This window comes from Cuculus canorus, chromosome 1 (assembly GCF_017976375.1).
Source record: "Cuculus canorus isolate bCucCan1 chromosome 1, bCucCan1.pri, whole genome shotgun sequence".
Lineage (NCBI taxonomy): Eukaryota > Metazoa > Chordata > Aves > Cuculiformes > Cuculidae > Cuculus > Cuculus canorus.
The window spans coordinates 77,877,214-77,949,302 of record NC_071401.1 but is presented as its reverse complement, the minus strand read 5'-3'; the positions used below and the strand labels follow the sequence as shown (position 1 = coordinate 77,949,302).

Genomic DNA, 72,089 nt, shown 5'->3' with positions numbered 1-72,089 from the left:
ATTTTGTATAAATGGAGAAGAAGCAGGAGAAGTATGTTTCCAACTTGCATAAAAATTTCTTTAAAATTGCAGGGAAATGCCAAGCTTTTAGTTATTCGTATTACATGTTTCACACATGGGGTATTTTGCAAAGGCCTGTGAACTAAAAATGTCCCAATTACTTCTTTTGGCAGGAGTTCCTCGCTGCCAGATGCGTATGCAAACACTCTGTTTAAAAGCTGACTGTAGAAACAGTGGTTGAATTGAAATTTGGTTCTGAGAGTACCAAACCCAATACCCTAATAGGTCTCCTGCCTGAGGAAGGCATCTCTGTGCCAGATTTTCACGAGTGCTTGTCATCACTTTCTGAACTTTCAGCAACTTTTCTTCCCTCTTGCTTATATGAATAAAAATAATAATTTTGAAAGTGTGTAAGTGACATCAGCATAATTAATCACAAAAGCATAATGAATCATTTCTCCTAGTGCAACTCAGCAGCCCCTTGATCCTCCAACGTTAGGCTTCTCCTAAGCAAAACAGCTAATTATATGGCATGTGCATGGGTGTCAACAGAGATTACAAACAGAAATCTCAGGAAAATGGAGAGGCAGGATTTTTATGTTACCATTTAAAATGAGTTTCTTTCAATGCAAAGATAAAGCTAGATATATGTTCAAAATACTGTGGTTTCTATTCAAAGTACGAACAAGTTCTTATGTACAAAAGACAAGGCAGCTTCCTTTATCAGAATTCCATTGAAAAGGGATGACCAAAGTAAACACACAGAATGAAACAATGGCTAATAGCATCAAACCGCCTAGGCCATTGTGTGGGCTTTGGCATTCCTTTTGGGGATTGCCAATCCACTTACTCATAAAAAAGAGCGCAGAGATAGGGAAATACCCGTCAGTGAATGTCCCCACGATGGCCATAGTGCATACTGCGCTCCTGTACTCAGGGACCAGTTGACGAGCAGTAAAATGTACCTGATGTTGTTATTTAGGTGAATTTTATCATGCCAGCATTGGGTACCCTTCCTCCAAAGCTGACATTCTCATGATATAACTTGATTTGAATCAGAACACTAGCATAAGTCACTATGCATGAGCATAGAACAGAATTAATTTATTTAGCTTGGAAAACAACACTTCCCTCGAGACCACACCTGTGCTATGTGCTCTGTATACAGTTATCTCTGATCTGGCTTTAAACTTGGGACTCACCTCAGGTTTATTGCTTTGTGTTGATTTTCTTGGGTGGATTTTACTGCTTGCTCCGAATGCTGCTAGCTGTATCTGAGGCATCTGCTTTAAAACCATCTTAAGCATATTCAGCTATCAAGCTCCTTTGTGTTTTTGGCTTTCCAAACATACGAGTGAAAGAATCTTTCGTCTCCTGTAAAATTGTAGGCAGGCAATATCTTTCAAAGTTGATGCGTGTTTTATCTATCTAATCTATCTATTTGTTTATCTCTAGTACTCCCTTCCTAATTTAATTTATTTTTAGGAAAAAAGCCAAACAAACAAAACCCTAAGCTTGCAATCCAACCAGATGCAGCAACGGCTAAGAGGTCTGCTCAAAACCTGACTCATCCCCTTGCCATTGGAGCTTTCACCAGGGCAAAGGGTGGAGGATGAGGCTGTTGGGGTAACACACATCCAGTCATTTAGACTTTATTGATGCTTTCTTCACTTTACCAGTTTGTAAAATCAAAGAAGTGCTTCTTGTGACTGCCACAGCCATGGATTTTAGTTGCCTCTGGTGAACTACACAAGTGTATCTCACAGCATGGAGGCTTCGTCACCCCACCATAGTATGTGACAGACAAGCTTGTCCTGGCACCCGCCCACATGGCTCCTGAAACTTTAAAGTATTTTGCCCTCCTGTTTCTCTTTCAAGGCGGAAGGGAGTTACCATGTCTGAGTGCAAACAGAGGTGGGGACTGGGAGGGAGGGACATCTGTTGAAGCAAAGTCACATGTGTAGGATATGCGGGTTGTAAAGGACCCTGCTCTTGGTAAGCATTCAGGATTTTCCCAGGCTTGTCCATGTCTCACGTTTTCAAACAATCTTGCCTTGACTATTATTACTGTTGGGGCAATTAAGGCAGGTAGGCAGGGGGCTCGGGAAAGCACCACTTTGCCCATAAGAGTGTTCAGGTTATTTCACACAGAAGGGTATGTACTGTTGCTAGAGGTAAAATATTGCTAAAGCTTGTAAGTTTTGGTTTTGATGTATCAGGCTTAGAGAACTGCACCCAAGGACATCATTGCTGACAGGAAAAAGGCAATGGTGGGGACATGGAGCAGAGTCCATTTTGCCTTGCAGGAAGAGAAGTCCTCGGATCTACTCACAGGTTTTGGTGGTAGCAGGACCGGTGGCATCTACTTGCTCGTTATCACTAGGTAGTGTGTTTATGTCTAGCAGAAACAAAAGCACTGGCATGTTTTAAGGTTGGCAGGAAATTACTGAACACATGCACGTGAACAACAACAACAACAATAACACTAGTACTACTGACGTAGTGGGATTATGACCAAAACATGTAACTGCTGGTGGGTAGGCAGAATTTATTTCTGCAGAGACGTGTACAGCTACTTTGCACCTGAATGCAGATAGATTGTCATACAGGAGCAAAAAGCAAAACCACGTAGGTTCTAATTTTTTTTATTCAGGAATGTTTTACTACTGATATTAATAACATAGGATTGAGTCCAGCTTCCATATATTGCAGTTATTCGATGTGCTGTAAACAGAAAAGATTTGAAACCGGGAATGGTATCAAACTGCCCAAAGGGAACACATCTCCACTTACACATGTAGCCTCTTTATCTTCTGCTGATCAGTCTCCTGTGCTTGTAATAAAAGTTTTATTTCACAGCTGCAGTCTTGATAAAATGAGAATTATGGGATGAGAAAGAGGAGCAGCTTTGTAGGTTGAACTAGATGTGAAAGCTGGTTGTCTCTCCACAAATCACGTATGTGTGCAGTCCCCGTGCTGTTCAGGCAGTTTTGTCCACAAGTAACGAACTGCTGCCACCAGTGGGCTGCGATTTGTATTGACACACGCTCCTAATGCTACAGCTGCCAAACATTCCAAGACTTCACCTTTAAAAGGCCAGTTGGAGCAAGCCGTGTATTCCATGTCTGTCTCTGCAATACACACCGAGCATAGACATTACTCTGTTGGTTTAGATGCATTTGCAAATTCCATGCGAGGTAATTTTCTCCCGATAAACTTCACACCACATCTGTTGGTGTTAGTCCTCCCACGCTGGCTTACTCTGCAGAAATATGATCATATATGTATAAATTGTGAGGATCCATTTTTTTACTGGTGATTGCCAGGGTTTTGCACGGATAGTACTTCAGTCTTTGAGGAAACACAAGACTTAGATATTGAAGGGCAGCTTCAGCAGAAAAGACATGTACATGTCCTGAAACAGATATATGACACATGAGCCACGGCACCTTCAAGTACCCAATGTCTCGTTCTTCACTAAATTTATCAAAGATCTGGAAATGAAGTCACTTCAGAATCCCTTAGTGCTTGCTCAGATCATGCCTAGCACACACTAGGAAGTCTGACTCCTCAAAAATGTGATTGTTTCCATGATTTCTCTTAAAAATGTAGCCACAGATTGTGATGATGAGAATCCTTATGTAGATGCAGATGCAGATGTAGATGTAGGTGTAGGTGTAGATGTAGATATAGGTGTAGATGTATCTACACCACACACACATATGTGTATAATATGTAACATGTAATATGATATATGGACGGTGGTATATGATGTGCAACATACAACCTGTAGTCTAATATGATACATAATATGATACTATTATATAATGTAATATAATATTGTAATATCATAGTATATTTATAATATTCTATAACATTATGTTATATTGGCTCCATGGTTTTAGTTATATTTCTTAGCTTGAAGGCAGTTCAGATTAACATCTTTTACCTTGCTGAAAAATATCCTACCTAGGCAGTGATAGTTAATGTAGCACGTCCATTTTACATTTCACTAAAATGAAAACAATGCAGCAGGGCAATGAAGAATAATTCTGATTTGGACAGATTACTGACACAGGCAAAATTATTGAAGAGGACAAATTCATGCTTCGCAGCCAGAATGGATTTCTTGAAGAGATCCATCATCCCCTAGTGTCCCGTTGCTCCTGAGCTCTGAGGACTGTGGTATGCGCTACTGTTTGCACGACAGAGGCACAGCCCACTGTCTGTTTGACTCTTCCATCTTCATCCCAGAAGCACGTAACTGCCCACGAGTTATCACTTATTAAGAGACGCTACTGAATTGAAACATAGAAGGCACAACGGCACAAGTACACAGGAAGGCATAGTGCGCAAACAACATTCAAATGCAGTTTGCTACTATAACTATCTTTGCTATAAATTTAAAAAATCTCAAATATGCTTTGAATTCTTCAAGTCAATAAGGGACTAGAACTCTGTAAGTGTGGGATTGTTTTCTTGTTGAGTGAGTAACGCTTTATATTGGTCTAAAGAGACTCTCCTACTGATGCTTGGGCAAAGTCCTAGCAAGATCTTCATTAATCACTTGCTGGTGAGCAAAACAACTGCTCCAATTCCTACAGTGAGTCTAAATCCATCATTTTGGCTTGTGTTTGCAGCTCCAATGCACTGCCATGAGGAAGGCACTGAGCATTAAGGGAATAGTGCTGATAGCTATGTCGTATGTTCTTTTTCTAAAATTCCCTGTTATGAGAAAATTAAAGTTATATACCCTCGCCCAGAATAATATAAGGCTATCAGAAAAATAAGAATGCGGCTTCATTAAGTTGCAGGAGGGTATTGTGTTGGCTATCTGAATGAATCCATAGCATACTTCAACAAGAGATAAAAGATCTTGTTGGTGTTTGGCCAGACATCTTTCTTCAACCCACACTGCTGAGCATAATTGCTTCAGCAACCTCTGTTCATCTACGTTATATGGGCTTCCAGCTCCGTGGTTATGTGCTCCATAAATAACTTTATTTGGATTTGCTGACTTTCAGACATCTGCTGTTTATACAGTACTTGGAAAAGAAGATAATTTATTTAGGAGGTGAAATGCAGACTTTGAATCAGTCTATTTTTTTAAAAATCAAAAACAACAAAACCAAAGATGCAACTCTACCATTTCTGTTTTGTTTTTTCCTTTCTAACAGGAGAAAGAAGAGCAAGGAGTGTTACAGGCATCAGTTAAGAGGAAGTGATGAGGCTTTTCAGTTTCCTGTTCTTGATGAGAAACAGGGACCAAATGATATGGAACCTGCAGTTGCAGAGAGGGACACTCACTCATTATCTATTTTATTTGTGACATTGTAAGTCAGTAAGTCACTCCAAAAGCTTCGAAGAAGCAGATCTGCTAGGAATCCACATAATCTCATTACAGTCAACTGCTGGGCAAGTACTTTGGTGGGTAGACAGCACTGCATATATATTTTATTTAATTGAAGGCTTATATGAGTACATTAGCTGAATTGTAATTGGAGTTTTAGCATATGCACATAAAATATTCTATGATGTGTAAGTATTGCTTCTGGAAAATATTAAGATGTTGCTTCCTAACGCATTAGAATAAGAGAACTAGTAAAGCAGAAGATGAAAGAGAATCAGTAACTACCTTTTTAAAAAAAACTGATGAGAGAGAACTCTTACAGGGACTCTGAACTCAGACAGTGAGGCAAAAATAGTGCCATAGATTAGAAACAGCAGGAAAAACAGATTCAGGTCTGAGTACAGTAGGCGATCAATATGGAAAAATTGCAAGGATCTATACAAAGACTGTTATATGAATGCTTCCACATCCATTATTGATGCGGGAACCCCACTGTCCTTTGGAGTGAAGCATGAGGTTTTATATTCCTTCAGGAGAACAGAACGTAACCACACATTTGCTTCATAACCTTTTTTTGTGAGTCTTGCCAAACTCTTCTCCTCAATATCTTGTGATAAGATCTCCCAAAGTTAATTTTTAGTTATGTAAGAAATCTTTTTACTGAAGGCAGATGTACTGCATTCACTCTCACTGGAGATCAGCTTTTTTTGCATGAGGGCAAGTGACAAACAGATATCCTTGGTTATTTTTTTTCCTCTAAGTGCCATTCATTTCCTTTAGCGATCTTCACCAGGCTGGTTTTTGTTATCCTCTTTTGCAAGTAAGCACGTGCAGCCCATTTAGGTTCCCTTCTGAGAGATGCTTTGAGACTGCCTGTTTTTCTGTGCGGTGCCTTTATTTTCTAGGCAGAGAGGGAAGCACAGTGACCACCTTTCAGTCACAGCTCCGGCGTGTCATATAGTTTAATGACATATAGTCATTAAACTCTGTCTAGTCATATACGTTTAATCTCATCCTAAGTTTTTCAGTTTTATTGGTTTCTATTGTATTGCTTATACACTCCCTTGCATTGTTTCCCATTTCTGAGTGTAACAGAGCAGAACTCCTGAATGAAATGGGAAAAAGCAGCAAGTTGCCATTCTTGCCACACGTCTCCTCTGTCCTCTCCTCTAAAAGTGGGGGAGCGGTTCAAACCAGTGCTTTCTCCTTGCATGCATCTGCATTTGCTTTTTACAAGCTTTAAAATCAGGCTTTTAATGGGAATGACTAACAAAAAGACCACAGGGAGAATAGAAAGAACACCATCAAAAATAGACTGGACAAGTGAGTGTTTGCAAGGGATACTATTTTACTGAGGTAAGTCCAAATGGAATTCTGTATGAGTTTTCTTTATGCACTTATGAATGGGATGCTCAAAATGAGTGATCTTATGCCATTATGAAATGCTTTGGGCAATCTTTTTTTTGAGCTGAGCAGTTTGATTAGGCTTTGCCTTTTATATCTGGAACTAGACACAGACAAGGAAGTCACATATGGGACTGCTGTTTTCACTTGAACCGTTGAATCTATGAGCCTTCTTTCTGATGTCCAAAGCCCCTTTTGATATCAGGGAAAGATAACAGGAAAAGTCAGCCAGCATAAGAAGTAATTTATGCTTGTTAATTTGGATGGTTGCCCATCTGCACCCAGCATCCATAATAACACACCTTGAATTTAAAACCTTAAAAGCATCCATTATTTCTTTTGCACAAGCAAAGATATGCTATGGATAGCATGTAAATTAGTATTTCATTAGCATTCACCTTTGTCCTGTAGTTTGGTCATAAAATGGGTCATTTTTTTGGCCATCCTCCTATTACTACTAGGCTATAAGGAACACCGAGAGGGTTTGCTGTCAGGGGATGTGAGGATCAGAGACTACTTTTGATACTTCTGTCTTGGGAAGAGAAAGCTACTGTATGCTTTAAGTGAATAGACAAAGGAAAGAAATGAAATATAAAGGACGTGCTGGTTATGGAGAAAGAATGAAGTATAAAATGAAGCTGAGCAGCCTTCCTCAAAGAATGGATTAATTATTTTCTGACACAATTTTTTGGCCCAAAAATTTTTAGGCAAGAATTCAAGAGACACTGTAAAATGACTTGGTATAAATGGGAATTTGGGATAATTTTTCTCTCAGCATCTTAAATAGTTTATATAAATCTGTCACTTTTCAAATGATATATTAAAGTACTCTTGTGGTTGCTTAATATCAATATCCCTCTGCAACTTTTCAAATACATCAGCAGCATTAGATGGATGAAATCCAGTCTGCTGCACTGGACATTTGAGTATACAGCCTGAAGATCAGGGGGGAAAAAAAAAAAAACAAGCCTGCCTTAGTGTCGCTGCCACACTTGTCTTTAAGCCTGCGATGGGCATCTCAGGAAGCCTGCAGGAGAAGATCAGTCTGCTTGTAATCCTGTTTCCTGGTTTTGACTATGGAGAGATCAGAGGCATTTCCCATGGGTGATCCATTCTGCCACCCTTTCCACTGGTGCTCAGGGGGATGTTGAGCACCCCTGTCCCCCAAAGGCACTGGCCCGTGAGCCTTTGCAGAGCAGAGGTAAACCATGTGCTGGTGCCTGCACTTTGAAACGTGGTTTCCAAAGGTGTGCCAACCTCTGGGTAGATGGAGCTATTCAGCTCCTGTGGGGTTAAAACAATTCTCTAACATCCCAGGAGAGCATCTTAAACTTCATATACGTCCCTCATCCAGACCATGGTGGGATGGAAGCATTGCCCAAACATGAGTACAAGGCTTAGGATAAAGGACAAGAAGGGGCCTGGTTTGAAATAGGATCCTTCGTTTTCCAGATAATTGTTGTACCTCTTAGGTTTTTTCTCACAAGGTTGCTGGTTTCATTCCCTACCTCCCCCTCAGTTAATTGGTGAAGCCCACCTGCCTTAATATGGGATGTGACAGAGCAATAAGTACCCACCTTCATAAAACAAAATCAAATATGAGTAAATATGAGTGGCTAAATCTTAAGCTCCTCCTAAGAAATTTTAAGGTAAATGAGAAAACACCTCATGCCTTTGGGTGCCAAAGTTAAACTGTGCCAAGGACTTAATCACATTAATTTAGGCAGAAGAAGACAGGAGTGGAGTTTTAGCCCAGGGAAGACTGGGTTAGACAGGGTGGCTGAGATAAATGTATTCTTGCTGTATCATTCTGATGAAATTTGAATTAAAAAATTTATGGAGCAAATCAAAGTCATAACTTAGGCATACGGGGTTCTTCAAAGAATGTGGAAAAGAAAAGAGAGGTCTCTGAAAAGCAGTAAAGGTCAAAGATTATACTAATTTTTAAATTTGAAATACAGAAAAATGCTGGATTGTAGACTTGACAGCCTAACTTGAAACTTCAGAGAAAAATTTAAATACCATGAAGAGAATGCCATGATAAAGAACTACCAATGGGGCTTCGAGGCAATCTGATTTCTTTCTTTGGATAAGGGGAAAGTAATAAGTGTAAAATATCCTGACTCCATCAAGGCCCCTGAGGCCACTCCTGTGTCATATTCTCATAATATAAATATGTCAAGTTCTCATATATGAAAAATCAGCAACAGTTTCTCTATCAAGGCAAGAGGTATTTTGAGAGAAGGTTTTTTATTAGCAGCTTGGAAGACAGTCTTTTTTGAAAAACAGAAATGTCATGGAAACCTTACTCTTGCTTACAGAAATAATGGATTCTCCCTGGTTGCCCTAACTGCTGTAGAAAGCATCACTGAGGGACAGTCATCCTACCTAAAGTCAATTTGCAGCTGTAGCTTAGGATATTCCCACAATCAGTGCATGACATCTCTTGGGTGATTCATTCCATCCAAGGATACAGGTTGAGGACAAGGGAAATTAATCACTCCCCAGAATTTCCTCTCCCTGATATCCATTTTACTATAGGAGAGTATAAAAGGACTACCTTACAGTAGCTGCTTAACTTTTAAATAGCTGACATTAGGGGAGATGTATTCCATCTTTAGTAGCCACTTAATTATCCAGATTCTCAGAGATATTTGAGTACTTAGTTCCCTTTAAAGCAGACACTAAGAAGATCTGGTAACTTTACCTGGGATCTATTGACAGTGACAAGGCTCCCACATGCAATAGGTTTTATGGGGATCTAAGAATCTTGTCTCTTCCTGCATTTTCCAGGTAAATCATTGGTCTCACTAAGGGCTCTGTGTCTCTTGGTACAGTAGGGAGGCAATATTGTGTTATCATTTTATAGTTTTAATTATCAGCCACTCAGAAGGAAGTGTGAAACTTAGGGTTTAAGTCTGGGTCACAGTCTGTGGAATATTACTGAGGGGAAGTCAGTACAATTTGTACAAATAAGTGAATGGAACTAATGCTGATCCCGTGCCCTGAACATCTTCCCACATACACCAGAATGATGTTAATGGAAGCCTTTCTTGTGAAATGAAAAGCCACAAATTTTATCATAACAAAAGCAAACCTTGAAGGGAAATACTTTATACCTGATCCTTTGTAGACATTCAGGAGGGGTAGCAACTTCACAAATATTGATAATTCTGTTACTGAATTCTAAAAATAACTCTCCTTTTAGCTTGAAAAAAACAGTGAGGAACAACAGATATTTCTGCACGAAAGGCCAGGAGAGACCTCTGCTATCCCATGGGATTTTCTATGCAGCAGCCTTTCAATGCAAGTTCTAGTCAATTTTATAAGTTTTTTTAAAGAAAGTTTTTTTGTCATATCTAATCTCTGAGCCCAATCTAGCCTAGACCCACAGCACTCACAGCAGGGGAGTAGGATCTGTGTTCATTTTCTATGGCTCTGTTGCTAAGGTCTGGAATAAATAAAACTTGCTGGTTTGCAGCACAGCTGAGCCTGGTGCACAGCCGTACTCCACACTCTCGATCTGTGACCACAGGCGTCAGTCACTCCTCACTCCACTCACAACAACTGGCCATGGTGAGGGGCTTGTGTCCCACTGCACCGCCACCCTGACAGCAACAGGTCTTTCAGCAAAGACAAAGGATGAGTTTTAGGGTTGATGCAGTGATCATGATTTTTAGGCAGAAAAAGTTGAGTGGAAGGATTTGAGTTGGGTCAAAGGATTGGCTTCTCCTCTCTGTTTGGATGGAGATTGAAATTGCAGCATCTGGCAAGGATCACCAAGACTGGGAGGGAGACTGAATTGCTGAGATCCAAAGGTGGGACTAAATTTCAGCACTCTTTTTGCAAGGGAAGACTCTCTGTAGTGTCTGTCGTGATGCTGATCTCTAGCCAAGGCGCTGCTTCCCCCCCAGCTGAGGTAGTGCAGAGGCTGCTCTCAACGTGCAGCAGCCACAGGGCACTGAATAACCAAAAAGCAGCTGATACTGAGAAAGACTGGTCCGAAATGGTCCAGCACGTAAACTTGTGTACTTTGTATCATCATGATTATATGGAGAAGGGAATGATCAGAAATGTACACAGACTGAATAAGGATCTTATTAGCAGATGCCAATAATTAAGGCAGAGGAAGCAATAGATATTTATTTATATGTTTACTCACAGCTGCTTACAGGAAAATATACTTCTGTGTATTTGGTAGCACAGGGAATGAGGTGTGTGACAGACAGGGAAAAACAATTGTTCCTTGCAAAATACTTAAACTCTCTGTGCTGGTAGATTATGAAGGCAAATGCCTAAAGATATCCCTGTATTTTCTGTTTTCAGCTGTAGGGAGAAAGTGCTTTCTCAGGCAGAAACTCTGCTGCTGGTGAGATTCTTGAAAGACCCCACATCCTGATGGATATTGCGGTTAAAACTGGCACACCTGCCACATGGTGTCATCCAGGCAGTTCCTGCTGCATGAAAAAAAACCAGATTAATATATTAGGAAATGGTGTTCAATTCTTACTGGGAAAATTTAATCTTGTGAGGGCAAGATACAGAGCTCATCATCTTACCGTAGTCCACTCACACCTGTTTGACTATTTGGTGATGCTTTGTAAGGCACTGGGCACTTTAGTACTTATTTTTTTAAAAAAATGATATTGTTATATTCATTCTTGGTTTGTACAATTATTGCAGGATCAATGGATATCTGCTTCTCTTGAAAGGACCTTTTTTTACATCTTGTACTTCCATTAAAAAAAAAAAAAAGTGAATCCTAAGTTTTCTTTAGAGGTGACAATGTACCTTCTTCAGGCCATCAAAAGCCAAAAGTTTCAATTCAATGTAACAACCTATCACCATGCCATGTGTAAGTGTATGTGTGCATGGTCATGTACATATTTGCTAGTGGTTTAGTGCAAAATAAAATAAAACACTATCTTTTCTTGTGGATGTCACTCTTTGCCTGATCCCTCTTCTCCAAGCCTTCTTACACATTCCAAACTGTCCGATTTTCTTTTTCTTTGCATACCTGCCAGATTCTTCTTCTGCCCACAGAAAAATTTCTGGCATGTCTGCCACTCTGTTTGTATAGCTGCCAGCACAACTTTTCTCACTTGCTTCTTAGTTTTCTAACAATAATAACAGACTGGATTGGAAAGTGATGTTTAAAATGGTGAAATATTTAAAAATATTAAGGTATGAAATAGAAACACTTTCTATTTCTAAGCAAAAAGTCTTGCTTAGAAAGACTGTTTGTGTTACCCCTTCAGAATCACAGCAGTCAGAAGGGCTCTGCTGAATTCACTGTACATTCATTTACCACCTCTGCATGTCCTTGTCACGCTGAGGCTCTGAGTGAGACTGGCTGAGCTGCCATTTCAGGAAAGAAACTGAAAGGGAAATAGAGAGTGCAGAAGAGCTTTTTTTCCTTTTTTTTTTTTTTCTTTTTTTTTTCTTTCCAATTAGGGTTGTCATGCCTACTAAGCCAAATAGTTCCTGAAATAAAAACTCTTAAAGATAAGGTTGGGATTTATTTTCTTTACGACAGTTGTTTAAATAGACATCTAAAGTTAGTCATTCCAGGCTCCCTCTATGCAGCCTTAAAGAGAAATACCCACCTCCAAAGGCCTAAGACTAAGGGAAGTGTCTGCAGCATGGTCAGATAAATCCTCTATAGAAGTGTCATTTGCACACTGTCTATTTGCAGAGCCAAATCTACTCATTAGAATTAAGGGATGTGCATCCCCACTTTATACATCAGTGAGAAATGTAATCTCACTCTGCTGTGGATGGAGGATTACCAAAAATAAAATGGTTCATCTTTTCTTGATATTCTTTGTATCTTAATTTCTTAACTAGGGCAGTTATACATGCATTTGCAAGGTACAAAAGTACAGACGTGATCCAAGAAGAGTTTTCACCCAATTACATCATGAGAGGTTAAATGGATGTTGAATTCATTGCTGTAGTGCAGGCCAGTTGTGTTTCCTTCCTTTTGCTTGACTGTATTTACTCATTCCATTTGGCCTGAGGATTGCTCCTAAGGTTTTGAAGCTGTGTGTTTGAACTATATGCTATATTTGTTGAACAGATGCCACAATTTGTGGGCAATATTTATTTCCGAAACAAAATTTTTATTGTTTCCCCCTCCAGTTTAAAAAAAAAAAAAAATTCATCTCAAAGTAACACAACTGAGAAATCTACAGCAGCAAACTGCTAGGTAAATAAAAGAAAATAAACTGCTCCAGGGAAGTATATACATGTTTTGAAATCATTAGGTTGGGTTTGTTTTCTTTTAAGCAAAGAATAGATTTTTGGGGGAAAAGAGGAAACAGCAGTAGTTTTAATATTAATTATGATAGTGATCTAAAAAAGGAACTTAATAATTTGCTTGACTTTAAGCACAGAATTAGTTTCACTATCTAGTCACAAGCTAAGTGTAATACATATACACTTTTTAAACACAGATATGCTGCCAGAAGATGTCACTGTAATGAATATACAAAATTTACAGAATAATTTCCCTGATTAGCATGGTCATTATTAAGGGCACATCCTTTCAGAGGATATAATTCTTTTTTTTTACAGGCTGTCTTTGGTAAACCCCAGCTTTTGAACAGAATAGGAGTGCCTTTCTTGGAGTTGTTGATGAGAATGTCCACTACTACATTTTTAGCGCAACACTGCACTCTGCAGGTGAAACCTCTTCCCAAGCTCATAACACACTAGAAACGTGGGAAAGCAACGCAGATTCTCTATGGTGAGCAGTTTATACTTGTCAACCAAGAAAGCGTATTGTCTGCAGCGCCCTTATAAAGGGGAATAAGTCGTTTTTCTTCCCTTCTCCACTTCTTACTTTCTAAGGAATACTCAAAAGCATATGGATAGTCTGTACATTTACTGCGGTAAAGGATATGTAACTATACAGAAGGGCAGGTTGCCTGTTCATATGATTTGCAAGGCTCAAAGTTCCATGTGAAATCCAACCCCCCTTTGCCATTTCCTGATGACACAAACTGAATTTCCAGCTAGAAATAGGAGTCCGTAAGGCTCAATCCCAAGCTTTCACTCCTAAAGTGAGTCCCTTGCCTGTTTACTCTCCCCCATCACTGCCTTGCAGCCATATCATCTCTCTCTAGTCTCTGTTTCTCATTTCTGGCCATTAGATGGCAATCGTGACCATCGTCTGCTTCACACGTTCATACCCTTTGATGGCCAACGTGCTGGTATATCCACATTACTACAAAAAGCTTTTCACATTCCTCTCTGCCTTTCTCATTTCTAGCAGCAGTAGTTCTTAGAATCACAGAATTACAGAATTAATTACGTTGGAAAGTACCTCTAAGATCATCAAGTCAAATCGTAAGCTTAACACTGCCAAATTCACCACTAAATCATCTCAAGTGCCACATCTACACGTTTTTTAAACACCACCAGGGATTGTGACTCAGCCGCTTCCCTCAGCAGCCCGTGCCAGTGCTTGGCAACCCATTCAGTGAAGTAACATTTCCTAATATCCAATCTAAACCTTCCCTGGCACACCCTGAGGCCATTTCCTCTCATCCTATCACTCGTTACTTGAGAGATGAGAGCAGCACCTACCTCACTACAACCTCCTTTCGCACAATTGTAAAGAGCAAAAAAGGTTGTTACACCTGGTGGTGACTAACCTGAGAGAAAGAAATTCTTGTGCTCAGCAGGACAGTGTTTTCCTGGCAGAAGAAATGTCCAATCCAACTGGAAACAGCAGTTCTGCATTTGAGGCTGCATGGAACTCTCTACTGTATGTTTTTCTTTCCAGCTACCATGAACTGCTCTAAGTGGCTGGTCTCTGGCTGGCATTTTCTAGGTGTACAGTAGCTTTGTGACTGTGACCTTTTGAATTTTCAGGTAAGTCTATTAATTTCCAATAGCAGGGTTAAAGCAGAAATAGTATAAAAAGTCTTTTAGTTGAGAATCTTTGTTGCCACTCTCTTTTTTGGCAAGGATTTGAAACTTGCCAGATGAATTACCCTGAGGCCTATTGCTGACATTGTCCATATTGTAGCCCCTTAAGAAATCTCTGGTGCCAGTAGATACTGGTTCATGTTTCGCTGCAGCACTTTCTGCCCCTTTCCTGACTGCAGACCTGTCATGAGGCCACAGACATTCCCTCTGTGAGAGATGCCCACCAGCATCTCCACATGTAGTGTACTCACACGCCTGCTTGACGGTGCAAGCCCATGCTGACATGCATCCTGCTCAGGATAAGTAGCTGTGGTGCAGACCTGTATGCTTGGGGCAGCTTTTGGTTCCATGCTGGAGGCAGCTGTTGTTACCAGCCTCTGGCCATGAGCAGATTTTCAGCTTCTCATCATCAGGGAGACAAGCACACTTGCGCTTTTAAGGCATCATCCAACTCCAGAGAGTTAAGTCTGGATGCGGATTCTCCTTAAGAAGCCCCAAAGCAAGTTGGATACCCTGTGCTCTCCAGAACACCTCTTGTTCATGTACGTGTGTTCCTTATGGCAAGAAGTTGAAAGCACTTTTATAACCCCATCATAAATATCTATTACTTCTGCTCTCAAGCTTCTTGTTGACAACTGCTGATGGTTAGCTCAGGTTTTGTAACATATCAAATAGGAAATTTCCAACTGGCATTAGTAACCCACAGCTACATAGACAGGAGCTCCATAATTTTTACATATTGCAGTAAGGGGTGCTGGGCTGAGACACTTACATAAACATCTCTTCCTTCTGGCAGTTCTACAATCCCTGCTAGCCAGCTGCTGTCAAAATGTGGGATGCTGCCAGGCTGAACCACTTCCCCAGTGTCATAGTCCAGGTACAGACTATTTATGCTATCACTTCGTCTTCCCAGCTTTGTCTAATAACCCTCCAAATCAAAAATTCAGGCACATTTCCCTGAAAATCCTCCCTTTTCTTTCTTTTTTTTTCCTGTCTGAATGACCACCTTACCTTAAACTCTTCCATGATCTAGAAGAGGTCTTCCAACAGGTGGTCTGGTCATGGCGCCTCCATGGTCTGGCAAAGCTCATGAGTGTGCTTAGCCGAAATAGCTGCATGTCCTGCACAGAATGTCTTCCTCTTGTAGTCCTAACACAGTCTGACAAGTTGCCCATAATGCAGGGTGAGTCATCTCCAGGAAATCAGCACAGGAAGGACATGGATCTGTTAGAGAAAGTCCAGAGGATGGCCACAAAAATGATCAGAAGGATGAAGCACCCTCCCTGTGAGGACAGGCTATGCGAGTTGGGGTTGCTTGGACTGAAGAAGAGAAGCCTGCCGAGACACCTTATAGTAGCCTTCCAGTACTTAAAGGGGGCCTATAGGAAAGCTGGGGAGACTCTTTTTGTCAGAGAATGCAGTGATAGGAAAAGGGGTAATGGTTTTAAGCTGAAAAAAGGGAAGGTTTAGGTTAGGTATTAGGAAGAAATTTTTCAATTTGAGGGTGGTGACTGGCACAGCAACAGGTTGCCCAGAGAAGTTGTGGATGCCCCTTACCTGATAGTGTTCAAGACCAGGCTGGGTGAGGCTATGACCAACCTGATCTAGTGGAAAGCATCCCTGCCCATGGCAGGGAAGTTGGAACTGGATGATCTTTAAGAACCCTTCCAGTGCAAAACATTCTACGATTTGATGATCTCCCAAAAGCATTTCACTCTGTAATCTGTCTGAGCTGAGAAATACTGATAGTTTTCCATTGTCTCCTATCTTTATTGCCTGAATTGCAATACTGATATAGCTCCATTATGTGCCTTTTCTCTTTCTCATGAAAGAAGGCCAGAGCCACAGGGTGTAACCTGTGCCCCAGAAGGGTTAGCTACATGATTCGAGTGAGGCTGGAAGTGAGGTGGGAAAGGAATGTGTTAGGTGAAACACGACAGTTGAACCCGGGAGATGCGAAAAAGAAATGGCACCTTGTGGCTTAGAAGCGATGTTGCCTAGTGCAACGAGCAAAGCTGAAAGTGTAAAGCCATTTATGATTTTGACGTTTTCAAAATCTTGAAGGCTACACCATCATCTTCTAATTTTGTTTCTTTGTACTATTTCTAGCTGTATATTTCTGTCTTATGCCTTAGTCAGACTTTATGATATTTCTAGAGGGAATTTCCCCTGACTGACTTTATAATTTGTTTTGATTGGAATTTATCACTTAAAAAAATAAGTGAAAATACCATTAGTTGATCAATCACTGCTAAATTTTAGGGAATCTTTTTTTAACTTATTGATGTATTGTACACCCCTTTGCTTTTGCCACACGTGATAAAGGATCTGTGTTGAAATCCTGACAGTCTATGTTACTGTGGAGTATTTCTGTTTTTTCATGGCCTTTAGTATGAAATCATCTTCTCCTGAGAGTCTGAGTGAGTGATGTGGAATTCACAAAGCAGAGATAGATAATCAAAACTGTCTCTCAAAGAGCATGAATCTCTGCTTCTGGGGCAGGTAAAATATGAGGAAGGTAAGACAGATGTAGTGATATTTCTTAAATGATTGTTCTACTTTCACTGATGTGAAGATGATTTTTTAAGTTGCCCGGACCAAGAATAATCTCTGTAAATCTCACTGTCTTTAAGAGCATGATAAGACAGTAAATACAAAATAGGAAAAGGACAATAGAAGTTTATTATCATTAAGTAGCGGAAATCATGAACACACAGCGTTGTACATGGAAACTTGTTGTGCATGTTTCAAAATTATAACTTCTTCTAAGTTTCTGTTCGTAACAAGGCTGTTAAAAAGCCAAACAAAAGTCTGTTTGGCTTTTTAACAGAAATGTCTATAAGGAAACTGCATTTTGACACTACCAGTAGATGGTACTGAAGATTGTGCAGTAGAGTTCTGGATTTTTCAGGGCTGACATGACCGTACCGGTGTACCCAGAAAATGGCTCTCTCTGCGTAGATCTTTCCATTACCTGATTCATTAGCTGGTTGCTATCAGTGATGCTTATAGAAATAGATTTTACATTTTTTAGTGTCACAGCCCGATATTAAGTAGCATGCATTATTCAGCTGCCCTATAGGCATAATTTTAAAGAAGAAACTGAAAGAATCAGTCACAAAAAGAACTTCCTGCCAGTCACAAGAGCATGGATTTTGTGACAGAATCCTGTGATAATGTCATTCTGGAAAGACTAGCAGAGGAAAGACATCTGCACTGAAAAGGGAACAAACTATTATACTTTGAGTAAAACATATTACTTATGAATAGGCTACTATAACTAATGGATCACGAAGGAAATTCTGTTCAAGGATCCCCTATCCAATTGTCCGTTCTGGCCAACGGTTAAACAAAGATATGCAATCCTGTTAGTTTTAACTCATTTAGCTGTAACCTTCAACAATCTCTTTGCAGACTGCAAGCTGTAAACCAATAACTGCTGGAGAGTTTTGACTTTTTCTCAGCTACCAATGGTGATACTCACAGCAGAAATTGGTCAGAAAGTTTCTGGTTTCTCAGTCTTTCATTAAACATTACCAGAATGAAAAATAGAAAGCGTATGTAAATAGTGATACTTGGTCTATTTTTACCACCTCTTTAATAGCAACGAAAGTAAAATTATATATGAAACTACTTGTAGAGACTGCCTGAATCTGAATGAGTTAATTGCTTCTTTGAAACAAGCTTTTTGTTAATTCAAGGGCTTGGTGAAAACAGATAGTGCAAATGCTGTGGTTTCGACAAATCCTTTTACTGGCAATATTTGGAAAAAACCCCTTGATTTTGTAGGTGTGACACAACTGAAATTTTCAAAATGAAATTATTTCAGATTCTGTCATCATACTTAAATTTTATTTTAAAATAATTCATCAGTTTTGTTGCTAAAACATTTGTAAAGACTGGATTTAGATTTAGGCAGTTTATCAAAAGTTTCAAGGTTTGACAAGTTTTCCATATTTTCTTGAGAATAATTTCTGACTGCTTCAGATTTTTTTGCAATGTAGAGGCCTGTTTCTGCACTGCTCGAAATATAAAAAGCAAAATAGCAGGAAACACAATTCTTACAAATATTAGATGAATTTTAAGTTGCAATTGCATAGCTTTAATTCCATGTAGTTGAAGGAAGTGTAGATTTAGTGTCTTATGTCATCACTCTTAAATCACTTTCAACATTAGTATTGTTTCTTTTCTAATCTTAATTCAATTTTCTTTATGTAGCCTGGTTTAGATTTTCCGGGGAGCCTTTGGGAAATAGGAAACTTTGAAAATCTCTTTCCCCATGAATAGTTTGGCCATGAACCACAGATGATGAAGGTGAGAGGACAACACTTTATATAATGTAAGGACCTGAAGCAGGCAGCAAGGTGGCAGAAGGCATACTTACACTCACTGGTGTTAAGTATAGCTACCCAAATTCTCAGGCTCACTTTTTAGTCAATGGAGATAGTTATGCTTCCAAATGTTAGGGCCTGGCCCTTTTGGAAAAACTTGTCTCTCTCTCTGACTGTGAAGGAACCACTGTAGCAAACATAGCATATAAAATGACACACGAGGACTTATTCTGCTTGTGAAAAAATAGATTAATGGGCTAATTATTCTAACTGTCACAAAACTAACATGGTAGTAGTTTAGCAGCAGCCTATGTTATATGTATTATTTAATTCAAATAGTCTCCAAAAGAACATAACCATAACCATGTATCAGTAATTGACTTGTGCCATTGCAATTGCATGCAGATTTTCCACTAGTTCAAAGAAGAAAAGGACACAGAAGTTGATTTTACATGGAAATTATCTTTTCTTTTCCTAAATTAAGCTTTGAAATCCATAAGGTTGGCATCAAGAAAGGAGAAAAAGAAAGATTATTTTGGGGAATATTAATATCTCGTTTAGGGAAGACAGAAGTGTCTCCTGTATTAGAGAAATGTAGCAGTCCTTTAACACAATTAATATTCAAAGAGCAAACTCATGTCTGTTGATGAAGCGCCTAAGTGCTTCCTTGTCTGCTTCCTCTGTGTTTCTTGCCTGTTATTAAATAGCTCTATTTTAATAGTTTCAAATAAATGATACTTAGCTGGTGATATGAGCCATGAAAAGTCCGGATTTCAACCACTGCTTCTGTGCCTTCAGTGAATTAAATAAGAGCAAGTATAAATCCAGTTTCCACAAGACAGGAAAATGTACTGAAACACAAGCAAGTGGTTGAGTACTTTGGTGGACAAGGAACTATTTGAACTGTGAAAAATTATTTTAAATGTATAATGAAAGTGGAAGAATAAATTAATTGAATTATTGAAAAAGACAAAAACCATTTAGGAATTCCCCTGGAAAGTGAGATCACAGCTATTTAAGCTGGGTAGATCCATAGTATTTACTTTTAGCTAAAGAGTGTGAAGAAAACTTTTTCCCAAATGACCAGTATATTACAACATTTATTTTTATGATCTTCTAGTTATATAACATTATCACACTTCTTATAAAACAAGGCCAAAGCATTATAGCTTCTGACTCTTCCAAACCTCTGCAGTCTTTTCAATACAAATACTACTTTTCCAATGGAATTACAATTACCTTCACAATTCATGAAATTTCTCCATGCTGATAAAGCAGTTTTTAAGATGGAGGTTAATTTCTCTATCTCATCACTCAATGAAGTCTGCATAAAATCTGCTGTACTGGCTGCTATTTTCCGTGAGTACTGCCAGACTGTGCCAGGAAAGTTTCTCAGATTTACCTGTCTCCCTGGCCCTATCCTCCAGGCATAAACTTCTTTCCTCCAAGCTAAATTGAAGCTTGGTGCTTTCCCTGTTGGTCACTACTCCGTCTCGGGTGTCCAGAGCCAGGAGCTTTGTCTGGCAGGGCTATGAGAGCAGCCAAAATAGTAAGAGAAAAATCAACGTATTACTGAAACCTCATCCAAATGTTATGCTAACATTTGCATACAGCCATTTTGAGAAATTGAGAGTTGCACAGGAATATTCAGAAGGATTCCCTTTGAAGCCCAGCGCTGTTGACCTGCCTGTTCTCAGCTGGCTTATCATGATTTCTCACATACAGAATATCTCTGTCACCTTAGCATCCTGGCCTGTTCTCCCCAAAAAGCCTACAGCCAAGATCATAGCATTCTAGTTGCATGAGCTGTCCTCCCTAATCTCTATGATCCTGATGAGGTTGTAGCCCTGCAACTGTACATAGACCTCTTTTTGTTTCCTGCTTTTTTACACCATGCTGTGGACTTTAGTCTATAGTACTTCAGAAAGATATCCACATGTGGTTTCCAAAACAGTGTGAAACCTTCCACCATCGTTCTGTCCTCCTGGCACTTTCTTATTCATGAGCGTACTCTTGAGGTAGACCTTCTTAAATCCTGTTTTGTTGTTTTCAAGGTCTTAGAGATAAAAGATAGCTAAAACTCAATTTATGTATTATCCCTGCCACAGAGAAATACTGCTTATTTTCACCAAGATCCAATGCCTCTAAAGTAGGTGGGTCATGAAAAGCATAGTGTGATATTAAATCCAGTTTATTACTGGAGAAATCTAAATATTTCTAATAATGTTGAGAGATATAACTTGTACCATTCAGAGCTTGGAAAATGCTATTAAAAACAAATTCAAACATAGTATTCTCTAAATACCTTCACATTTCTGTTTGTCAGTGAAGAAAAGTACTGTTTGAAGGATTTATTGAAATGTTGCACAGAGTTTTCTGCAAAGATATATCATTGCTGGGCTTATCTTCTAGCAAAGGCGTATTATCTACTCTATATCTGGGTTTGACTGATTTCCTCCTAATAGTAGTGTTATTGCTACCCCGTGATAAAGGTGATATTCTGCTGCCAGACAAAGAAATTGTACTTAGCTTAGTGAAAGACTGAGACCAACTCGCTTGATAAATTGGACTCCAAAACTGAAGGTGAGAAGATTTTTAAGATTTCTGAAGCTCTTAAGCTATTTGTTATAAAGTCCTTGAACGTCAAACCTTTTAGGTACAGTTACTGAAAAAAAAGTAGGTTACAGGAGTTGTTAGACGTGCTTATATACCTGGGATTGCACTTGTCTTCCATAATGAAAAGGTGAGTCAAGAAGATATAAATGACACAGAGTAAAAGCTCATCATAGGCTGTATCTTTTATTGAATAGTTGAATTCAAGAGGAGCAGATTTTAGCCGTAAAGCCATCTGGAAGGCATTAGTTGGAGGAAGGCTTCAATGCCACCCCTTTCCTGTCTGTCAGTGAACAGAAGATAGGGCTTGGGCAGTGGTACCTGGGTGGCACCTTGGATGGCTCCCATTGCCTTGGGCTCTCCTGCCACTGGACCCTGCACTGCCCAGGGTGGCAGGTCCTGGTCCACAGACACAGGTCCTCTGGGGAGGCAGTGGTTTGCTTCAGCCTCTGAGGAGGCTTTTCCTTTAGAGTTATGGTTGCGAGGCATGGGAGAAGCTACACTCTGTGAGCTAACACTGGGATTTTAGGGCAGTTTTTTTGGTTTAGGGGTACTTTGAGGGTTTGTGGCTTTTTTTTTTCTTCAAGGATTAATGTAAAGCTGATTCTCCTCCAAATAGTTCTGCCACTGTGCAAGTGCTGAAAGAAACGCTGATGGAAAATGTGCAATTATTTCTCAAATTCAGTTAAAGGAAATTGAAACCCAGGCTGTATTTTACATAAATGGTTTCCATCAGCCAGCAATTCCCTAGCATTTGCTAAGTTAGCAAAAGATTCATCTCCACCATTTTCTTGCATAAATCATGAGGCGTTTCAATTGTCTTTGGATAGTCATTCCTGTCTAGATTTGTTTTCATCAGCTTGTTCATGCCCTGAAAAGAATCTTCTAAAACTTTCTTCTTGCGATTGTCTGAGAGTTTCAGTTCAGTTACACCTCCATGCTTGCAGGTGATGCATACTACAGCCAAGAATGACAGAGGAGTTGTTCATTACAAGGTTAAGTCGTGGCAATTACTGGGGCTTAGCCAGAATTTTGGAAATATCAGAGTACAATTCATAATTCAGACTTGTGACTGAAGCATTTTCTTTAAAAAAGCAAATTTTTATTTTGCTGTTAACAGATACCTAGGACTAGCTTTAAAACAGGTGCATCACAAAAACACATATTCATGGACTGAGATTTTTCTGACATTTATATACCTCAGTTTTGCTATTCCATAAAAAGAATTTAGAAAGAGAAGCTAGCAATTGAATTTGAATTCATGAAGGGTCTTGGCTCCCAAGAGGGTCTCCCAAGGACTGTGGAGTTCATCTGGGTTTTCATTGCTGCTGTAGAGAAATTAGATGCCTCTCTAGATAAATGCCAACAGCACAGACAATAGAGACTACTTAGCAGAGATAGGATTTGTTGCAAATGGGAGATGAAAATACCATAAAATATTTCATCTCTCTGAAAGATTGATCCAAAATTTTTTACTTTTATATGTTTGCATATGGGAATGTGTTTGTATTGCTGTTGAAATATCCCACACCCAGATGAAGACAGAAAAAAGGCTCTCGTTGAATGTGCCATATCAGGCTCATAGCACCAGCACTCAGGCATCTTAATTTCACTGGGCAGATTTGCTCCTTTCTCTTTTCTGGATGGAAGATTAAGTGGAAGAGGAGATGCACCAGTCTCAAAACTACAGTGATATTTTGAAGCACAGTAATATCTATGAGGAAAGAGAAACTAAAAGAAATTAAGGGATTCTTAAAATATTATTATACAAAATAATGCATGATTATGGTTAGAAAGAAGCTATTAAAATGTTGCAGACAAGATTCAGATAGAGAGATATACAAAGAAGAAAAAAGGGAAGAATGTAAGGTGAAAGCGATAGTTGTTAAAATTGTGATTAAGCAGTGATATGATAACTATTCAGCTGGTCTGATCACAGAGAAGATTGTGCTCTGCAACTAGAATGCAATAAAATACAAAAGAACTCAATTTAAAAATATCAAGAAAAACAAAACATATAAAATATTTAATAAAATAATTTTAATTTTATAATAGTCTGAAACAAAGATGAAAAATATCCATAAAGCAAGATTACTATACTTCAATGGAAGCACTCAATATTTCATTAAAATATACTATTGTCTAAACAAATATATTTTTAAGAAGTATTGGAAAGTTTTTCACAATGACAGGATTACTTGTGATACTTGTTAAGACAATCCCAGGTTTTAATACTAAAAAGCATACATTTTTATAAATTATTTTTCCAGAAGTGTAATGATTTTCCATTCAAGAGCTGTGAAATTGGTTCCAACAATACATTCACAAAGATGTGTGAATAGAAATAAGTGTTAAGGAATACTTGTCCTTTTATCTTTCTACTATAAAGAAGTCATTCCAACAAAATTTAGCAGAAGTTAGTTTGCATCATAATGGCAAAACTGGAAGCTGTCATCTACTGATCAACTGACCCAGAGGCACCAGTGTGCAAACAGAAATGAATAGTTTTCTAGTGTTTGTGCTGGAGTAACTGGAAGCCACAAGGATTTTAATGGAGTCATTTCTATACTTACCTGGTATAGGGATATAACTTCTAACGACAAAATATGGCCAAGTGGGACATAGCAGCATGATGAGCTGGTGACCCTTTCAGGAGGTAAAGCACAAAGGAGAGGAAATGATCTGTGCTTTGGGTCCACACAACTCCGTGCTTTTCTACTTAGTAACCTAAGTATTTATGTGCATACATAAAAGACCAAATGAACTCTAAAACCAAGCTTTCCCTAGGTACATATATATTTGTCTATTGCTATCATAGCTCTTAAAAACAGAGCACTCAATGGGCACCTCTAGAAGCCACTGATTATTTGAAATATTATTCTTTAAAGGGATTCTGACAGTTTTCCAGTAAAGGGCTAGCAAATAAGAATGATTTTGAAGTGCCCATAATAATTATTATAAACAAAAGTATAAATACATTTTATTTATTTTATGCACAAAGCCTAGAGCTTTGTACATAATTATAGCTGCAGAATTTATTCCCACCAGTCCCAGAGAACCTTAACAGCTCCTTTTCTTTCCCTTCCCTTGGACAAACTATTCAGAGAAAGAAAGTCTCAGATGCATAAAAGGCTAAGACCTGTTCCAGTCTCTATTTTGGTGGCATACGGGAAACTATATTGCTTAGGAATATTTTTGATGTTATGAAGTTATTTTCATAGCATTTAGTCTGAAAATGACTGTATCATTAGGGAATCCATCAGTGAGGATGAAGCTCACTGAGATGTTTATGAAAGAGATGGAGACAAATGTGCTAGGAGGGCATGTGAAGAAGACAGGCTTTTAGAGAATGAGAAGCTTACTGCTTAGCTCTGAGGTGTAAGTGAGAGCAGTCCATGAGCTTTCTGTCTACTTACCTGAGCAATAACAGACTGTTAACAAACACCTAACGAAGGATGAAAGAGGGACCTCACCTTCTGGGAGCCGGATGATTTCTGCTGACACATACTATTTTTCATTTTGCCATTTAGTGAAAAGAGCTGGATGTTCCCATTGTTGCAGGGATCACAGCGTGTTACCTGCAGAGCTAGGAAGGTCACAGCTTCAGTGAGATTCAAGGATTAGAGATGCTTAAGCAACACTGAACCCAGGAGAGCACTAAAAAGAAAGCAGAATCTAGCTTTCAGGAGGAAGCTTGAAATAGAGAATCTGCACAAAGGAAATGCATCCAGATCACTGAAAAAAATACAAGTGTTTGAATACCTCACATCCAAAGGCTGGATGCAATGCTCCAGGACCACCCTGACAATAGAGTGTGCAGAAGGCTTTTCTGCTACCAAAGGAAGGTGAATATTTTTTCCTTCCCTCACTGATAACCAGAGCAATAGCTTGTTCCTACATGACACAAGCTGTTCCCACTGGACCCAGATTTGACCATGAATTTGAACAAAACCTCCGAGTGCCTCCTCCATTCTGCTAGAAAATACTGTAAACTTATGGACAATTTGCAGTTCATCAGATTTGCAACAGATCCTAAGCAGGAAAAAAAGACCAAGAACTAAGGATGAAAAATACCAAACCCACATTCTGAAGTATTAACCACAATTTGCTAATGATGCATAATCCCACCCTCTAATGAGAAAAGAAGCAAAAAAACCCATTTTTTTATTGGTTTTGGCACTGACATGAGGAGAGGGATCAGTTCTGGCCCCATTATATTCAACTCAACAGACATAAAACCACAACATTTGCTCAGACTGGTGGTTAGAATAATAAATTGAAGGAGGTGGGCAGGACTGCAAATGTGTCTCTCTCCCAAGGCACATCTCCTACTGCTTGGCGTAAGGATGCCTCCACTCAGTGTGCTGCCTGTTTTGAACTCCACCTTAAGATGCCTTTCTCTGCCCCATGCCCTGTTGGAGAAATTTGGTTAAAGACTGCAAATTCAGCTCCCATAGTTGACTTTTGCTTTAAAGATCATTGTCTTTTGGGGCTTATATGCCTAGGCACCTTTGAGGATTCCCCTCAGCTGAGCTGGAAGTAATTAAATTTATTGTGCCTTGTTATCTGATCAGCAAACTCCTATGACAGTTTCACATGGGGAAGGGAGTCAGACAAAGCTGTAGCTGACATGACTGAATACCAAGGCCCACAGAGAGAGCAAACCTGGGGAAATGGTCCTGATCATTGCTAACAGCCAATGTGAGAAGGGCAGAATCGCTTGAAATGATCAATAACAATATCTCATCAATAATTTTTGGTAGCTTGAATATTGTCTGGGCACTGTTCTGGAAGATACCGACAGATCTCCCCTTGGCAAGATGAGGCTCCCTGTGTCTTTCATCTCATTATCTCAGAGTACTTTACAGATACAAAATCATCTGCAGAGCAATTCCTGTTATCTACATTGCACAAGTGATTAAGGCAAAGGATAGAGCGAAGCTTAGAGACTACTCCTAGGTCACTCAGAATGAGCAAACAAATATCCTACACATAAGCAGGAAACTCTCTTAAAAGCAGAAATTTCTTTGAACCCTAAGGTAATGCCTCTCCCTGCATATCTCATAAGTAGCATCTGTCTGCATTTTCCCAAATGTGGGAGCAAGTGTTGCCTTTCTGCCTCCTGTACACACTGCGCCTAGCTGCTGGCCAGCTGTCCCTGGCTCCCAAGACTTTCCCTCTGGGGACAGCAGGGCCTTCTCCCCATTTCCTCTAATTCAGATCGAAGATCAGTGAAGCTTGGTGCTTTCTGGTCAGTCAACACTGCCTCTTGGGTGTTCTAGACAATGAGTGATTGTTGGAGTGTTTTGTGTGGCCATAGACGTACAGCCAGGCACTTTGCTAGACAGGAGCAGTAGGTGTGGTGGGCATCCCAGTAAAAGAAATACTTTGTGATTGCTGTCATAACAATGCTAATAAGACTAAATAGGAAATCATGTGAATCTTTGCAGACCAACATAGATAGTACCTGTTTGTCACCAGGAGGAGCTGTTTCTTTTAGGATCCCAGAAAGAAAGGCAAAAGAACTATCAGGAAAGTTAACCATGTTATTAATATCCCACAAAAGATGATAATAACTAATAACATCTTATGCCACCTCTGACACTGGGAACTCCAAAATGATTCAACATCATATAGACCTCTGACCACAGCATGGCCACAGCTGCTCTGAATTCCCATCCATGGTGAGGTCCGCTAGCATTGTCATCTTCAGAGCTTTTATATGATTTTCCTAGAAGCAAAGCAACTCTATTAATCACTTTCACTGTGTTGCAAAAGGATGTTTATCAGAAAACATGATACTTCTCTTCAAGTTAAAGTCAAGGCCATGCTCCCAGCATTGTTGCTGGTGACAAGTAAGTACTGCCTATGGACTCTGGTTGCAACAAGTCATCTGCGTTTATCCTGCAGCAAGGGATGTGATTGGCACAGCACAGTCCTTAAGGCCAAGTCATATGGGCAGTACAGCATGGCACAACACTGGCTTGCACTGCTTAGGTCAACTGCAATGTGGATCACTATGTCCTCTATGTGTGATGGTCTGCCAGGTAGACTACAGGGTTTTTGACGTCTTTGCACAATGGTCTATTGCCACTGCCTGTGTTATAAAGGTTTTAGCGAGCTGTGTCTATTTGATCAGGTCATTATTTTGCACATTTGCCTTTTCACTATGTCTTTTCAAGCCTTGCATCTTGACTGGCTCTCTTAGCATGCTGTGACTCAGATCAAGGTGCCTAGGACAGCCTTTTTCAGCAGCACATCCTGCAAAAATATCCGGAATTCTGTTAAATCTTATCAGCAGAGTGAGCCAGAAGGCTCCAGGAAAGCATCAATGGTCACGATAAGGCCAAAACTCTGCTCATTCAGCTTCACACAAGTAAATGCACTGAAGGGTGTTAAGTGAAATAGATTCACTTTGTTGCTTTTCACAACTAGCGTAGTAAATACAATTCAGTGGGGATTGTTGCCTTTTTAATGTGGGATATACTAAGATGTGTTAGGTTATTGAGATGCTTTAAAAATTTATGTCTTTTTCTCTGTTGTCCCATAAAACTTTGAAGTGTTTTCCTCTGAATGCTGATTCCTCAGGAGGATTACAGTTTAAATAGTTGTCTCTACATGTAGAAAATGTGTTCCAAAACAAGCTAAAATCTTTCAGCTGAGAAGTGAGTTCTGCTTATTGTGGCTCAAGTCTAGTACTTCTAGATTTCTAATTTCTTGTAATGAAAAACTGCAAGTAAAATCCAGCAAACTCTTTGATAGATAGATTTAAATACTTGAAATCACATAGAGTGAATTCAGTGCCATTCAAAGCATACAATGCTATTTGTAGACACTCAACCAGATAATTTCCCCAAAGCTTATTAACTGATTTGAGTTTAAACTGACCTGAGTTAATGAATGTGAGGAATTTGAGGCTCAGACTCAGTGCTTTGCAAGGTCAGGTATGCTGTGGTGTGAGAGAAGATAAAATAAGTAGTCCATATTTTTGTCCTAGCAAGTGAATAAAAGGATTAACTAGCCATCTTTTCACAAAGTTAAATGGATTTTTTCCTGGATTAATTCTAACAGACTAGTCTTATCTTGTCCTAAATGTGACATCTTGCAAATTAATTTTGGTGGTATTGTTAACACTTTGGAAGATAATGAAGTTAGGTTGTTTCATAAAGTTGATCCCAGAACAAAAAAGCCTGACCTTTTTTAGGGAAACAGAATTTTTAGTCATGTTCAGATAGGTTTTCATAACTATGACATGGCACATTTAATTGTTTTGATGATACTAGAGAAGAAAAAGACTGCATGAGGTTTATATACTGTAAGTGTATTTTTTTCTCTGAAAATTTAAAGAGAACTTCATTCAGAAAACTCAAACTTTGCAAGAGTTTTTCAAAAGCCTTTTCATTCCTTAAATAAGTAAACGTAAGGTGTGAAACAGCTCACTGGGGTGTACTATGAAGCCAGATGGCAGGTAGAACAGTTAGGGAAGGACAGGTAAGAATTCAAGTGTTTAAGGTTTTCCAAAGCCCACAGGTGTTTGGATGCTATTCTTACCCATGCAGGACTCACACAAAATGAGCATTATAGCGCGTCAGATAATGCCTGCTTAGATCAATAGCTTCCGTACAAAACAATTCTGTATTTAGTTAAACAAAGGTAAAGTTCTGCTCCTGAGGATGGAGATGGTGCTCTGCTAAAGTTGCTGAAGAAGAAGAAGGAATGGTTGAATCAGTGGGACCTTCAAGAACTCCATCTCCTGAATGATTTTTTTTCTCCATGGGGATTGCAGTAGTAGTAGTTCTGGCTCATACAGAGCTCTTGTAACTAAAAATGCCAGAACAAGATCCTGGTAGTACAAACAGCACAGCTGACATTTTGTTCTAGTGCAGTAATGGGAGATGAAAAAGTACCCTTGGGTACTTTGTGCAGATTGCTGCTAAGATGTAATTCCCCTAATTCCTCTAAGTTATAAAAAAAAAAAAAAAAAAAAAAGGAATAGAACAGGAATGACCTGCCACATTATGGTTAAGGTTATTCTTTAAGATTTGTGAACTTCTGAAAGATGTCATCAGAAATTGCTTTGATATGTATATAGGCAAGTATAAAAATGACAGCATTGTCATTTATTTCCATTTATTGTTAAAGACTTCTACTTCTATAGTACATGGTAGTTTTCTGGGGTATTAGAAGATTTCTGATCCATGGGGATCATGAAGAGCAGGCAAAACATATTTGGATGCAGCCATTTTATTTCAAAGGAAAACCAGTCTGAATAGGTTTTCTCAAGAGCGAACAACTGGATGAACGGCCCATTAATAAAAGCAATAGTATGATAACTCCATCCTATAGCTCTAATAATCACATTCTAGATAATTTTTAATTGCAGAAAGCATGATTAATAAAAAGGTTACAAGAAAAACTGTTAGCTACCTTATAAATATCATGGAACCTAGTAGTTTACAAGTTTAATAAGTTTTCCCTCCCAAGGTTAAAAAGATTGCATTAAAGGAATTAATAATATCTTGGGCAGTATTTAACATTGCTTATATTGACTGATCTGTCACACTGCCCTGTATCTATAGCAGTGTGGTATAACAATTATCTGCACTGGACACTAGCCAGAATAGCTTGTTGGGACTTTCTCCAAAGCCTGCTTCGGAAAGTGCAAAACCGTCTGGAACTGTATGCATCAGGGGACTTCCACATCATGTTACCTGTTTCAGTGGAAAGAAAGTGAAATTACTCTGTAACAGTGGTTCACACCACATTTAGAACTCCCTGAAATACTGGAGTACATCTTAATACATGGCTTTGTCCACACTGAAGTCAGAAGTTTATAAGGTCTTAGTGATGGACTTGAATGAAAATGGGTAACAGCCTATATTCAGCAAAAACATAAAAAATCTGATAATTTAATCTTGTTAAAGAAACAGAGAATTAAACTGTGTTTAGAACTTTTTGGAACATAAACTGTAGCTCTTTCCTTTAACAGATAGTGAACTAAGTAGCATTCCAAACAATTTTAGTCTTTGTAAGCACAGCTAAAAGATCTTCATGTAAAAAGCCTACATGCTTACATGTTTTTAGACTCATAATGTACTTTTCAGTTACCTGTATTTTTTTAATTTACTCTGAAAAGTAAGGTGGTTTAATATTAATGAATAAGAGATATATTTATTAAAACAGCTTCCACGGATCAAATTTTAAAATGAAAATCATCAGAAAGGACACAGAAAGTAGTTCCTCTAGTTGATTTTGAAAAGCATAGGAAAAGAAGATGGGACCACAAAAACTCCTAAAACTGTTCAAATGCTTCTAGTAAAAGTTAGGAAATTATATAGATGAATGGCAAAAGGGGAAGAGAGAGAAAGGAAGCCAAAGGAGTAATAAACAAAATCTTTAATAAAAGTGTTGTTCTAGATGCTTACACAGCAAGAATGAACTAATGGAAGAATACAACCTCCACTCAAAATCCTGTGAGATCTGACAAAAGAGTGTGTTTAATACATCGAAAGGCATCAGTAGAAGTGTTCTGTTTACAGAATGATCTGTAGGATAAGTGACATATATGTGTAAAACTCAGAATAACAGAAGATCAACATTCAATCTAAGTACAAAGCTGCCTAATGGAGACATTTAAAAAACACACATGAATAATTATTGTTCTTTTCACTACCAGCAAATTATCTGAGTGACTTCTTAACCTGGGTTTGCTCAAGACTTAGCAGCAGAAGTTGTTCTCAAATTTTGCTTGTTGAAGTGAAGCTTTTCTAAGAATATCCCCAGGCCTGATGCTGATGTCACTTACCCAGCAGCAAAATTCATGGTAGACATGGTCACTGTCAGGCTCAGCAATGTCTCAAAGTCCTGGAGTCACTGAACATGCTGTTGGAAAATAGACGTATATCCCTTGAGTTGCTGCTGCCAATGACGTCCTTCCCTCGGTGGTGTTTCAAAAGGAAGGGCAGAGGTACCAGCAGCCTGCCTATGAGCAGCCCAGGGGAATAAGAGAGGCAGCTGGCACAGCTCCCCACCTGAGCCAGGCAGCATGAACACCATCTGGCTGTGGTTTAGTGCCATCAGCCCAGGGTGACCCACTGGCTGCACTGGCTCTAGTATCAACCTTTGTTGAATCACTACAAGAAGAGAGAGGTTGGCCCTAAACTGGGGAAGCATCTGTCCAGATGAATATTCTGGTAAACTGCTTGGAAGATATAGCTTAAAACCACTGCAAAGGCTGAAAACTTTGTCACTCATTGCATACTCCCACTCTTTTTTGTCTCAGTCTTTTGCCGCATTGGGGCCCCATAGCATAAAAAGGCTGCATAAGCTTATGGATTGCAAGTCACTGTGGCTATTATTCGATTACCACAGACATAAGACTTTGTTGCATATATGCATGACTCTACAGGCTTGCCCCTAAAGAAGAGGAATCTCAGAAGCAATTTAAAGGATCACTCTTTGGGCTCTAATCCTTAAAAGTACTGAGGTGTGTAAATTTAGATTTCAGAGGGAGCATGACAGTGAGTGAAATCCAAGAGCTGGTTCTTGGGCATTTAAACTGCAGCTGTGACATAAGCAAAAAATTCAGCGGAGGTCTCCAAAATAATCTCTTCCCACTCCCAAATGCATCTCAAACACCTCAGATTTTGCATGAAAGAAACCTTGTGCACTGAGGCACATTGCCTGAACAGGACAGACCATCTCAGAGCTCTTGAGGAGCTAGAATTCCAGCAGCATCACATTTTGTTCTCTTTGTTTCTATTCAGTTGGTGCACATTCGCTGCATTTTAGGAGTGTAGCGAAGTGGTAGCATTTTCATTTTATTTCCAGCAGAAACATCCTTCCCATCTGACAGCTGCAGACCTAGCTTAAGGAGGAAGTGCTGCTCTGTGCAAACACTTCCCAGGGTGGTTTGTAAGTGGCACTTGGTGACTCCAAACTCTGTGTGAATGATAAAAAGTGAGCAGCACTGTCGTTGTGGGATGGTACATTTTTCTTTTTCCTAAAAGAAGAAAAACAGGTGCCTAAAAAATTCATTAATACAAATAAAGCTATTCAAATTTTCATGTAGAGGGGCAGGCTTAAATGTCTGAGCAGCTGGTTTTTTTGCCAAAAAGGCATTCTGGCTGATCCAAGTTTGCTGCTTGGCTTCGAGAAGACAGAAAACATTCACTTCCCCTCCTTTTTATTGAGCATCAGTGTTCGACATTAGTAACAGAGTTGATAGGATAGTTGGGCTGTGGTGACAAAGATTCAGTTCCCTCCTCTGCATATGATTGTGTCAACACACAGCTCTTGGAAGCAAATGGTACAGGATATTCTGAATTGTTCCTAAACAGCTTCTTCTGCTCCCCTTTGCACCGAGTAATCAAATATGACATAGTTATTAGAACTGTAATAGCAGTTTGGGGATTGTTTACTTTCCCATTCCGCATAGGTTTGTCAAGATAAAAATTAGATTGTTTCATTTCAAAATTGTCACGATGGAAGGTTTTCACTTGTTTCAAATTTTATCTTCAACATCTTCTAGCTCACTGAACAAGTTTCATAAACATGAAGTGCAGATATATATTCTGAATACTTAATAAAATACTCAGCTACTTTAGCAACCAGGCTTACTCCCATACCTTTTCAGTTCAGATTTCATGAGGGAAGTTACTCTTTTGATTATGAACTGAAGCAGACTCTCAAAGCAGCTTCACCAAACCTGCATTCTGATGAGAGCATCGTGAGCACTAAAGTGCTTTCTGTGGGCACAGGATAGTATTTTTATACTGTTAAAAAGTTATGTTTTGCTAATGTCAACACACAGGTTTGAACATGAACTATGATTTGATGAATATGAGTTAAGGAATTGCTTTTCAGTGTTTGCTCAGAGTGTGAAGGGAAGGTTTATGGCAACAGAAGTGTCTGAGCAGCTGTGTGCTTTACCCAAGAAGAAAATAAAATTAATGTAGGAGATTTTTACCTTGAGCTTATTTTTGTATTTTTTTTTCTGGTTTGGAGTTAGTATTGCAAATCCTGGTGCAATGTAAGATGTCATTCAATAATATTTCTGAGCTTGTCCTCTATTTCCTATACTGATAAGTACTGATCACTTGGATTGGGAAAGGTATGTGCCAGGCTAAAGCAGGAAATGCCTGTGATTTCAGGTGATCCATGCATCTGCAATTTATAGATGATCCTGGGTTTCATGGGCATGATCTATGGGAAGAAACTTGAAAAGTTGGTTCAGCCAGTGCAGTCATCATATGTCCTTAAAGAGTGCAGGTTTTAAATCCAGAAATTGTGGTGCCTAGTTCAATTAGAGGCAGATTTCAAAAGGTGTTTAGAGGGTGTAATTTATCTGGGCTTATGGAAGCATTTGACAGCTGCCAGTGCAATTCACTCTGGAACACCTTGAAGGTTTATTGCATGCCAACAAAAATCATGAACCTCATCAAAGTTTTATGCCAAGGTTCTGCTTGAACAGTTAAGGTAAATGGGAACTTGCACAAATGGGTTAATCAAACTTGCCTGTCAAACACAGACTCATTCATTCAAAATGCCTTTGTCAGACATCGACTTAATTATAAGAAAAAAAAAAAGGTTAAAATGATAGGAAGCAGGCATGGCAAACCAGAGGAGTACTGTACAGGAATATTAAAATTATGCTATCACCTCAACCCTTCTAAATTACAAGTACAGAAAAAAGCCTTAAAGACTGTCCCTCCCCACAAAAATAGAGAAAGATAGTAATCAGCCAGAGAAATACATCCTTCAAAAATGGACCTACCAAGCAATTGAGCTACTCCAGCTGTAAGTATTACAGTCAGAAGCAATGACATGCAAGAAATAAATCAACTCTACCCCACTGCAGGATGCCAGCCAAGGGAAGCCACCTGGAGAAAAGATCGTCCTCAAGTACCAAAGTGGTGCCTGACCTTCAGCAACTTAAACAAATTTTGATCACCAATAGTCTGGACCGCGTGTGTCCCACATTGTCTCTTCCTACAGCCAGGGAAAGGCATGTTCTATAGTCTGTCAGGTAACTCTGCTCTCCAGGTCTGGAGAACTACTGGACTGCACCTATTGTCCCCGTTTGGCTGCAGATCTGAATGTCCTCCCAGTGGGAATCCAAGAGTGTTCACATGTTGTATATACCCAAAACTTTTCTTCCCCTGTGCAGATAGGATGTGGCCATAGAGCTGTCATGACGACCATGGTACACACCAAAGGGTGGCTCTCAGAATATTGTCTGCCTGCGTCTCCTGTTCAAATGCACGTTGAAAACACACCAAAGGCAGAAGCAAGTGTCTTGCATACAAATGCTTCAAAAAGGGTATGGAAATTAGATAGACTAACCGTATAAAGAACTTCAGAACTCAAAGGAGTTAGCAGCAAAATGATCTGCAAAGTTTTTAAAAAAAGAAAAAGGAAGGAAGTGTATTGTAACTGTATTGCAGATGAAGCCACAGCAGCTGCTAGAAAAGGAACTGACTGGACAAATAAACCCTTTACTAGATACTACACTGGAAAAATGCATGCAATTCCTCTCAATGCAAACAACTAGCCTGCAACAGAGATCGTCCCAGCCACTGTAGGGATCCTTGTCTCAGCACAAGCGTCCTCTGGGTCAGGACCTGCAAAGACTCTTGCTGGCTCCTTCTCCATCCCACAGTGCTTCCTTTGCTGGCTTTGCAGGCTTTCTCCTATAAGCTGTCTCACAATGCTCGGCTCTTTCTCCCTCCATCATATACTCACACATCCAGAGACACCTACCTGCTTAGGACTACACTTTGCAAAGCATCTTTTTCTAAATAGTTTGAAATTCCTGAGCTGCCTTTGCCTTTCTTGTAGAAATTGGTGATGGGTGGTTGAAGAGTACTTACTTACCTGCTGACTTTCAGGGAAGAGTTTAATGACTTCTCATAATCACTTTAAATAAAATAGCGATGCCCAGCAGCTTCAACAATGTGTGACACAGACTGCAGTAACAGACACATCTGACCTTGTCTGAGACATAAGGATATCTGATAGTGCAGAAATTAACTATTATTCAGCTATCTAAACATGCAGCTAGGTATCAAGTGGGATTTACAAAAATGCTGGCACCTGCATTACTTTATAAACCTGCCCCTCAAGACTTCATTCAAAGCCACTGTAGTCGATGGCAGAATTACCACTGACCTCATTAGGATTCATTTTAGATTAGTGTTACATACTCCTTTGCTGCCCTTTGCTGTCTTTCTTCCTGTGACTTGTATTTTTCCCTCATGGCATTGCAAAAATAAGGATGGAAATGTTAGCAGAAATTCATGGGAAATGGAATACTAGTCCTCCTATTTTTAACAGTGTCTGTTCAATACAAAAAGAAAAATAGTGTTTTTAAATCTTAATAGGATTGTTCTGTTCATATCGTTAAAAGATCACTATGTCTTTAAAATTATCTAAACCAAAAGTGAAATATTCCAAGCTGTTTGAAAAGGAATAAACATGTATGCCACTTACTTGCAAAAATGGTGGAACTTCACTAATTTGAGGAGGCTGAGTGAAAAACTGTCCCCCTGCAGTTATGATCATCTTCATGGAAAAAATGAAAGAATTTAATTTTTACATCACTATAGAATAGGTAAAATCTGCCTTCAGTAAATCTTTTCCAAGATATCAAAACATCTGATAACAAGTACTTAATGTCAATATCTCCTTTCTAGCTGTCCTAGGCACCAAACCAAATACACTAATTAAAATATGGCAGTATCAAACTACCTGCAGAACAAATGAGGGAACAAGAGTGTTTGACTGGATACTGTGTGAATTGGGAAGTGAAAGAAAGATTAAGGGGAAATTGGAATAAAAACAAAAGAAACAGAACCCAGTTATTTACAATTTTGTATTGTTGGAGAGAGAAGGAAAATGAACTGAAAACAAGTGTAGCGGCACATGACTGATCTGCACTGGTGAAGAGATAATTCTGAATTTAAGAGAGCTTAGACCTGTGATTGTTAAAGAGGAATATGGCATGCAGAACTGCTCTGCATCAGACCCAATATCCATGCCAAGCTCATTGCTATGGGCTCTTACTCACAAATTAACTAACCTGACTGAAGAGCTATTTCTAGCATCATCTCTGCTTGCAGACAGCGGAGAGAAAGTGGCAGCAGAATGGCTGATCTCTATAACAGAGGACTGCTGTTTGCCAGCATGTCCCAGCACAGTGTGGGGGAGACAGAGGATGGCCAGAAGTGGGAGAAGGATCTCACTATTGGAAAGAAGTAAGGTTGTCAGTCAGACATTATTTCCTTTGGTCTGCCGCCTCATTTTTAAATGTATGGACATCAAACTTTTCCTATAGCTGTGAGGGTGTTCTGAATGTACGCTACTCCTCGCCAGTCTCAGATGCACATATGAAATGGTGCAGGGCAACCAGCCCAACCTATAGCAAACATGCACAGCATGAATGTCACAACTCTGCAACAGCTCCAGCATCATTGGGAAACATTAGATTTCCTGCAAAAAACCTCAATAGCCAATCAGTCTGTGAGCAGTAAGCCTGACCCACCTGAGAAGTATTAGTTGGATGGTGTATGCACTGTGTATCTTTGGGTCACTTGCCATGAGGCTCTGTGTAGTTGGCTTGGTTGAAGATTTACATTACAGGTGTCTATCAACTTTGGACTATGAGCAAGCTTAGCAGTTAGTCTTAGCTGCCCGTGAACGATTAAAAATGTACTGCTGATGTAGGATTCTTTTGGTAAAACATAGGTCATCATAGGACGACTACAATGGCTGTGCTGCATACAGCAGCCTACCAGGCACGTGTCCAAAAATGGCAGTATAAAGTTTCAATAAAATGGAAATTCATGACAGTTCTGTGTTGGCTGGGTTTTTGTGTTGTTTGAGGTTTTTTGGTTGGTTGGTTGGTTTTTTAATAGCAGCATATAGTATTGAGACTGACCAATTAAAAATTTTTTAATAACTTGCTCCTGACCCAGGGTCATTCTGACAGCTGCCACAGGGCTGCAGCCACAATACCTTTCGCATGTTTCTTGTAGGGCCACATAATGCCTTTCTACCACCCAGACATGCTGTGCCCAGCTCTTTACCATATCCATACCCAGCTCCAAGACTCCCCCTTCTGAGCAACGAAAGACCCACTTCTCCTCCTTTCTTCCAGGCCAAATCAAAACTCAGTGCTTTCCTGGTTGGTCACTGTTGCCTCTTGTATTTCCTATGCACTGCTGTGCTTGGTTGACTGAATTAATGCAGGTGATACAAAATAGGAATTTTGGTTTTCTGAAGTGAAAAGTATAATGAAAACAGTTCCCTTTCCATTTAAGGGAATACGTATAACTTCCAGCAAGAATGTTGTCTTGTCTAAGGCTTGCAGTTGTTTACAAATCAACTAGGTATATTGCACTGTAACTCCTTTAGTTAACGCAATAGAAATTTTAGCAATTTTACTATGTCTTAGAATCAGACTGTGAAGCAGTTGTGTGTATTTGTATAGTAATCTCTACCTGTATAGTCAAGTGTAATCAGTTCTGGCCTAAATAAGGCATCTTTATGGATTTAAAGTAGCTAAGATTTTCCCAGATGAGACTATGTACTCAGTTGTGATTAAGATACACTTCACTCAAGATCGTTGGCAGATTTTCAAATGCCATTAGAGGAGTGTATAAAAGTCTATTATAGGAAAAGTTAAAAACATGTCAGATATTTGAGGTGCTTAAACCATCCTATATAATACCTGTCTCCATTTCCACATACAACGAGGCAGTTCTCTCTCAAGCCTAATTTTTGAAAAGGAGAACTTAATTCAGATGTTACTGAAGGAGAAATGTCGTTCAAGTTTAAATTTAAAATCTTTACATCAGGAATATTTTCAATAAATAGAAGGTTCTGTTCCAAGCATGCCACTGAAAAGTATTATTTGTTATAACTGAGTTTTAATACCTCAGGGTTTTGTTATTCTTTACATGCAAAAAACCTGGCGAATTGCAGTGGTTTTACTGCAATGAGATGAGGGGAAGTTTCTGGGTATGCAATATAGGTGTGTGTCTTCTGCATCACTCTAAAATGACATGAAGTTTCTTCTCCAATATGTTTTCATTTAATGCATGTCCATATGGATGCATATGAAATATATCATACTGAATAGTTAGCATGAGCTATTTTGTCATCTAAAATGAGGACAAAACATAATGACTAGAGTGAATGTAGACATTTGAAATTACTGTTGAGCCAATTTATTCGCTCCATAGAAAAAGCCCCTGTAAAATAGGAAGTGAAAGTAAGATAAAGGAGGAGACCAATAAGTGTAAAGAAAAATGAGAAGTAAAATCATTATGTCCACTTGGGTGTGTGGTCATGCAGTGGTCAGCAGGCAGAGGAATGTGAGGATTCATTAAGAACTAACTGTCTCAACAATACTCTTCCTAAAGAATGAGATATATTGTATTCAGATATTGCTCCAGTTTGTATTGTTTCATTCTGCCAACACACGTTTTCCATTCAGTTATGCTACAAGAAATTTTCCAATTCTGTCTTTGAAAAATAACTGCATCGGATTACCAAGGCATAACAGGTACTCTGCTCTGCTGTAGACTTGACAACGTATTGCTCTCTCTCACAGAGAGAGCAAGAGGAAGAGAAGGAGAGAGAAGTTTTCAGAAATTCTTGTAGTTACCAGGAATTTACGAATATACACTATATGCATATATTAAAAATCATTATAGTTAATACATTTTTTAGTTTTCTTTTTTCCCTGCACATTATGCAGCATAAAACAAATCACAACAAATTCCAGTTGAGGACACATAGAGGAAAACTTGAAATGGAGAGAGAAATAATATAATAAATTCACAAGGCAATGAAGTGTTAAGTGTTCTTTGCATAATATACTGATTAGTTCATCTTTCATTCAGGTGGTCTTTGGGTCTGCAGAATTTCCCTCATCCTTCAGTCTTTTCTTCTGCTCATCCTTCTCAATCTTACGTTCAGCGAAATAGCAGCCCTACCTCCAGCCAAAGAGGACTACCTAGGAAGATTGCTGTAGAGGCTTAGGCTCTGCTGTGCCATGTTTGCCTTTAAACTCCTTTCTGAGCCCTCTGCTCTGCAGCAAATTCAGAAAAGTCTGTGTAGATAGATGTGAGAAAACAGTTGATCCTGGTGGCTGAAACTGAGAGCTTTATTTCACCCAATGAAACACCAGTAAGAACACTTGGGAATCTGCACTAGGCTGTCACATGTAAAGACAGTTTACACTGGGGAGTTCAACAGGAGGGGGCATTCACACTACCCCTTTTTAGCAGTCCAGTGCAGGATCTTACTGGAGACAGCTGTTTCCCCTGGGGACAGCCTGGCTCCTCCAGGGAGGGGCTGTTTGGGACAAGATTTGTATTTGAGCACCCTGAGCTACTCTCTCTTAATTTTGGCATGCAGGACAGCTGCTCGCAGAGGAGGCAAGTGGAACATCTACCCTTTTCCCTTGCTGCTATTCATTGTAACACCTCCACTAGTTTGAAGTACCTTGCCGTGAAGGACTACAAAAAGGAGAGTTTTCTTTTTCTTTTTGAAAAGTAACTGGCTTATCCAAGAGAAAGAACTACTTTCTCAATACATATTAGTAAGTCATTGCATAAAAAATTGCTAAGACAAGAAAATACTCGAGCACAGTGTCACACTCAGACTGTCGGTTCATTTTGTTTGTTCCTGAGAATAGAATGCTACTTTGAGAAAATGCTTTTCTTTTGTGCTCTTAGGTTCTACATTCTTTAGAGATAGTTATATATTTAGCTCGCCTTAAAAGTTCTGTATCTTTAGGTTTTTTTCCTTTCAGTATGTAAACCATACTCTTTCTTTGTATAAGATTCGTTAAATGAATTCAGTATGTTTTTGACATAAACAAATGAAACTAGGCTTGTTTGAAGACTCCTAGTTGAGGTCAATGACATTAAAAATTACTCTTTAAAAAAAAAGCTGAAGTTTTTTTAATATATGTGTATATACATATATATTTTTCATATTTTATATATATATATACACACAGGTATTTGTGTATATAAATAGAAATATATATATATAAACCTGCTCTGGGATTACTGTCTTTGATTGTCATAGTTTAGCCCTGGCCTGGCTTGACTGGCAGATAGATTCCAGCAGTTATGGTGGTCTCAGTTCCCTCCTTCCCTAGGGAACAATGAAAAGGAAATGAGAGAAACAGACTTGTGGGTTGGAAACTAAAACCAAAAACAGCTTTAATGAAACAATAATAATAATAAGGAAAGTACTAGTTATAAGAAAATAACAAAATATATACAAATATATGAAATTGTATCGTCTCCTTGCAGTGACTACATTGCTACTGATGCTGCAGTGCAGTCACAGGGAAAAAGTCGTGGGCTGGACTCAGTGGCAGGAGGGAGCTGGACTCAAGAACTAGATTCAGGAATGCATAGATCCAGGATCAGGGACAAAAAGACAGATGAGATCCTCACTGGACACTGGCCATCAGAGAAGAAAGCTTCACCCTCTTTATCCCTTAGTTTTATCCCAAGTATGATGTACACGGAATAGAATGTGGTCCCTCACTACAAGAATGATGTTGAGGTTCTGGAGCGTGTCCAGAGAAGAGCAACGAAGCTGATGAGGGGGCTGGAGAACAAGTCTTACGAGGAGCAGCTGAGAGAGCTGGGGTTGTTTAGCCTGGAGAAGAGGAGGCTGAGGGGAGACCTTATTGCTCTCTACAACTACCTGAAAGGAGGTTGTGGAGAGGAGGGAGCTGGCCTCTCCTCCCAAGTGACAGGGGACAGGACAAGGGAGAATGGCCTCAAGCTCCACCAGGGTAGGTTCAGACTGCATATCAGAAAAAAATTTTTCACAGAAAGAGTCATTGGGCACTGGCAGCATCTGCCCAGGGAGGGGGTTGAGTCACCATCCCTGGAGGTGTTTAAAAGATGGATACACGAGGTGCTCAGGGACATGATTTAGTGGCAGATAGGAATGGTTGGACTCAGTGATCCAAGAGGTCTTTTCCAATCTGGTGATTCTATAATTCTATGATTCAATGAATACTCCACTGGTCAGTTCGGAACCACCTGCCCTGTCCACCCCTCCCTACAAAGTGCTACCCTTTTTTTGCCCCTTTCACGTACAGCATTCGACCAGCTCAGTGATGGCTTTGGTTTCTGTAAGTATAAGTATAAGTAATGGCCATTCAGCACATCAGTGCCCTGTGTTACCACTTCCAGAGAGAAAACCACTGTCTGAAAAACATGCAGTTATCTTTCAGAAAATGAAGTTACTTAGATGGGGCTTAGGAAAAAAGTTAGAAAACTGATTCTATTTTAGCTCAAACCAGAACATCGATCAAAGGGTAGACCCTCAGAAGGTCTTAGCTGCTGCAAAGATGAGGACCACCAGTTACTCTTTGCAGAGGTGGTTACTCAGACAGAAGCAGTAGGCTCAGCGGCTGTAAGCCCAAGAAGAAAAGATAATTATTCTTACATTTTCCTAACTCCTAAAATCAAAGCATCAGCATTGCTTAAGGTGTTTTTGAGGAATGCGTCAGGAAATCTTCTTGTGTTTCATAAATACTCCAAGCAGAAAATACAGTTTACTATTAAAATCACATTTACTCCAACAGTGATCTGAACAGCAGCAACTTTAGGCACGCTCAAACTCCTCCCGGCAGTCTGTGTACTAGAGTAAGCGGAGCAAGTGTCTCAGCAACACTTGACCCAACCACAGGCAACACTGGAGACCTCCAGCAAACTAGAAAGTGGAAGCACTGATTCTGTTCTAAACTAGGGACTTCCAGTGAGTAGTGCATCTTCTCTTGCTGTGCAGCAAATGATGCCAAGCCAGGCACATGTTCGCTAAACATCTGTGCTGACAACAGTTGCTGTTCAGTCTTGTTGTAGCAAAACAAGTGAACCATCCGCTTTGTCACCAAAGGTGCATTTTGTTTTGGGATACACTATCACAATTACATTTATGCTCCACGCTTCAACAGCTTCTCCAAATGAAGCTTAGGATCTTCTGCACACTGTGCCTCATAAGACTACTTACAGGGAAGGGTAGAGCTAAACAGTTTCTTGGAGTAGCTTGTTGTAAGCCAGGGCACTGCTCGTAGCTACTGCATTTTTCAGGCACTGCCAGAAGTAGGGCTGAGATCGAGGGTTAGTCGGCCATTCCAGGACAGAACTTCTGCACAGCCTCTTCCTCAGCCGCACATAGCGGGACTTCTGCAAAGCCTTCTCAAGAAATATCAAGATAATAACATCCATTTTTTCATCTAGAAGCCGCTGGTGGGCCATGTAAAATGTGGTCTTGAAGCTGCCGCTTTTAATATACTTCTTGGTCAGCACAAATATGGTCTTTCTGCTCAGCTGAATGCTCTGGGATAGGTTGTCAAAGACTGGCTGTCCTGGGAGCCAGTCCCTTTCTTCCAGGCACAAATTGAAACGTCTGGCTTTTTGATTTTCCAGCCTTTCAACCAGTTCTGTCAGCACCCACTCATTCACAGCTGGATCTTCATTGTCATAGGCAATAAAAGCATCGTAGCAAGAATCTGGTGAAGATAAACGCTGATAGCCCTTCAGCTTGGCAGTGCAGTAATGGTAACTATACCACACATCCCAGAAATAGAGATGGCTCGTCACTGTGAACACCATAAAGCCGAGGAGAGTAGCAAGTGACAGAGCGTACAGGATCAAGTACGAGGTGTCCAGCTCACAGGTATACAGATCCAAGAAAACCACGCTCTTTCCTTTGTGTGCCCCTGGGCCAGCACAGGTCACGTCTGTGGCCAGAAGAGGAATAGTCACTTGAGTCTGATTGATCCACCAAACAAACCACACGGCATCACAATTGCACTTGAAAGGATTGCCATGCAAAAGCAGCACCCTCAGGTTGTTAATGACATTTTCAGGGAAACTAGACTTTTTAATCATTTCAATCTTATTTGAGCTTAGGTCCAAGTATTTCAACTTAAAAGCACCTCGGAGAAAATGTTTACTTAGATGTTGAATGAGATTGTTTCGGAGCATCAGTTCTTCAAGCATTGAAGAGCAGTTGGACAGTTCTCGGGGAACAGCAGTCAAAAGGTTATTGCTCAGGTCCAGGGTCACTAGTTTCTTCAGATATGTCAGGCTGCCCCAGTGGAAACTTTTCATCCTGTTATTGGTTAAGTTGAGGATCTTGAGTTCCGGAGGCATAGCTTTAAAAACATCAGGAGGTATAAAACTCAGTGAGTTGAAGGAAATATCCAGTTGTTCGAGGCTGGTCAGATTTTTGAAGAATGACACGTACCTGGCATTCCCATCCATCCATAAAATATCTAAACGATTTCCTCTGAATTCTAAAATCTGGAGGGAATGGCTTTCCATTCCTGTGTTTGCAGCAGTAGAAATCTCATTCTCATTCATCATCAGCTTCTTCAGATGGGTCAAGTCCTTCATAAAACTAAGCATGTGAGTAACACCTTCTGCCAGGAAATAATGTTTGTTATTGCTCAGGTCAAGAATTTCTAAAAGTTTTAGCTCTTCGAAAGCAGTTGGGTAGAGCAAGTCAATCCGATTGTTAGAAAAATCCAGATATTTCAAACCAGACAAGTAGGAAAATTCACTTCCATTTAAAAATTGACTTATTGCATTATCTGACAAGTTGAGACATCTGAGGGAACTAAGTCCCTCAAAGTCTGAGGGGTTAACAAAAAAAACATTGTTCCTACTCAAATCTAGAGTTTCTCCATATTTCAGGCACTCTTCGTTAACTGAAGATTCATAGGACGCAGCCTCTTTGTCTTTGGACCTGCAGCTTCGTTCATACACGTCATACCTGAAATAATGCATCTCTTGTAATATTTGCCTGTTGTATTGCTCTAGTGAAATCCTAGGATTAGAGCAAAACCCATTAGAGTTAGTGTCACCTGAAGAAGGAGAAATTTTATTCACTGAGAGGTCTATGAACTTAAGAGCTGGGAATTGCTGGAACATTCTCAGGTCAGCAATTTTAATAAAATTAGTCCCAAGATCCAACACTGTTAGATTTCTAAGATTGAGCAATGGACCTAGATTTCCTTCTCTCAGTTCTTTAAAGACATAACCCCTGAGCCTGAGGGTTTCCAGATTTGAGAGGGAAGAAAATGTCTTAGACAGATTCAAGCATGGTTGGTACGTCTTTGGCTCAAAATTAAAGGACAGATCAAGCTCTACAAGGCTGGGGATAAACTTCAAAAACTGAGCATCTCCAATCTCTTTTATGAGGAAATTCTGGGAGAGGTCAAGCTCTTTGAGATTCCTGATGTTTTTAAACCAGCTGCTGGGTATGGTGTGCAGAGAGTTACTGTGAAGTCGCAAGATCCTTAAATTTTTCAAGGAGTGAAAAGCCTTTGCATGTATCTCAATTGAGCTCTTGGGGCAGGGAGTACAAGGATATGGTGCATTATAGCAACGTGGGCAATTGCCACTTAGATCAAGAATTTCTAGGTTGTGAAGGTCACTTAAATCCTGTTCTTGAATCTCTTGAATCATGTTGTTGTAAATGTATAATTCCTTTAAAGTAGATGACAAATTGGGTGGAACATGAGTTAAGTTGTTAGACTTCAGGGATAGTATTGTTAATTTTTTCAGCTCCAGAAAGGCAGTTTTTTCAATTTCAAATGAAACATTGCATGGGTTACGGTAGTAACAGTTCTGTCCCAGATACAACATTTCAATGTTTCCTAGCTCTGACAAATTAGCTTTTTGGATAGAAAAGATACTGTTGGCTTCCAGGCTCAGCAGACTTAAAGTACTAGGAAGACCTCGAGGTATTTCCAAAAGCTGATTTGCATCCAAATACAATGACTTCAATCTTGGCAGGACAACAAAACTGCCATTCTCAATATTTGGTCTTGTGTTGCACACACGATCTTTGGGCCCCAGTTTGACAGGCACACAGTTGCATCTGAAGTCAATCTCCACAAGGTTTTTAAGATGAGCAAAGGATGTTGGATAGAGATGGGGAATATGGTTAATACTCAGGGTAAGGTTGGTAGCATTTGTAGGGATCCCCTTGGGAACATCATTGAGACGACGATAGGTGCAGTCCACTGCCACAGTCCCTTCAGAGGCTTTAACATCACAGGGTAAACTTTTGGGAAACCAAGCTCCTGACAGCAGTGATGGAAATAGGAAGAGCAAGATAAATGTCAATGCATTTGACATCTTTGCACAAGGTACCTAAAAATAAGGAAATAGGGAGACATTAATTTAATGCTATGAGAATATACCATAGATCTTCAGACCAAGCACGTTCTGGGTCGTATCAAATATACAGATATAGTGGGGTCCTGTTTCTCATGCTGGCTAGACATGGATGTGCAGCTACTAGTATAAGTTAGGAGAAGGTATACGTTGTTATCTACTCAAATGCTTTCTTCACTTTCTTATCACTTAGCATAGCAATGGTAAGATCTAAATCACTCTCAAATAATGAGTCATTAAAATAAATATCTACTGAAATAATGACAAGGCAGATGATTAAAGGCCACGTCTGTGAGTTTTCTGAGGGTTTTTTTAAGGGGAAGAGAGCAGTGTTAAATATCCAGCAGACTACAGTTGTCTAATAGTGTAAATGAGCAATGTTAATTTTTCAAAGCCTATGAAAGATAATCTGTTGTCATTTTAAAAGCTACTGTAAACCCATACTGATTAACAGGTGAGAACCTAATTCCATTGTCGTGTTATGATAAGGATTTTTCCTCTCTTAAGAGGTGGAATGGATGTATGGTTGACCTAAGCCTGTCAACCACTATACTTCCATGTGAATTAAGAGCAGCTTGCATTTTCATTTTCCAATAAAGACAGAGAGCCAAGAGGGCACTGCATAAATGTGAAGTGTAAACATGAGCCTCAAAGACAGATTTAGGATTGAGCATTTTCTATAAGAGAATAAGTAGCAGTGCATAATTAGAGCCAAAATCCTACAAGCATTTAAGGAATAACTCAAGATAAGCTCTCTGTCTGTCTAGTCTTTGTGGTCTTGCCTACTTTATAGATTTGTGTGCATTATGGGAAGAGCAACAAGCTTCTAGTGTTTTACAACATACTAGTTGCCTCCTCAGAGCAGCCAACAATGTGAGAGAAACTCTATCCCTCTGGCCAGAGGCAGTCAGCCAGGTAAGCAGGCTGCCAACTTTATCTTGCCTAGCACAGGCAAAGGGGCCATGACCATTTTGTTGCCTTGTACAGCTTCTTAACTGCCTGTGTCAGTTGCTGATCAAGAGATTTAAAGATAATAAACCCCACAATAATCAACACCATCCTTTCTTCCTGGAAAACTCTGTGTTGAAGTCTGGGAGATGTATGGCATACAGAAAGCTCTTAAAAACCCAGGATTAGTTATGCATGGCATAATATAGACTAAATGTGTATACACAGTCAGCAGAAAATGAGATGATTAGGCAAAGTGTCCAAGCTACAGGAAAATTCTCCTTAGCTGGGATGCAAGAACCTATAATGTTCCCTGCAAACAGTGTGTGAAGACCCTGTTGAGTTTTTCCTAAGGTATGCCTGCCTTGCAGGTGACACAGGCATGGAGGTTTATTGATGCTTGCTGATATACACTCTCTTTACTTAAACCTTTGAGTCTCCTGCACAACTTTGTGTTTCTACATTATGTTACATAACTGTGCTAAATCTACCTTTGCATTTGTTTATCTGGAGGAGTGTTCTAGTGACTAGAGGGCAGCAGATGTAAGAGGAGCCAGATCAAGCCTCACACAACAGCACACTTCTGTTGTTGTGAGTCAAATGGAGGCACTCTGTGGATTTGTTCAGTCTGGTTTCCAATATAAAACTACAGTACAGAAGGAAAAAAGTAAAAGTCCGCAGATCTTGAATTCAGTGTAGTTTGGTGTTGTACTACCACACAGCATCTCTTCTATCACGAATTTCTTTCCCATTGCCAGGAAGTTCTGCGTTGCTTTCTTCCTTTCAGCCAATGCACAGAATAAAGGCAATTTAGTTAAATATCTCAGCTGGTAGCCATGACTAGCATTCGTTTAGTTACTCAGAGAATGCTAACCTGGACTAACCAGGCCACGCCTGTGAATTTGCGTTGCTTTGTTTTCAACTTTTGTGAAGTCATTTGTTAAGAATCAAAATAACCTTCATTTGATTTATAGCAATTCACCTTGGAAACTCACTGAGATAGAGTCTACAGGCTAAGGCTGTCCCCCAGTGTCTTCCAACCAACTTTAGAGGATGATTAACTTTTCTGACTAACTGTTGTAGAAAAGTACTTGGATGAAAACTATATATGAATAATAACAATAAGAGTAACTGGGGACCCAATTTGGAGCAGTCAAAATGCATTAATTTTGTCCCACCGTGCTACCTTTTTTTCCAGAACTCTTCTTTACTCATTATTATATGCAGGGATGTGGGAGTGAGAAGGAAGGGCTCTAACATTGATATGATTTTCATGGAAACCTGAAGGTCTTTCTTGAATTGAAAAGGGACGTTGCTGAAGAAAAATCTAGATACGCTCTTGCGTATATTTTGCTTTCCTTCTTTTCCAAGGGGCACACTATGCTATGCATTTAAAGAATTTATTAGATGGATATAAAGCCAAAGAGTGCCTTTCCTAACTGAACGACCCATGGTCCCTAAGCTCCTGCCTACCTCTAGATCTTACTTTACCTGACTAACCGTACCTCAGGGTAGTTGCTCATGGAGCAGGGCAAAGAGGTGGACACGGTACATGCCATCACTAACGGATATATTGATAACTGCTCTGGATCAAACTCCAGCAGCTTGTCTTATTTTAAAAGAAGAAAAACCTCTGCTGTTAACTGGGTGTAATACTTGTGTCTGTTATGGTACCAACAGAAATAAAAAGATTGTTTTCATTAGAAGAAACAAGCAACACTGACTTGTGCATCATCATTGCAATGAGAAGCTAATTTAAAAGTATCTAGAGGTAGGAAGTGCACTGTTCTTTTCTCTGCGATTTATGCTTGGCTTTATAATGATTAAGGACATTCTTCAAATATTCAGCAACAAGACAGCTAGGGATTTCTGAAGGAATTTTCCTGTAGGTGTTTCACATGTAGTTTTCAAGGTGAACATGGGAAAGACTAGAAAAAAAAGAAAACCTCCAAACTGATAGCAGTTAGAAAAGCCATTACTATACTTGTTCTGTAGAGTTGTAGTACAAATAAATGCTAGCCAGTTGGTACAAGAGCAATTAAATGCTTTCCTTTCCTGTCTTTATGTATTGCAGCTTCTAACCACAACAGTAAATTGGAACATTAAAAAAACAGAAAAGGAGATTATATTTTCAAAAGTCTTCCACAACATTTCCAGTCATTGAGATCTAAGAGCAAATTTCAAATGAAAGTTTAACATACCGTTTTCTGTGTGCTCCCAGGTCTGGCAAATTTGTTATTGGAGGAGACTGTAAATCACAGCAGAAGAAAACAGCATAAAAAAGGTCCCCACGGGTTCAGTTCAGGTGCAGAGGAAAATATAACAGCGTAACTCACTCATGACAACAGTAGTAGTCACTACTCTGTCTTCTTTCTCTTCAGATGAACACCAAAGGATTGAAACTGAAAAATATTTGGTGAAAGATTGTGAGATTAATCAGACAAATGCATTACGTAAGGAAAACTTTGACAAGAGGCAAATAAGATTTGCAGAAGCTCAAGTTCCTTCTTCCCAGCCCCCATTTTGAGTTTAAGCCTCATGAACAGAAAGACAGAATTTGTTATTTGATGTTAACAATATTTTATATTTCAAAGTTTAGTAATTTTTATAATTATAATTTAGGATTAAATTCTGCTTCTATAAGCTTCAAGGACTCAAAACTTGCTAAGAGTCTCTTTTGTGCTAGTAAAAGAGGAAAAATCTCTTAAGCTGAGTACTTTGTGCGATAAATGTTTGTTAAGTGAATGGGACTTCAATGTAGGGAACTAAAGTCAAGAAAAAAAGGGTAGTGGTGAGGGCATAGAAAATGGTATAGGAAATGTAAAAACTGTGGGAGAATGTAGAAGGAACAAAATTAAATATGACATGCATGGACTTAAGCTGGTGGCAATACAGCATTTCATGGAACACAGTGTTTGTTTGAGAGTTTCTTACTTAGAGTTTCTATGCTTAGCAGGACAGACTGGATCAATGGTTAGGGTATTTATTGAGTGGGGTATTCTTTTCATGCTTTCTTTCCCTAAATGTTTTCCTTTACATTTTAAATAGTAGTTCATAATTTCTTTGACCCTTGTGGAGTTGAGGGACTCTTTCAGATGACAGGAACCTAAAGAATCAACAGGGAAAGAATTTGCAATCACACTCTAAAATTCCCCAGTTTTAGTAGTTGGGTCATACAGACATAAACAAAACCAAGAAAGGGCTCATTAATTCACCATAGGCTCAGGACTAAATTGCTTACCTTTGTGCCTGATTACTAATAGCACTCTAATAGAAGTACAATCCCTCTGCTTTTGACTGGTAACTGGATTTTTCTTTTCATGCAAGATGGACAGAGATTTTCATTGGGGGCTATTTTAACTAATGCATATATCTCACCACGATCTTGCTGCATTCTGTAAAGCTATTCAACGCATGTCTGGTAGGAGAAAAGCATTCACAACAAACACCCTGCACGAGCTGTTCCACTGCAAATGTTTCACAGGTTATGTGTGACCAGGATAGAGAGACTGCTCCCACTCATTTGTAGTTATTCACCTTATTGTAAAACAAATGTGCTTAATTAATTGTGAAATAAGAGAATGACTTGGTAGAAGCTGGATTGTGGAAGTTACTTTCTTTCAGTGTAACATTGCATAATTTGCCCAGGAAATTATCAAAGAGATAAGTTAAGCTGCTAAATTTTTGAAATACATAAGTTAGCTCTTCAAAATGATGTAGACAAAAAATGTATGAAAAGACCCACAAACAGAAACAGATAGCAAAGTTGAAGAAATTACAATAAAATCTCTTGCAGAAGCCTTAAAGGATGCAAAATACAAGATCTTTGCTGACAGAAACTGCAGAAATGTGTTTGCTGGCACTAAAAATAACCAAAACAATAAATAGAAGGCAACAGTTGAGAAGATTAGCCCACAACAAGGGCAGAGGAAGCTCTCAGATCTCCAGTGAGGTAGAAGACTCACAGATCTGCAGTAAGAGCTTACCTAATCACCCACTGTACTGGCATACAAGGGAGCCACTAGCAGCACAGAAATAGACTTTCCCATTTACGAAAGCTGAGACTGCCCCAGGTTACCCCAGTGCCAAAGCTGACCATTTGGTTTTTACAACAGGTTAAAACTGTTTTCTGAAAGCAAAGGCATCTGGCATTCCTGTTACTGAAAGTGAGACACCCCCACCTTTGTCTGCATCCTCTGAAGACTGAGAGAGTGACTCATATTCTTTTATGTGTTTATCAAATCTACATTATCATTGTTATATTGATACAGCAAACCATGTATTAACATTTGACACAGGCTGCAGAGGGTCAAGGTGATTAGAAATCATAGGTTAGGATATAGATGATTAGTAACTGTAAGTTAAATTGTATTATAAATTATGTATTATGTTACCTATAGATTGTACTAGATTGTTTTGTCTTATAGAAGAACTGTGCCATTCTAATTATAACTTCTGTGCAATGCAAATCATAATATCCTGTCAAGGGAATATTGCTTCAAATGTAACTACGATGTAGCGCCATCATCATTCTGTCAAGGAACAGAACTGATCTGTCACCCCAGTGTTGGGTGACAACCACCTACTATGGACCTGGCCAAACAGATTCAGATATATACGTGTATGTACATGCATGTGAGCAAAACTGCTGATTTGAGCAAGGAATGCAGCAAGTCCCCATGCTTCACCCACTCTGTTTTAGACTGGTGACCAAACCAGTTTTGTTGCTACATTGGTTTTATAGCTACTCAGGAACTTGCACAGCCTCAAGACCTTCTCCACTTCTAATGCTGATCCCCACTGGAGAGCATGCTGTGGTTGGGCAAGGGGCTGGAAGGAGCCACATTTGGGTCAGCCCACCCCCACTGACCAAAGGGATAACCCATACCATATGGTGCCATAGGGTGCCATGCCCAGCAATAATCTTGCCAGGGAAAAGTTTCACCAAAGCAGCCATCACTCAGAGGATGGCTGAGCATTGTTCTGCTGGTGGGAGGTGGTCAGTGATTGCTTTTGCAAATCTTGCATTTTTGTTTCTTCATTTATTAACCTACCTTTGTCTCCACCTAGGAGCAGCTCTCACTTCTGCCCTCCTGATTCTCTCCCTGTCCAGGTGGGTGGAGGTTTGGCTGCCAGCCCAGGTCAGCCACCACACAACACTGACAGACCACAGAACACCAGCAGTGGCAGTAGGCACCAACAAACAGCTCTGAGAGGGATTTAAGCAGTGGAAACACACTCTGGTTTCACTCCCCAAAGTCCACTACTTCAGCAACAGGCTCTGAGCTTTCAACGTTTCAAAACCCTGGAATCCACGGCAGGAACTTCCAGAAAGGCTGCAAACTTCAACTTCTCACTTTTACTGAGAAAGGCAAAAAATTGTACTTCCCCTAGGGCAGTAGGATAATTCAAAATAAGTTTTATAAACAAATATGAGCTAAAAACTCTAACTTCTGCCGTAGTTTTTCCTTTATTTCAAAATAATGCTGTTGAGAGAAGACTTGTTCCCCCATAAAGCTGAACTGTCATTTGCTCTTCAGGCCAGCATCCCAATAAGGACCAGGGAGCGTAGAGCATTGAACAGCAAACACCTCCCAGTTTTCTGTTTCCATGCTTTTTAATTTTGTGCCTTTTAATTTTGTTAAAATGGATGGGGTTTTCCCAGAGCTGTTGGAATTCACCTATCTCTTCATAAGCATTTCCGGACCACAAAATGCAGAAGATGCAGTAAGTTAAATTCTGTATTTCCCTCCTGCTCTTTATTCCCTGTCATCTTGTTAAATACAGTTAGCTGGGTTTGCTTGCAACAATCTGAGAAATAAGAGCTTCAACGGCTCATAAAGTGTTAACTCAAACTCCCAACAAAATTTCAAAATTGTGTTCCTTCTGTCAGACCATAAAAACAAGGAGAAGGCTGATCTTATTATAAAATTATTTGGTGTGATTAACAGTTCATTCTTATGTCCAAAGAGGCTCAAACATGACTGGTGAACAAGGTTTGCATAAGAGTCATAGAATCATAGAATCACCAGGTTGGAAAAGACCTCTTGGATTGTCGAGTCCAACCATTCCTATCTGCCGCTAAACCACTTCCCTGAGCATCTCGTCTACTCATCTTTTAAATACCTCCAGGGATGGTGACTCAACCACCTCCCTGGACTGCCTCTGCCTGTGCGGATGACCCTTTCTGTGAAACATTTTTTTCTGATATGCAGTCTGAACCTCCCCTGGTACAGCTTGAGGCCATTCCCCCTTGTCCTGTCCCCTGTCACAGGGAAGAAGAGGCCAGCTCCCTCCTCTGTACAACCTCCTTTCAGGTAGTCATAGACAGCAATAAGGTCACCTCTCAGCCTCCTCTTCTCCAGGCTAAACAACCCCATCTCTCTCACCTGCTTCTCCTAAGACTTGTTCTCCAGCCCCCTTACCAGCTTCGTTGCTCTTCTCTGGACACACTCCAGAGCCTCAACGTCCTTCTTGTGGTGAGGGTCCCAGAACTGAACACAGTACTCAAGGTGTGGTCTCACCAGTGCCGAGTACAGAGTGAGAATAACCTCCCTGGACCTGCTGGTCACGCCGTTTCTGATACAAACCAAGATGCTATTGGCCTTCTTGGCCACCTGAGCACACTGCTGGCTCATGTTCAGTCAGCTGTCAATCAACACCCTGAGGTCCTTCTCCTCCAGGCAGCTTTCTAGCCAGACTTCTCCTAGTCTGTAGCACCGCACAGGGTTGTTGTGCCCCAAGTGCAGGACCCGGCATTTGGCCTTGTTAACCCTCATGCCATTGGTCTCAGCCCAGCGGTCCAGCCTGTTCAAATCCCTTTGCAGAGCCTCTCTACCCTCCAGCAGTTCGACACTTCCACCCAGCATATTGTCATCCGCAAATTTACTAAAGGTACATTCAGTGCCTTCATCCAGGTCATTGATAAAGACATTGAACTGGGCTGGACCCAGCGCTGAGCGCTGGAGGACACCACTTCTGACCAGCCTCCAGCTGGAGTTAACTCCATCTACCATCACTCTCTGGGCCCAGCCATTCAACCAGTTTTCCATCCAGGAGACTGGGCACCTGTCCAGGCCAGAAGCAGCCAGTTTCATAAGAAGAATGCTGAGAGAAACTGTGTCAAAGGCTGTGTCAATGCCAACATTCTTCCCTATTCAACCTGGGCAAGGCATAGTCTTCTTTCTTCAAAAGAGTAATCACTTCAACAGTGTGCCCTGGCAACCAAAAGGGCCAAATGTGTCCTGGAGTGCACCATGCACAGCACAGCTGGTCAGTTGAGGGAGGTGATTGCCCCACTCTACACTGCACTGTTGCAGCCCCACCTTGAGTACTGTGTAGTTTTGGGTACCTCAATATAAGGACATCAAAGTATTAGATTCTGTGTGAAAGGCTTTGAGGGCAAGATTTATGAGTGTCACAGTTTAGCCCCTGGCAGTTTGATCAGCAGCTAAATGCAAGCAGTTGTGATCCCAATCCTGCCACCTCAGGGAAAAGGAAATGGTAGGACTATAGAATGTCCTGAGTCGGAAGGGACCCACAAAAATCCTCAAGCCCAGCTCCTGTCCCTGCACAGGACAATCCCAACAGTAACATCACATGGGCTTTGTCCAAATGCTTCTTGAATGTTGTCAGGCTTGGTGCCATGAATACTTCCCTGGGGAGTCTGTTCCAATGCTCCATCACTCAATGAGTGACCTGTGGGTTGGAAACTAGAATGAAAACAGCTTTAATGAACAATTATAATAATAAGAAGAAAAATACTATTAATAAGAATATAATAATAATAATATATACACAAATATACAAAATCAAATCCCCAATGACTATACATCACCACTGAAGCTGCAGAGTGGGAATGGGGAAAAGGTCTCAGGCTGGATACAGCAGCAGATGGGAGCTGAGCTCAGGAACTGGATTCAGGAATGCAGGGATCTGGGATCAGGGGCAAAAGGGCAGATGAGATCAGTATTAGACATCAGTCATTGAAGAAGAGGGCTTGGCTCTTATGAACCCTCCAATTTATACTGAGTATGACCTATATGGAACGGAATGCTCTGTTGGTCAGTTTTAGGTGACCTGTCCTGTCTGCTCCTCCCTGCAGGTCAACTCTTTTTCACCCCTTTGACTGACAGTATATCACCAGCTTGATGACGTCCTTGATTTTTGTAGGGATACATGTAAGCAATGAAATTTCTGCATACCAATGCCTTGTTACTTTGGTGGTAATCATAAACTTTAAGTTTCTGAAGACAGAAAGTCTACAAAAACACATAGTTAACTTTCAGAAAATGAAGTTACTTAAACAAAGCTTAGCTGAGAAGTTAAAAAAATAATTCTGCTTTAGCTCAAACTAGAACAATGTGGAGTGTTGGAAATCACGTGTTTTCTTCGGCTGGGAGAAAAGAAGGCTGAGCAGTGACCTCATTGTAGTCTACAATGTCTTCAAGGTGGGCAGCAGAGAGGAAGGTGCTGATCTCTCTCTGGTGACCAGTGATAAAATAGAAGGAAATGGTATGAAGCTACATTGGGGAAGTTCATATTGGGCTTTCGGTAAAGGCTCTTCACTAAGAGGTGGTGAGTCACTGGAACAGGCTTCCAGGGGAAGCAGTTATGGCACGAAGCTTGTCAGAGTTCAAGCAACATCTATGATTCTACCTTATGAAGAGATTCGCATTACAGCTCATGTTATTCTGTATAGAGATACAGATAGTTTAGGCTCACAAACACAACCATCAGAAAGACATTTGTTAAACATAGCATAGAACATCCACTTTTCTAACCAGGTCCTCCTATATGTCCTGCTTCTCTCGTTAATCAACAGAACTGCTGTGAGAAACTGGGAGGAAAAACCCTTTCTTATCATACTATTATTTGAACCTTGTTTTTCTTGTTTGCGTTTGACTGCTTTTCTGTCTGGATTCTTAGAACTAAATTAAAAAAGTACTACTTTAAGAGAGGACAAGGCACAACAGGTAGGTGGGGAAATGCAGGAGGTATCTGGGATCATAGACTCATAGAATGGTTTGGGTTGGAAGACACCTTGGTCAGGAATACCTTTTACTAGATGTGGTGGCTCAAAGCCTCATCCAATCTGGCTTTGAAAAGTTTCAGAGAGGGGGCATCCACAGCTTCTCTGGACAACCTCTTCCAGTGTCTCACCACCCTCACAGTAAAATATTTATTCCTGATATCTAATTGAAGTCTACCATCTTTCATTTTATAACCATTAGCCCTCATCCTATCATTACACTCCCTGATAAAGAGACCCTTCCCATCTTTCTATGGGAAGTAATTAAAGGACTCCCCCTTTAAACCCCGTTGTAGAAAGGCATCAAATTTGTCAGGCACAATTCACCGTTGGTGACGCCATATTGGCTGTCAACAATCACCTCTCTTTTCCCCGTGCTTTGGCATAGTATCCAGGAGGATCTGCTCTGTGATCTTGCTAGGCACAGAGGTGAGACTGACCAGCTTGTAGTTCCCTAGGTCTTTGTTTTTCCCTTTTTAAAAATGGGAATTATATTTCCCCTTTCCCAGTTATGGGGAACTTCACCAGTCTACCACAACTTTTCGGATATGATGGGTGGTGGCTTAGCAACTTCATCCACTAGTTCCTACAGGATCCTTGGATGCATCCCATCAAGAAGTGTACCTTCAGGTTCTTTAGAAGGTCTTGAACTTGATCTTTTCCAGTGGTGGGCAGTACTTCATTATCACTGTTCCTGCCTTTGCATTCTGTGAATTGGATGTTGTGGATAGAGCACATGGTGGTGAAGACCAAGGCAAAAAAGTACCTCAGCCTTTTCCATGTTGGTTGTAGACAGGTCTTCCATCTATCAGGGGATATAGTTTCTTTCATCTTTGTTGTTTTATGTACCTGAAGAAATCCTTGTTATTTTTCACATCCCTAATCAAGTTCATCTCCAGCTGGGCCTTGGCTTTCCTCATCTGGAGTATTGTGTCCAGTTCTCGAATCCTCAACAAGGATATGGAACTGTTGGAACAAGTTCAGAGGAGGGCTACAAAGATGATCACAGAATCACAAGGTTGGAAAGGACCCATTGGATCATTGAGTCCAACCATTCCTAACACTCCCTAAACCATGTCCCTAAGCACTTCATCCACCCGTTCCTTAAACACCTCCAGGGAAGGTGACTCGACCACCTCCCTGGGCAGCCTGTTCCAGTAGCCAATGACTCTTACTGTGAAGAATTTTTTTCTGATATCCAACCTGAACCTCCCCTGACGGAGCTTCAGGCCATTCCCTCTTGTCCTGTCCTCTGTCACTTGGGAGAAGAGGCCAGCTCCCTCCTCTCCACAACCTCCTTTCAGGTAGTTGTAGAGGGTAATAAGATCTCCCCTCAGCCTCCTCTTCTCCAGGCTAAACAACCCCAGCTCTCTCAGCCGCTCCTTGTATGACTTGTTCTCCAGCCCCCTCACCAGCTTTGTTGCTCTTCTCTGGACACGCTCCAGAGTCTCAACATCCTTCTTGTGGTGAGGGGTCCAGAACTGAACACAGTATTCAAGGTGCGGTCTCACCAGTGCTGAGTACAGAGGGAGAATAACCTCCCTGGACCTGCTGGTGACCCCATTTCTGATACAAGCCAAGATGCCATTGGCCTTCTTGGCCACCTGGGCACACTGCTGGCTCATATTCAGTCGGCTGTCAACCAGCACCCCCAGGTCCTTCTCTTCCGTGCAGCTGTCCAGCCATTCTTCCCCCAGTCTGTAGCGCTGCATAGGGTTGTTGTGCCCCAAGTGCAGGACCCGGCATTTGGCCTTGTTAAACCTCATCCCATTGGTCTCGGCCCAGCAGTCCAGCCTCTTCAGATCCCTTTGCAGAGCCTCCCTACCCTCCAGCAGATCGACACTTCCTCCCAGCTTAGTGTCATCCGCAAATTTACTAAAGGTACATTCAGTGCCTTCATCCAGGTCATTGATAAAGACATTGAACAGAGCTGGACCCAGTACTGAGCCCTGAGGAACTCCACTTGTGACTGGCCTCCAGCTGGAGTTAACTCCATTGACCACCACTCTCTGGGCCCGGCCATCCAACCAGTTTTCAACCCAGGAGAGTGTACGCCTGTCCAGGCCAGAGGCTGACAGTTTCTGCAGCAGAATGCTGTGAGAAACTGTGTCAAAGGCTTTACTGAAGTCCAAGAAGACTACATCCACAGCCTTTCCCCCATCCAGTAGTTGAGTGATTTTGTCATAGAAGGTGATCAGGTTAGTTTGGCAAGATCTGCCTTTTGTAAACCCATGTTGACTGGGCCTGATCACCCGGTTCTCTTGCATGTGCTTCATGATAGCACTCAAGATTACCTGTTCCATGACTTTCCCTGGCACTGAGGTGAGACTGACAGGCCTGTAGTTCCCCGGATCCTCTCTGCAACCCTTCTTATATATGGGCACAACATCAGCCAGCCTCCAGTCTAGTGGAACTTCCCCAGTCAGCCAGGACCTCTGGAAGATGATGGATAGGGGTTTGGAAAGGACATCCGCCAGTTCCTTCAATACTCTTGGGTGGATCCCATCCGGCCCCATAGACTTGTGGGCGTCTAGCTGGGCAAGCAAGTCTCTAACCGCCTCCTCTTGGATCATGGGAGCCTCAATCTGCCCCTCTAACTCTTGGATTTGTAAACAGAAGGAACAACTTCCTTTGCTATTAAAGACTGAGGCGAAGAAGGCATTTAGTACCTCAGCCTTGTCCTTATCCCCTGTCACTGTTATTCCTTCTGCATCCACTAGAGACTGGATATTCTCCCTCGTCCTCCTTTTCCTGTTAATGTACTTGTAGAAAGACTTTTTGTTGTCTTTCACAGACTTAGTGAGTTTTATTTCTAGTTGGGCCTTGGCCCTCCTGATTTTTTCCCTGCACGATCTCACTTCGTTCCTGTAGTCCACCCAAGATGCCTGTCCTTTCCTCCAAAGCACATAAAGCTTCTTCTTATTATTGACGCATCTTGAGATCTCCCTGCTCCACCAAGCTGGCTTTTCCCCCCGCCGGCTCCTTTTCCAGAACACAGGGATGGCCTGCTCTTGAGCTACTAGGATTTCATTTTTCAAGAGCGCCCAACCTTCGTGGGCTCCCTTGCCCTGAAGGACTGTTTCCCACGGGACTTTGCTAATCAACCTCTGAACAAGCCAAAGTCTGCCCTCTGGAAGTTTAATGTGACTGTTTTGCTAACCCCCTTCTTAATCCCACCTAGAACTGAAAACCCTATCATCTCATGATCGCTTAATCCCAGGCGTCCTCCAACCGTCAAATCCCCAACAAGACCTTCTCTATTCGCAAACAGCAGGTCTAGGAAGGCACCCTCCCTTGTTGGTTCGCTAACCAGTTGTGCAAGGAAGTTGTCTTCAATGCACTCCAGGAACCTCCTAGACTGTTTCCTTTCTGCTGTATTGTACTCCCAGCAGACATCCGGAAAGTTAAAGTCTCCCACAAGGACAAGAGGCAGAGATTTAGAGACTGTCCCCAGCTGTTTATAGAAGAGCTCATCAGCAGCTTCTTCTTGGCTGGGTGGTCTGTAACAGACTCCTATCACAAAGTCCCCTTTCTTGTGGGCTCCTCTGATTTTAACCCATAGGCACTCGATCCCATCCTCACCGTAATCCAGTTCAAGAGTATCAAAGCACTCTTTGACATAGAGGGCTACCCCGCCTCCTTTCCTACCCTTCCTGTCCCGCCTGAAGAGTTTATATCCCAACATAGCTGTAGTCCAGCTATGTGAGTCATCCCACCATGTTTCTGTGATGGCAATGACATCATAGTCACCTTGCCCTACAACAGCTTCCAGCTCATCCTTCTTATTGCCCATGCTGCGTGCATTGGTGTAAATGCACTTCAGCTGGGCTGATGAACCTTCAGCCCTCATAAAGGGAAGAGAGTTTATTCTTGATTGACTGGTCCTTGGAACAACTAATTCCACAGACCCAGTTTCATCCTTACTGTCCCCACTTATACTCGCCCTCACTTGCCCTGTTGTGGTGTACTGGTGGTCCTCTCCAGCACACCATTTCTCAGCCACCGGTTTCCCACTTCCAGGCTCATTCCCAACTAGCCTGGTCTCCTCCCCTTCCCCCTTCACATCTAGTTTAAAGCTCTATTTAAGAGCCTAACTAGATTTTTAGAGATAACTTTAGTTCCCCTTGGAGACAAGTATGACCCATCCCTAGTAAGAAAACCTGGGGGTGGGTGGGTCACCCCATGATCAAAGAAGCCAAAGCCTCTCTCCTCACACCAGGCTCGGAGCCAGGCATTAATCATCTGTATGTTCCTGACCTCCTGTTCCATATTCCTTAGTATTGGGATAGAGCTAAACACCACTTGCGCTCCAGAGCCCTCAATCATCTTCCCTAAAGCCCTGAAGTCTCTTTTGATGGCTTTCAGCTTTCTGCGCTGTAAGTCATCATTACCTATTTGAAATACTAACAGGGGATAGTAATCTGTTTCCTTCACCAAGGAAGGGAGTTTTCTATTGATATCCCTCACTGATGCCCCCGGTAAGCAGCAGACCTCCCTGTGGAGCGGATCCGGTCTGCAGATGGGACCCTCCATTCCTTTAAGAAGGGAGTCCCCTAAGACGATCACTCTCCTCTTTTTCTTGACAGAGGATGTTTTTAGGGCCCTCCGAGGATGCTGGAGCCTAGGGAATGTTTCCAGGCTGTGGGGACCATCTCCTTCTTCCTCTGCTTCTTCCTGGGGGATAGGTTCTACCTGCAGCGTTTCATATTTATTTCTGAGGGCTATCTGGGGGTTAATTGTCTGGGTGGGGGAAGCAGGTTTCCTGCGCCGGACAGGAACTTGCTGCCATCCCCCATCTCTTGTTCCCCCTGCCTCACAGATTATAGGATCAAGCTGCTCCGCCGCATTGGCTCCAGCAGCCTGCTGGGTTTGTGCGAGGGCACTGCTCCAAAGATCTATGTCCCTCTCGCATTCCCTGATAGTCCTTAACCTGTTCACCTCCTCCCTCAGCTCTGCCACCATGTGAAGGAGTTCTGCGACTCGTGCACAGCTCCCACAAGTGTAGCTGGTATCAGAGGCACGGGCTGGTGTGGGAGGGGGGCACTGCCTACAGCCCAGGGTCTGCGTGGCTGCATGGACCCACTGAGGCTCTGTCCTCGCTCCTCTTCGCCGCGCTCCCAGTCGCCGCGCTCCCAAGAGACCGTTTAAATCTCCCGCGGTATCCGCCGGGACCGCCCCCTCCCGTCAGGCACCGCGCGGGACCGCCCGCTGCCGCGTGTCAGGAGCCGAGCGCCGCCCGTCCCGCTCCCGTTTAGGTTTTCCTAGGCTTTTCCCGTCACAGGGAAGTGCCCCACCACCTCAGATGGCCACCCCACCGCAGTACTCACCGTCCTGCTGCTGGATGTCGCCGAAAAAGCCGAAAATGATCAAAGGGCTGGAGCACCTCCAATATGAGAACAGGCTGAGAGAGTTGGGCTTGTTCAGCCTGGAGAAGAGAAGGCTCCCAGGAAGTCTTATAGCGACCTTCCAGTATCTGAAGGGGGCGACAAGAAAGCTGGAGAGGAACTGTTCACTAACTCTTGTAGTGATAGGACTAGAGGCAATGGGTAGAAACTGGAGAGGGGCAGATTTAGCCTAGACATAAGGAAGAATTTCTTAATCGTGAGAGTGGTGAGACACTGGCACAGGTTGCCCAGGGAAGCTGTGGCTGCCCCATCCCTGGAGGTGTTCAAGGCCAGGTTGGATGGGGCCTTGGGCAGCCTGATCTAGTGGGCTGTCCCTGCCCATGGCAGGGGGGTTGGAACTGGATGATCTTTAAGATCCCTTCCAACCCAAACTATTCTATGACTCTATGATTCTATGTTCCCTTTCCCTGCATGCTTGGGCCATGTTCCTGTAATCTCTCCAGGATATTTATCCCTGCCTCCACTGCATATGCATTTTGGTTTTGTGTTTCAGTTTGGCTAAGAAGTGATGGCTTAACCAAGTTAGCCTCCTGCCTCCCGCTCCTGACTTATTACACATTGGGATATCTCTCATGTCTCATTTGCTCCTTTACCTCTGAGGGCATTTTCTCAAGGGATTCCACACACTTGTTCTCTAAACAGCCAAAAGTTTGCCTCTCTGAGGTCTAGGGTCCTGACACTACTTTTTACCTGTCAGCTACCTCCCAAGATCGATAATTCTAACAATGCATGTTGACTGCAGCAGGTTCAAAGCAGTTAGCAATGTTGGTTCACCAGTGGCCAGAACTGTCACTGAGGCTCATTGCCAGAAAACAAGAAGGGCTTTGAGAAAGAGAGGAAGAGCCCGTACTGCGTTGTGGACAGAAGTGCCTGGCAAGGGGAGAGCATGCTGCTGCTCTCAAAACAGAGATCATGACGGCATGCAGAGACCCCACCTGTGCCAAGCACAGAGGGATAGTTTACAATTAAAAAAGACTTCAGCTGAAATACTACCACGTGTTTGATGAGGTTTTGCTGTGAACCAGAGTAGGGAACAGGCTTAAGTGTTTATGCTTTTGAGCAGTACTTCTTCCCTTTTTCAGGATGTCTCTAAACTCAAACCTATTCTCAGCTCAGGTTTCTAGTGATGCCCCAGCAAACCGCTGAGGGAAAGGGACCTGCTTAGGGAACAAGGAGGCAAAGGAGGGATTGAGGCTGCTCTGGAATAGCACGCCATGGCTAAAGAAACTATAGGATGGATCCTTTCCTTGTATGAATTGGTCTTATATGTTTTGCATTTTGAGTATCTGAATTTTGTTCTGGAGAAAGTCTGGGCATGTGGAGGCAGGCCAGCCACTAGTCCTCAGGCCTCAGCCCAAGCTAAACTTGATAACATCATCTCAGTTGATACATAAGGGATTGTAACACAGAACCTGGGTGGAAGTGAGAAAGCAGAGCTCTTAAAGCCAATAGCACAACACTGGAGAGGTGACTTAAGTCCACAGGGAGTACCTAGCTCAGTCAAGAGCCAAGGAGGCAGGTGAAAGGCAGAATGAAAGGGTAAACTGGGAATTATCAGTAAATGCTTCTTGATTTCTATCATGTGCTAATTTGGCTGTATTATCCTCTATTCTTTCAAACTATTCTTCTTTCACTTTTTCTTTTCTATCTTCCTGTCTTTGTCGCTACCCACTTTCTCTTTTTTTTACTTGATTTTCCATCTGTCTTGTGCCTCTCCATCAGCTGATATGATGTCCTGCTACCCCTGCCCATTCCCATACAGCAAGCCCATGCACAAGGACTCCCTTTATCTTGTAATGCCTTCAGACCCACAACCTACAAACCATTCTGAATTTGTTTCTCTCATACCTTCCTATTTTAGATCATACCAATTCTTCACAGTATATTCATATTTATCAGCTTTGGGTAATGCAAGAGCAGGAGAGCTCCTGTATCACACCCAAGCCCCTGACAAGCACTCCCACCAGAAGTTCCTTTCTGCAGCTATTAGAATTATTTCCCAATCAGACAGAAGCAGTAGGCTCAGCGGCTGTAAGCCCAAGATGAAAAGATAATTATTCTCACATTTTCCTAACTCCTAAAATCAAAGCATCGGCATTGCTTAAGGTGTTTTTGAGGAATGCGTCAGGAAATCTTCTTGTGTTTCATAAATACTCCAAGCAGAAAATACAGTTTACTATTAAAATCACATTTACTCCAACAGTGATCTGAACAGCAGCAACTTTAGGCACGCTCAAACTCCTCCCGGCAGTCTGTGTACTAGAGTAAGCGGAGCAAGTGTCTCAGCAACACTTGACCCAACCACAGGCAACACTGGAGACCTCCAGCAAACTAGAAAGTGGAAGCACTGATTCTGTTCTAAATTAGGGACTTCCAGTGAGTAGTGCATCTTCTCTTGCTGTGCAGCAAATGATGCCAAGCCAGGCACATGTTCGCTAAACATCTGTGCTGACAACAGTTGCTGTTCAGTCTTGTTGTAGCAAAACAAGTGAACCATCCGCTTTGTCACCAAAGGTGCATTTTGTTTTGGGATACACTATCACAATTACATTTATGCTCCACGCTTCAACAGCTTCTCCAAATGAAGCTTAGGATCTTCTGCACACTGTGCCTCATAAGACTACTTACAGGGAAGGGTAGAGCTAAACAGTTTCTTGGAGTAGCTTGTTGTAAGCCAGGGCACTGCTCGTAGCTACTGCATTTTTCAGGCACTGCCAGAAGTAGGGCTGAGATCGAGGGTTAGTCGGCCATTCCAGGACAGAACTTCTGCACAGCCTCTTCCTCAGCCGCACATAGCGGGACTTCTGCAAAGCCTTCTCAAGAAATATCAAGATAATAACATCCATTTTTTCATCTAGAAGCCGCTGGTGGGCCATGTAAAATGTGGTCTTGAAGCTGCCGCTTTTAATATACTTCTTGGTCAGCACAAATATGGTCTTTCTGCTCAGCTGAATGCTCTGGGATAGGTTGTCAAAGACTGGCTGTCCTGGGAGCCAGTCCCTTTCTTCCAGGCACAAATTGAAACGTCTGGCTTTTTGATTTTCCAGCCTTTCAACCAGTTCTGTCAGCACCCACTCATTCACAGCTGGATCTTCATTGTCATAGGCAATAAAAGCATCGTAGCAAGAATCTGGTGAAGATAAACGCTGATAGCCCTTCAGCTTGGCAGTGCAGTAATGGTAACTATACCACACATCCCAGAAATAGAGATGGCTCGTCACTGTGAACACCATAAAGCCGAGGAGAGTAGCAAGTGACAGAGCGTACAGGATCAAGTACGAGGTGTCCAGCTCACAGGTATACAGATCCAAGAAAACCACGCTCTTTCCTTTGTGTGCCCCTGGGCCAGCACAGGTCACGTCTGTGGCCAGAAGAGGAATAGTCACTTGAGTCTGATTGATCCACCAAACAAACCACACGGCATCACAATTGCACTTGAAAGGATTGCCATGCAAAAGCAGCACCCTCAGGTTGTTAATGACATTTTCAGGGAAACTAGACTTTTTAATCATTTCAATCTTATTTGAGCTTAGGTCCAAGTATTTCAACTTAAAAGCACCTCGGAGAAAATGTTTACTTAGATGTTGAATGAGATTGTTTCGGAGCATCAGTTCTTCAAGCGTTGAAGAGCAGTTGGACAGTTCTCGGGGAACAGCAGTCAAAAGGTTATTGCTCAGGTCCAAGGTCACTAGTTTCTTCAGATATGTCAGGCTGCCCCAGTGGAAACTTTTCATCCTGTTATTGGTTAAGTTGAGGATCTTGAGTTCCGGAGGCATAGCTTTAAAAACATCAGGAGGTATAAAACTCAGTGAGTTGAAGGAAATATCCAGTTGTTCGAGGCTGGTCAGATTTTTGAAGAATGACACGTACCTGGCATTCCCATCCATCCATAAAATATCTAAACGATTTCCTCTGAATTCTAAAATCTGGAGGGAATGGCTTTCCATTCCTGTGTTTGCAGCAGTAGAAATCTCATTCTCATTCATCATCAGCTTCTTCAGATGGGTCAAGTCCTTCATAAAACTAAGCATGTGAGTAACACCTTCTGCCAGGAAATAATGTTTGTTATTGCTCAGGTCAAGAATTTCTAAAAGTTTTAGCTCTTCGAAAGCAGTTGGGTAGAGCAAGTCAATCCGATTGTTAGAAAAATCCAGATATTTCAAACCAGACAAGTAGGAAAATTCACTTCCATTTAAAGTTTGACTTATTGCATTACCTGACAAGTTAAGACATCTGAGGGAACTAAGTCCCTCAAAGTCTGAGGGGTTAATAAAAAAAACATTGTTCCTACTCAAATCTAGAGTTTCTCCATATTTCAGGCACTCTTCATTAACTGAAGATTCATAGGACGCAGCCTCTTTGTCTTTGGACCTGCAGCTTCGACCATACACGTCATACCTGAAATAATGCATCTCTTGTAATATTTGCCTGTTGTATTGCTCTAGTGAAATCCTAGGATTAGAGCAAAACCCATTAGAGTTACTTTCACCTGAAGAAGGAGAAATTTTATTCACTGAGAGGTCTATGAACTTAAGAGCTGGGAATTGCTGGAACATTCTCAGGTCAGCAATTTTAATAAAATTAGTCCCAAGATCCAACACTGTTAGATTTCTAAGATTGAGCAATGGACCTAGATTTCCTTCTCTCAGTTCTTTAAAGACATAACCCCTGAGCCTGAGGGTTTCCAGATTTAAGAGGGAGGAAAATGTCTTAGACAGATTCAAGCACGATGGATACATCTTTGGCTCAAAATTAAAGGACAGATCAAGCTCTACAAGGCTGGGGATAAACTTCAAAAACTGAGCATCTCCAATCTCTTTTATGAGGAAATTCTGGGAGAGGTCAAGCTCTTTGAGATTCCTGATGTTTTTAAACCAGCTGCTGGGTATGGTGTGCAGAGAGTTACTGTGAAGTCGCAAGATCCTTAAATTTTTCAAGGAGTGAAAAGCCTTTGCATGTATCTCAATTGAGCTCTTGGGGCAGGGAGTACAAGGATATGGTGCATTATAGCAACGTGGGCAATTGCCACTTAGATCAAGAATTTCTAGGTTGTGAAGGTCACTTAAATCCTGTTCTTGAATCTCTTGAATCATGTTGTTGTAAATGTATAATTCCTTTAAAGTAGATGACAAATTGGGTGGAACATGAGTTAAGTTGTTAGACTTCAGGGATAGTATTGTTAATTTTTTCAGCTCCAGAAAGGCAGTTTTTTCAATTTCAAATGAAACATTGCATGGGTTACGGTAGTAACAGTTCTGTCCCAGATACAACATTTCAATGTTTCCTAGCTCTGACAAATTAGCTTTTTGGATAGAAAAGATACTGTTGGCTTCCAGGCTCAGCAGACTTAAAGTACTAGGAAGACCTCGAGGTATTTCCAAAAGCTGGTTTGCATCCAAATACAATGACTTTAATCTTGGCAGGACAGCAAAACTGCCATTCTCGATATTTGGTCCTGTGTTGCACACATGATCTTTGGGCCCCATTCTGATAGGCACACAGTTGCATCTGAAGTCAATCTCCACAAGGTTTTTAAGATGAGCAAAGGATGTTGGATAGAGATGGGGAATATGGTTAATACTCAGGGTAAGGTTGGTAGCATTTGTAGGGATCCCCTTGGGAACATCGTTGAGACGACGATAGGTGCAGTCCACTGCCACAGTCCCTTCAGAGGCTTTAACATCACAGGGTAAACTTTTGGGAAACCAAGCTCCTGACAGCAGTAATGGAAATAGGAAGAGCAAGATAAATGTCAATGCATTTGACATCTTTGCACAAGGTACCTAAAAATAAGGAAATAGGGAGACATTAATTTAATGCAGTAAGAATACGCTATGGGACATCAGACCAAACATGTTCTGGGTCAGACTGCTAAACTGGGGTCCTGCCTCTTATGCTGGCTAGACATGGATATGCAGGTATTAGTATAAGCTTGGGGAAGGCATACTTTGTTATCTACTCAAATGCTTTCTTCACTTTCTTATCACTTAGCATAGCAATGGTAAGATCTAAATCACTCTCAAATAACAAATCATTAAAATAAATACCTACTGAAATAATGACAAGGCAGATGATTAAAGGCTTCGTTTCTGTGAGTTTTATGAGTCTTTTTGAGGGAAAGCGAGCAGTATTAGATATCCAGCTGATTACAATTGTCTAATAGTGTAAATGAGCAAAGTTAATTTTTTAAAGGCTATGAAAGATAATCTGTTGTCACTGAAAAACTAGTGTAAATTTCCAAACCCACGCTGATTAACAGGTGAGTTACCTAATTCCAATTTCATGTTATGATAAGGATTCTTCCCCCAGTAAGTGACAGAATGGATGTATAGTTGACCTAAGACTTTCAACCACCTTATGTAACTGTGCTAAGTATCTGGACAGGTGTTCCAGTGACTAGCAGGGCAGCAAATGCAAGAGGAGACAGATCAAGCCTCACACAGCACCAGATTTCTGCTGTCTAGAGCAGAGATGTCCACAGCCAAATGGAGTCACTCTGGGGATTTGTCCAGTCAGCTTTTCAATACAAAGCTTCAGTACAGAAGGAAAAATGTAAAAGTCCACTGCAGATCTTGAATTCAGCGTAACTTGGTATTGTACTAGCACAGAGTGTCTCCTCTACCATGATTTCCTTTCTCATTCCCAGGAAGTATCTTAAGATGCTGGAGCACATCCAGAGAGGGGCAATAAATCTGGTGAAGAGGCTGGAGAACAGGCTTTATGAGAGGCAGCTGAGGAAACTGTTGTTGTTTAGCCTAGAGAAAAGGAGGCTGAGGAGAGACCTTATCACTCCGTACAACTATCTGAAAGGAGGTTGTAGCGAGGTGCATGTTGGTCTCTTCTTCCAAGTACCAAGTGATAGAATGAGAGGAGATGGCCTCAATCTGCAGCAGGGGAGGTTCAGATTAAATATTAGGAAAAAAATTTTCACTGGAAGGGTTATAAGGCTGCCCAGGAAAGTGGTTGAGCCACCATCCCTGGGGTTATTTAAAAGATGGGTAGATGAGGTGATCGGGGATATGGTTTAGTAGTGAATAGGTACAGTTGGACTCGATAATCTCAAATATCTTTTCCAACCAAATGATTCTGTGATTCTATAAGTTCTATGGTGCTTTCTTCTTTTCAGCTGATCCACAGAATAAAGGCAATGTAGCTAAATATATCAGCTGGTAGCCATGACTAGCATTCATTTATTTACTTAGGGAATGCTAACCTGGACTAACCAGGCCATGCCTATTAATTCACATTTTGACTCTTGTGAAGTCATTTGTTAATAAACAAACCAATTTTCATTTGTTTTATAGCAATTCACTTTGGAAACTCAATCAAGACAGAAGCCATAGACTAAGACATTTCACCAGTGTCTTCCAATCAACTTTAGAGAATGATTAACTTTTCTGATTACCTGGTGTAGAAAAGTATTTGGATGAAATGATGAATAATAACGATCAGAATAAGTGGGGAGTCAATTTGGAGATGATAAAATGCATTTACGATCCTGGTTTTTTTTCAGAACTTTTTTTCCTCCACTAATATAAGCAAGGATGTGGGAGAGAGAATGAAAGGGCTCTACCACTGATATGAATTACATGGAAACCTGAATATCTTTCTTGGAATGAAAAGGGAAGAAAAATCTGGATATACTCTTGCAAATATTTTGCTTTCCTTCTATCCCAAGGGCCACGCTACATTATGCGTTTAAATGAATTTATTAGACTGATGAAAAAAACAAAGACAGCCTGTCCTAACTGAATGGCCCATGGTCCCTCAGCACCTACCACCTCTACTTCTTCCTTTATCAGATCAACATACCTAGGGTCATTATACAAAGTGGGTATCTGTGGAGTAGGTAAGAGATATGGCAGGGAAATCACAGAGACTCTCTGCACTGCATGTTGCTCGTCACGTATATGTCATTTACCTTTATCTGTTGATAACGACGGCAGATGGCAGATGGCAGATGAAGTGCCGACTCTCACCTGCCATAGAAACAGCATCTGCTACCACTGAGGGAAAATACTGATAACTGCTCTGAATCGAACTCCAGCAGCCTGCCTTCCTTTAAAAAAAGGAAGGAAAAGTTCTGCTGCTGAGTGTCAAACCACAGATTTGCTGCTTTTGAGGGAAAGTTCATTAGAATCAACCTTTAAAGATCTTCTAAAAAAATTAAAACCCTCTGTCCAAGCACTAGGGTAGGACCTGGGCAGTGAGATTTCATTCTAGACTAATACAAACTTTCTACATAAACTTGTATTTGGCCACTGCACTCAGGCACCTAATTTTAGGCACTTACCAAGTTCCTCAGTTCATTGATATCAACCTAGGCTGCACTGACATGCAAGAAGGAGCAGAGGAGAGGAGAGAGAGGACCCTGTGCAGAGCTGCTCAGTTCTGAAAATGGAGGAAGCTCTGGCTAACTACACACTGAACAGAGACTAACCCCGCAGGTTTAGGTGCCTAAAATTAGGTGTAATGAATCTGGGCCTTAAAAGTCTTCATTACTACGTTTGTAGGTTTCTGAAGAAGTAAAAAATGCCTTTGGAGACATTTGCAGTGCTCAGATTTTGAACTGTCATGTATTGCAGTGTTTTTAGGAACATAAGCATTGTTGCAAAGCCAGCCTACCTCCTGACAACTTTTTCATGCACAAGCTATTTTAACTGTCAATTGTTAACATTCCTGTGCTGTGTCTGTTCTCATTTGTAACACTTGTGTCTGTTATGGTACCAACAGAAATGAAAAAAGTTGTTTTCATTAGAAGAAACAAGCAACACTGACTCGTGCATCATCATTGCAATGAGAAGCTAATTTAAGAGTACCTACAGGTATAATGTGCACTGTCCTTTTCTCTGTGGTCTATGCTTGGCTTTATAATGATTAAGGACATTTTTTCAAATATTCAGCAACAAGACAGCTAGAGGTTTCTCAAGGAATTTTCCTGTAGGTGTTGTATATGTATTTTTAAAGGTGAACATGGGGAACACTAGAGAAAACAGAAAACCTCCAAACTGATGGCAGTTAGAAAAGCCATTACTATACTTGTTCTGTAGCACTTTAGTACAAATAAATGCTAGCCAATTAGTATAAGCGTAATTAAATGCTTCCCTTTGCTGTCATTATGTATTGCAGCTTCTAACCACAATAGTAAATTGGGAGATTTAGAAAACAGAAAAGGAGATTATGTTCTCAAAATTCTTCCACAACGTTTGCAGTCATTGAGATCTAAGAGCAAATTTCAAATGAAAGCTTAACATACCTTTTTCTGTGTGCTTCCAGGTCTGGCAAATTTGTTATTGGAGGAGACTAAATCACAGCAGAAGAAAACAGCACAAAAGAGGTCCCCATGAGTTTAGTTGAGATGTTGAAGAGACTACAACATGACATGACTCACTCAAAATATCGGCAATAATCACTCTACGCTGCTCTTCAGCTGGCCTGTGACTTCAGAAACAAATGCGAAACAACTGCTTCAACCTACTTCCTGAAACTTTTGTACTTGAGATTAAAATAACAGTACCACATTTCTTCCTCCGCCCCCATGAAATAACTGAGTACTCTTATTTTTTCCCTTTTAAGCAAATTCTCAGATTACTTCTACATGCATGCATCACTGTGACCAAAGTTTTTTTCCTTTTGGTCTCATATGCAGCAATTTTCTCTCTTCTTTGCTACTTTTGAGCAGTTAATTTCAGCCTGTGTATTTTACTTAGCTACAGTGTCATAGCATAAAGAATTAGAATAAGGCCTACTTCAAGAAGACGAACATCAAACACAAGGGGAACCTAAAAGGATGGAAATAGCAAAATACTTCTTTGATTGTAAGATCAATTAGGTAAGAGACAAATGTGTTACATAAAGGTAGTGTTCACCTCAGAAAACCAAGATTTGAACATACTCAAGTTCCTTGTTTTTTCCTCCCCCTTTTTTAATGTAAACTTCATGAGAGACAGAAATTGTTGATTGACATTAACAGTATTTTACATTTGGATGCCTAGTAGCAATAAATATTGTTTTTGTTATTGTTACTATTATTATTATGGGTTCATTTCTGCTGCAAATGCCTTTAAGAACTGGGAAGTACCCCTTAAGCTGAAAACTTTGTGGAATCAATGTCTATTACATGAACGGGACTTCGCGTAAGGGAACCAAAGTAAACCAGGAAAAAAAGGGCAGAGATAAAGAGATAGGAAACAGCATACAAAATGTAAATACTGTGAGAGAGAGTGTAGAAGAGACCTAGTTAAAGATGACATGGGTAGACTTAAGCTGGTGGCAATCCAGCATTTCATGGAACATGGTGTCTGTTTGAGAGTTCCTTACCTAGAACTTTTTATGTTTAGCAGGATAGACTGGATCAAAGGCTAGGGTATTTATTATGTGGCGTATTCCTTTCATGTTTTCTTTCCCTACATATTTTCCTTTAAATTTTAAACAGCAGTTCATAATTTCTCTGACTCCATTCACGCAGAGGAAATCTTTTCAGATGACTGGTGCCCAAAGGATCAACGAGGAAAGAATTTGCAATTACACTCTAAAATTCCCCAGTTTTAGTGGTCGAGTCATATAGACATAAACAAAAGCAAGAGAGTGTACAGCATCATTACCATTCCAATCAAGGCTTAGGAAAGGGCTCATTAATTCACCATAGGCTCAGGACTATATTGCTTACCTTTGTGCCTGATTACTAGTAGTAGTCTAATAGAAGTACAATCCCTCTGCTATTGACTGGTAACTGGATTTTTCCTTTCACACAAGATGGACTGAGGTTTTCATTGTGGGCTATTTTAACTAATGCAGACATTGCACCACTATCCTGTTGCATTCTGTAAGGCTATTCAATGC

General features: G+C 40.8%; 2 protein-coding genes across 3 annotated transcripts; both read right to left on the bottom strand.

Moving 5' to 3' along the window:
• Positions 1 to 38,662: 38,662 nt before the first annotated feature.
• LOC104054906 (toll-like receptor 7) lies at positions 38,663 to 49,149 on the bottom strand. Its single transcript, XM_054087629.1, has 2 exons — positions 49,013 to 49,149; positions 38,663 to 45,839 (listed from the first exon to the last, which is right to left on the bottom strand). The coding sequence occupies exon 2, from the start codon at positions 45,822 to 45,824 to the stop codon at positions 42,699 to 42,701; it is 3,126 nt and encodes a 1,041-aa protein (XP_053943604.1). The 5' UTR covers positions 45,825 to 45,839; positions 49,013 to 49,149; the 3' UTR covers positions 38,663 to 42,698.
• On the bottom strand, positions 49,076 to 70,695 carry LOC104054228 (toll-like receptor 7). 2 transcript variants are annotated; one of them, XM_054087612.1, is made up of 3 exons: positions 70,504 to 70,695; positions 61,170 to 67,030; positions 49,076 to 49,213 (listed from the first exon to the last, which is right to left on the bottom strand). In XM_054087612.1, the coding sequence occupies exon 2, from the start codon at positions 67,013 to 67,015 to the stop codon at positions 63,890 to 63,892; it is 3,126 nt and encodes a 1,041-aa protein (XP_053943587.1). In that variant the 5' UTR covers positions 67,016 to 67,030; positions 70,504 to 70,695; the 3' UTR covers positions 49,076 to 49,213; positions 61,170 to 63,889. The 2 variants fall into 2 exon arrangements, with proteins under 2 accessions (XP_053943587.1, XP_053943588.1); XM_054087613.1 differs by lacking the exon at positions 49,076 to 49,213 and adding an exon at positions 54,649 to 56,833.
• Positions 70,696 to 72,089: the final 1,394 nt, after the last annotated feature.

What these genes read in the sequence shown, in the direction of transcription:
- LOC104054228 (XM_054087612.1), bottom strand. Translation starts at nt 67,015, where the DNA reads ATGTCAAATGCATTGACATTTATCTTGCTCTTCCTATTTCCATTACTG.
- LOC104054906 (XM_054087629.1), bottom strand. Translation starts at nt 45,824, where the DNA reads ATGTCAAATGCATTGACATTTATCTTGCTCTTCCTATTTCCATCACTG.